At 48.3% G+C, this 70,187-nt stretch overlaps 2 protein-coding genes across 24 annotated transcripts; one reads left to right on the top strand and one right to left on the bottom strand.

Moving 5' to 3' along the window:
- Positions 1–17,696: 17,696 nt before the first annotated feature.
- On the bottom strand, positions 17,697–35,096 carry BDH1 (3-hydroxybutyrate dehydrogenase 1). 2 transcript variants are annotated; one of them, XM_080624210.1, is made up of 7 exons: positions 34,297–35,096; positions 32,864–32,995; positions 29,750–29,822; positions 27,575–27,685; positions 22,488–22,629; positions 20,760–20,912; positions 17,697–19,491 (listed from the first exon to the last, which is right to left on the bottom strand). In XM_080624210.1, the coding sequence occupies exons 2-7, from the start codon at positions 32,944–32,946 to the stop codon at positions 19,022–19,024; spliced, it is 1,032 nt and encodes a 343-aa protein (XP_080480336.1). In that variant the 5' UTR covers positions 32,947–32,995; positions 34,297–35,096; the 3' UTR covers positions 17,697–19,021. The 2 variants fall into 2 exon arrangements, with proteins under 2 accessions (XP_080480336.1, XP_080480337.1); XM_080624211.1 differs by lacking the exon at positions 34,297–35,096 and adding an exon at positions 33,776–34,290.
- A 106-nt stretch (positions 35,097–35,202) lies between these two features.
- On the top strand, positions 35,203–69,526 carry APOD (apolipoprotein D). Of its 22 annotated transcripts, XM_080624233.1 has the most exons (11): positions 35,890–36,143; positions 36,427–36,524; positions 47,076–47,226; positions 49,783–49,887; positions 50,674–50,812; positions 50,993–51,101; positions 54,886–55,091; positions 64,686–64,839; positions 65,131–65,252; positions 67,010–67,098; positions 68,370–69,526. In XM_080624233.1, the coding sequence occupies exons 7-11, from the start codon at positions 55,036–55,038 to the stop codon at positions 68,603–68,605; spliced, it is 657 nt and encodes a 218-aa protein (XP_080480359.1). In that variant the 5' UTR covers positions 35,890–36,143; positions 36,427–36,524; positions 47,076–47,226; positions 49,783–49,887; positions 50,674–50,812; positions 50,993–51,101; positions 54,886–55,035; the 3' UTR covers positions 68,606–69,526. The 22 variants fall into 22 exon arrangements, with proteins under 22 accessions (XP_080480357.1, XP_080480359.1, XP_080480356.1 ...); XM_080624230.1 differs by lacking the exon at positions 50,674–50,812; XM_080624232.1 differs by lacking the exon at positions 50,674–50,812 and having other exon boundaries at positions 49,767–49,887.
- Positions 69,527–70,187: the final 661 nt, after the last annotated feature.

Raw genomic sequence — 70,187 nt, 5'->3', positions numbered from 1 at the left:
CTTTGTACCACCCGTACTGAAACACAAGTGTGCACAGATCAGAGAAATCAAAGAGAAGACCTAGAAACCTTGATGAAGACAGTTAAATAAAAACAAAACAAAAAAACCGCAATGCTAACTAGCGTGGGCTGCCAGAGTTACAAGCTCCTGCCCCAGTTTGGATGCTGCCAGGACCAGCCTGCCTGGTACCCAGCAATACACCATATCACAGCCCAGACCACTTACGACAGCTTCTCGCCTGTCTCCCCCTGGCAAACGTCTACCCACAGACCTGCCTATACTCAGCTAATTCACAGGCGACTCAGGCCCCAAACCAGCTCCAGCACAGAGCAGGTGTCACCAATGTCCTACCATGCCCTGCTTCCCAGGATGAGAAGGGAACCTCTTGCTCTCCCAGGCAAGGCAAGCACTTGGCAAAGTAACAGGAGCAAGGAAAAGTCAGAGCAACAGAAATGTGAGGAAACCTCCTTACATAGCAGAATTGCTGGCAGCTCCAGACCACGGAGGCCGTTTACAGCACCAAGAGCTGCCAAGCCACTCTGTACTGCACAGCCCAAGGAAAACTGAACCCAAGATGAAAAGGAAAAGACTTGCTGGTAGCATAAGAAGAATGTGCACGTCCAGCTGCTGGGGGAGGGAGCCCTGTGAAGTTGCACAGCTCAGAGCCAGATGGAAAGGTGGAACAGTGGCCAGCACTGAGCTTGCAGAGACAATTTACCAGTAAACAACAGTGGGATTTTTAACCATGCAAGCAAGAGCAAGGAAAGAAGTGAGGCTGTGCCACACTGATGCTGGGGCAGAACTAGAGATCTTCATGTCTGTAAGAAGGAAGCAGTTTTAATTCCTTTTCTCTAGAGCAACAGTGATTGGCATAAGAAAAGGCAGAGGCTGCTGGGAACAGTCAAGCAAGGAAATAACCACATCAGAGGCAATAGGAAAATTCTGAAGTCCAGCATGCTAGACAAGGGGAAACTAGGCAGCAATCACCCTGGAGAACCAGAAGCCAGCCCATTGAATCACAAACCTGACAGCAAGGATTTCCAGCAGAGCCATGGACTCACATCATGTCAGATGGCTAGGAGAATGACTTTCCAGGTTGAACACAGGTAGATTCAGCTTGAAAGTCAAGGTTATGGTGGATGAGCAGCTTCCAAAAAAAGGTTTGTGTTATCCTGAAGTTTTCAGGATCTGGGGCTATATGGCTAGGGATGAGGGTCTTGTTTTCTGCCTCCTTAGCCCCTCTGCTCCCCCAGCAGAGCTGTTACATCAGCAGCCCCCAGTGCAGGGGCTGAAGGAAGACCTGAGGAAGCACACGGTTCCCACAGGCATGGGCAGGGTAGGATGGGACCCAGCTGGTCCAGGTAGGTGCAGAAGAGGTGCAGGCAAGGGGGATGTCTCTGGCACTAGAATACATCTCTGCCCACACACTCCAGCTTTGCATTCTGCAAAGATGCATGCACAACAAAGGTGCTACCCACTGGCTGGGAAGGCGCTGCATACCCTGTGCTTTCACCCTCGGGGGTGAGAGAGGGACTTTGCCAGCACTACTGGGCTGCAGCTCCCTGGAGTACTCTCCAAAGAGAGGTAGCACTTTCCTGGCAAGGAACTGAACCTGTCAGGCTCAGGAAGTTTTTGGGCTGCAAGAGGGGGCAAGTCAAGACTCAGAGATGCATCAAATATCTCCAGGCTCGTGGTATAGTTTGGGAGACCCTGAAAAAGTAGATAACACCCACAGTACAAAGCAGAGCTAAAACCCCAGCCCCAGAGACGCAGCAGTGGAGAGACTTCCTGGAGACACAGAGGGCCTGTTTCAGTTTCTTGCAATATCTCAAGACATACTTAAAATCGCTGAAGTAAAAAGCAAGACTGAAATTAGTGCTTTCCATCACACACTCCACAGGGCACAGCAAGAGGAGATAAATCAAATAACAAGGTCTAAAACAAATTCACTCATGCAGTTTATCTGTATTTACACTGTTCAAAGACCAACCTTACCCTGATTACAGCAAAGCACTGGTTTAGGAGTACGAAACCTTTCATCACCTCTCCATTACATTAAGATGTGGCAGTTCCACCTCCAGTTATTGCAGAGCCCTCACTCCCACCTTCCATGGTATTTACAGCACTGCATGATGCTGCTGTCACCCTGTCATGTACTCACCTAGCCATCAAACTGATGATCCAGATGAACCCCCACCAGTCTCACACCTTCATTTATGGAAATGAAACTCAGAGCAGAAGTGATTATATACTAATGGGTGCCTGAACAGCTGGGAGTAAGAGGAGCTGTCTAGGCTGGTGTTGCCACAGGAACAAATTGATATCATCTGGCCACAATTAAAACTCAGGCTCTGATACTGTTGTTTTGGGGTTTTTTTCCCCTAAAACAGGGTTTTTATCAATCAGAACTGTGGGAGCCTCCAGCAGCTTCCATATAGGAATAGCGCAGGCCAAGCCCTGCTGTTTATGAAAGGGGTTACATCATCTGGTTGCATGAGATAATACGCGATCAGATTTGAGGATCCATGGATTTCCTCCTGACCCGTTTTCTGGGATCAAGGAGAGGGTGATTTTGCCTTCACATTCAGAGCTGGCTAAGTCAGAGAACACCTGTGAAGATACCAAAGCACTCTCCGCATCCACAAAGGCACTCAAGCTTGCTCCTCGACCATAACAAGGGTGTTGCGCAAAAATGGTGCAGAAAGTCCTGAGCAGCACCTGGCACGCGTCAGGCGCACAGGAGAGGAGAGCTCTGTCCTTCCTATGGCTTCTGCACCTGAGAAACATAAAACCCTCATGCTCAGCACAGTTGTTACTGGTGCTGCAAAGCCCTAGACAAAACAGATGAAATCAGCTGGCAATGGGCAAGCCAAGAAAACATCTGCTTGTCCCCATGTGGTGTGTGAAAGCAGGGCTGCCGTATTCTAACATCTTAATGGCATGAAATTAAAGCAAAACCACATGGTGAACAGTTAAATGGTGTTTTTATCTTACGGAGAAATTAAAAAGTATCTATGGCTTTTGTTGTGTGCAGGAGGAATCTCTTTGTAAGTTGTTAGCAATTAAGGAAAACACACTTGAACTAAAGAGCCATGTTGGGTTTAATTTTGCGATTTTGGTTAATACCAAATAAAACCAATGCAGGTTTAATTGAAAGGTAAGTGCTGGTTCTTCTGCACCCTCTGCATCTCGGTGTGCCTGTTGGATCTAAGGATGAGCCCAATACTCTATTTCAAACTTACACAAAGCCATGGCCACGATGAACCCCACTTCGACCTTGGGGTGCTGCTGTCACTGGGCTGAGCCACATGGTCAGGAGGGGAGAAAGTTCCCTCGTGGGATCTTCCCAAACCAGCCTACCTGTCCCCTCTGCCCAGGAAGATACAGGGACTGCTGACCTCACAGTTGTTTTGGTATGATCGAGCAACAAGTTATTGTTATTCTACCAAAATTAAGCCTATTCCTCAAAGCTATTACAAGCGTGGCTGCAGTCAAAGGTGACTGGGAATGCTGCTGGTGGAAACAGCCAGCAGTGGTTTATATGACCCAGGGATGGTGTAGACTAAGACGACAAAGGAGACCCTGTAGCACCTTCTGTGGTCTATTGTTTAGGACTTCAAAGAGACCAGGGATCTGTAACCACTGCTAATAGTTGTTATCTTATGGCAACAGTAGTTACAAACTGAAGGAGACTCAGAGACACTGACTGTAAAGGGCCAGTTAAGCTGCACTTTTTCTGCTTTATGCACTTGATTACCCCCATTTTCATCATATCCACCCCTCTAGGATGTGTTTTTTAATCCTCCAAGCTGATCTATCCCTATGAATATTCACTGTCAATAATACACTTACTATTGCTGCCTAAATATCCTGAAGCTGCTATCAATCTTACATGCTGCATTAATCTTACACACAGCTCCTAGCACTTCATCTAAAATACAAATGCAAAATATGTAAAGAACCAGAAGGAAATAATAATGCCAGCAAAGCTGATTTACGGTTTCCCAGTTCAGCTTCATATTGACTTTGTCATACTGGATTTTGGAGCAGTAACTCATCAGGCAGCATCTGCTGAAAGTCAGCACATTACTTACGGAGAAACCTATAAACTTCACATGTATATTGAGCAAAGAGACATGGAAACACGGTGCGTCAGACCAGTGGTGCATCTCCCCAGTAAGTATAAGGGAAGAGTAAGTGTCCAGGGAAGCTTGCAGAGATGGCTCCTGAATGTCCTCCCCTCTGCTGGCACTTGGTTCGGTCCTGGGGCTGTATTTGAATTAGTGACCACCAGGTATTTTCTTCCATGAATCCAATGAATCATTTTTTTGAATCCTTGTAAAGTTTTAGTAGCCTCTATGCCACACAGAAAAGAGTTTCACAGCTTAGCTACAATTTTTGTAAAGGAGTTTCTCCTCATTTGTTGTTGCAAACAGGGTTCTGCTAGTTTTACCTGATGCCCCCAAATCTTATATGGGAAGAGGCAGAGGATAACTGTTTCCTATTTGTCACAGCACTCAGCATCTGGTAGATTCTATAATATTCTCCCTGGATCATTTAGTTTTGCAGTCTCCAGAACCATCCTAACCTACTGAACCTTCCTCTGTGGGGAAGCCACTCAAACCTGAAATCATCTTTGCAGTGCATGTCTGAGCCTCATCCCTAACAAACCACTTTGTTGGGGTGACAGTGCTGGTGCATGCCTTTGTGCTGGGTGATACGCAGGTACAGGAATTTGCTGATGCAGGAGCAGCTGCCATGGCACACAAAGGCTGCTGCAGCAGAGTGCTCCCCAGTGTACACACACTGAGCTGGCTGCCATCCCTTCTGTGTGCGGAGATAGTCTAGTCCCTTGTGTGCTCCTGGGACTGGCAATGAGCAACAGCAACCCTGGGCAAAGAGAGAGATTGGCTGTTTGCACAGCAATCTGCCCTGAGTTCAGGGTAGACTGAGAACCAGAGGGTGTTCCTGAAGCTGGGACATCACTCACCACTATTTTACACATTACCTTGTTCGTATTTCTTCTTCTACAATGACATGTAAAAATAAGAGGGGCAAGAACACTTTTGTCATCAGCTAAAAGGGAGAAACAATAGCTCTGCTCACTCTGTCACCACGCCGCAGAGGCTGAATCACCATCACAAGGCAAATTATCCTCTTGCCTGTTGCTCAGCTCCTTCATCAAGTGACTCATTCTGGAACAAGGATGGGAGTGATGCTACACCCTCCTCCCCCTATTCCAAAACGTGAACGGAATAGCAGCTCGTGGTTGGTATCATCCCAGGGCAGGGGACAGTGAGCAGAGCTGGTGAGGGTATCAGAGGGCTCCGAGGGCAGGCACGCTGCGCAGGAGGAGGCAGGGCTGGCACAGGCAGCTCCATCAGCCTCTGCCGGCGGCTCCAGGCACGCAGTGGTTCTGCTGGTTCTGCAGCCTCTCCCAGAGGTTGGCTTTCTCCTTAACAAACTCCGCCAGCCTAATACAATGCATGAAAGCTTGTCTTCCCTTTGCTCGGCAAAGATTCACCATAAGCAGTAACATTTCTTCTGCCTTCCTTCGGTAGAGAAATGAAGATAGATTGGGACTCTGTACACGGGGCCAGCAGAGCACCATCTGCTTTGCAGGTAGAACGCTCCTCTCTGCAGACTGTTTTAAATAGATTTTAACGGGCTACAGGTGCCCACAAGGAGAAATGAACCCTGTCCTGGTCTAACACAGCTCTCATAGCTTATTCTGGAGAGAAGGTGTGCCAGTGAGTCTCTGACCATTGGCTGAAGGCTTTCCTGAAGGGGTGCAAGCCGTGTGCTTACCCCTGGGCTGTGGGCAGCTGGGCTGGACCCCAAGCTCAGCATCGTATGCCATCCCTGGAGCACATCCATCCTGTCACAGAGCTAGAGAGGCAACATCTCACCTGGCGCATGATGCATTGCAAAACAAGTGCTGGTGGTTTCAAGTTAAGGAAGCTCAAAACAGCCTGACAGGGGAAAATACGTCTCCAGAAAAAGGGTACCATATGTGCCTGCCAGGCAGGGCTGCTCTCGCAGCCGCAGCGAGGCTTCTTGTTAGTCATCAGCAGTGAAACACACTGCCAGGCTGGTGGTGAAGAGACATTGCATTACCAAGATTAGACACAAAATGTATTTTACGGGGGGGCAAAACTACTCTGAAGGTAATGAGTTTCACAGCATGCTGCCTTTTGGAGCACCCTGGAGAGCAATTCCTCCTTTCTTCCAGTGGCTTTGCTGTTATCAAGGAGGTATCCAAGACTGACCTGCTGCAGGGGCCGTGCAAGCACCCAGTCACCTGCGAGTTCAAGGGTGACTTGAAACGCCGGGTGTTGCTCTTGCTCAGCTGACCAAGAGCATCTCTTGCAACAGAGTGAGGAAGGAGCACGCACAGCCCTCAGCTCCCGGGCACTGTTCCACTTGCTGGGTGGAATGCTCTGGAGGAAGGATCCGCACTAGCTTAACTCTTCATGTTTATGCCTCTCCCATGTCTCCTTCCCAGTCCCCACAGCTGCTCCTCCCCCAGGCTTCCTCACCTCCATCACCACCCACCGCAGCTCCGCTGTATGTGCTGTGCCTCGTGGAGGCTCGCAGGAGTGTGGCACATGGAGCTGAGGGAGGAGGCAGCAGGCGCCACAAGCTGCTATGGGATGAATTAATTGTTGAGGCAAGAAGAAGGTCATTGCATTATCTCATCGCTAACAGAAAAGTTCAGGCAAGTGAGCTTTAAGACACACTGGAGGTGCTAGCGGTGATTGCAACTGTCAGACGAGTATTTTGTGGCAATGAATAACAAAAGAACAAGGATTTTTACCAGGCTTTTTAAGCTTGGGGGAAAAGAAGGTCTTTTATTTATTTTTTCTTACACACCTTCCCTCCACAAAGGCAGTCAGGATATCCAGTGTACAAGCATTCGCCGGGAAGGAGAATGTCTTCATTTTGCAGCCTCTGCGTAAGCACCTCTGCGTAAGATGATCCTCTGTGTATCATGATACCTTTAATTGTGCCTGCTATGCGCAGAAATCACCTATGATTTCATACAAACCATATAATATAAGGCACAAGAGTTTCAGAGTGGTCCAGCTCCAGTGCAGACCCCATGAGCTGCAGAGCAGCACTGCTCCCTCTCAGAGTATTTTCTGAGACACCCAGAGCAAGGGAGAACCTCTCTGCTGCATCGCCAGCATGAGGGCAAGGCTGGAGGGGGGGAATAGTGTGTTCCTGAGGCCACCTGTCCCTCGGGGATTAATGGCACTCTCATGTGCTGGTGAATCATTAAGCCCAGGAGAAACGGTTCTCCCACAGTAATTGTCTTCCTGTTGTGCAGTGATGTCTGCTAATAGCACTGAAGCCTTCGCCTCTGGGAAGCTTATAGTGTCAGAGCTAGAAAATGGGTATTCATGTTCCTCCTGACCCTGTGCAGACTTCAGCCTCTCTGGATAGCCAATTTTATCCCAGTAAATAACAGGCTTGCTTAGAAATATTATAAACAGTCTGATAAGTAAGCATAAATGGCAGGGTTGCTGTTATACCAAGGGTTATGTTGATACTACAAACCAACACTGAAGCTGCAGCAGCAGTGCTGGGGTCACTGGGCTTCCAGGCAGCACATCAGTGGTGCCCACTGCAGAGGTTCACTCTGAGACATTTCATATTGCTCTGGGATGTGTTTCCATAGCTATTCATTGACAGTGTTTCCAAGCTATTTAGTGCAAACAAAATAAAATGGTAGTCTTTTACACAGAAGACAGCTCCCACAGTTTGTAGCTGCTGCAAGGATCCTTCAGCCTTTGAGTATTAAGGGCTTATCAGCACCTTTGAAGACTGGGAACAGTCTCAGAGGGTGCAGAAGCCTCAGAGAAGGTGTCACAAGTCTGAGCAGGGCGCTCAGGAAAGCCTGCTGAGCCTGAACTGCCTTATCCCTGCCGGGCTCTGGTCCCAGGCAGAGGAAAGACAGGGAAGGTTACAAAGCAGAGGAGGGGGGGATGTCTGGAGTCCTGCACAGTCCCACTGGAAGATGCTGCAAACACTGGCGGGGCCAAGACACAGCTGTACCTGAGCATACAGTGTGGTAGAGCCCATCCTGCGCAGCTGGTCTGTGGGAACACCAGGATCCATCCCAGTCCTGCAGCACTTGGTGCTCAAATGTGTGTCTGGGTGCTTGGTTTGGAAAACCTGGGAGAATCTGGAGGCAGTGCCTGTGCATGGGGGGACCAAGCTGCAGGTCCCTGCCTTATTGCAGCACCATGCTCTCCAAATAAAAGGCAGTGGCATGTATCATGCAGATAAGACATTCCCTCTCTGAAGTACTCTATGACTGCAGCCCAGACAGGCCTCCCCTCATCTGCCAGATGTTACATGACCTCCAGGGCAACACTGCATGCCAGACCTGCCACCTCTGTCCCCAGCAGTGCAAGGAGCAGGCAGGGAGAGCTGAGGTCCTGCACTGGGCCAACAGACACAGGAAAGGTTCTGCTGCCCTAGTGCTTGCCTGTGCCCCGCAGCTGTAACAGTCTGTTCAATTAGAAACCCGCCTCTCCTTGCAAACCCGGCGGGGCAGGAACTCTGCCGGCAGAGGGGAGCGAGTCTGGCAGGTCTGTGCGCTCTCCAGAGAGATGAGTGGCTCTGCCAGCCTTGGGGCCAGGAGGGGGAGCATGGCAGGCACTTAGCCCAGGTCCCCACGGGCAGATCTCCTCATCCCAGGGGTCCCTGGGCAGCCCAGCCTCCCCAGCACGCACCTCAGGGGTCTCTTTTCCCCAAACAGGGGAAGGGATTCACAGTAACTCCTGGGACTGTTATCGCTCCCCTGAGCCTGCTCAGGAAGTATCCAAACTTCTCTCATGAGTACAAGGGCTGCAGATCTGCTTCCTTGGGGTGAGCAGGCTGACGCTGCCGGCTAACCGCTCCAGCCTGGAGAGCCTGGAGCTGCAGAGAGAGAAAAGCCACCAAACCTTCTGTGACTCACACCGAAACCATGAGTTGTCTGCATTTCCAGCCAGGCCTGTAATCAGGCTGGAAAGAAGGCTGCTCCTAAAGGGGTGGGAGAGTGAGAAGGACCTGGCTATCAGGGAGGTCACAGCCCGAGCAAGGTGACCCCACAGCTCATCCCCAAGGACACAGACTGCCAGGCTGGGGGAAGCATGTCAACAGTCGTGCCTGCATTTCCCCCTGGCTGCTCAGGGGCTGCTGCTGCAGAAGCTTCAGTAGGTTTTGCCACTGACACCACTTGTACCACCTCCAAAATCAGCTCTTTTAAGGAATGCGATGTTTTAAGAGTTCTGCCGTAGGGGTGCAATGTGCACTGTTGCGGTTACAGCTTAACACATCCACCACCTGCTTACCCGCTGGCTAAACATCCAGCCCTGCCCCTTTGCTGCCTTCACTGACAGGAATCCTCTGAAACAGTTGTGATTGCTTTAGGAACGTTGTTATTAGCTCCAGATCTCCTGCCTGCCCACCGCGGCGCTGCAGGAGCTCCCGCGAGCTCTCCCAGCGCACTCTGGATCAAAGCCGCCGGCTCAGCTTAAAGCACTCCTGAGAAGGGCGCTCCAGCCAAGTCCTAAAAAAAGCTCATCTGCTTTCATCCTCGCCGCGGTCTAATAACCGTCTACAGACCCCTGGGTAATTCCTTGCGGATTCCCTTTCCCTGTGCTGTATCAAACCAGGGTGGATCCTGTCGAAAAGCGCATTTCAAAGACAGTGACCTTGGCAGTCTCATCCCGACTGGCTGGGAGCTGGGTAGGTGGGAAGGAGGCAGTGCTGCGGTGGTGTTTTCCAGGAGCAGGAGCTCAGCCTGGCGGGCATCCCCTGGAGATGCCAAGCACAAGGGCTGTATCGTATGTCCTGCCTCCTCAGAGACCTGGCTATCAGCTGGGCTGGCACATTTTTTCCATCTTTGGGACAGAGCAAGCATGCTTGGATTTTTTCCTAAAGAAGTACAGAAGAGGGGAAACAAGAAAAAAAGAAAAAAAAAAGAAAAAGAAAAAAGAAAAAAAAAAGAAGATACAATCCTCCAGGGCACCAGCATTTCCCTAGAATGGGAAAGAGAAATGCCCAGTGTTATTCTCGGATACCAGGACATCTGCCCCACTTCTGCTTTCCTGGTGTGATCCCCTGCACATGCCAGACACACACCACCACTAAGCCCAGGCTAGGACCACCTCAGGCCCCGATTACTCATGAGTAACAGCATTAGCAGCAAATCCTTCATCCCACAGAAGACCAAACAGTGCAAGCAAAGCCTTAGTGCTGCTGGGCAGAGCCGTGTGCAAGCACACACCTTGGGCCAGGTTAGCTCCTCAGGGCAATGTGAAAGACTCTGGCAAGAGTCTTTGATAGGGAATGGAGCCGGTGACTTTTTTGATGCATTTTGATGGGATGCATGTCCTGGGAGAGCATCACACCCCAGATACCAGCACTGAAGGCATTCTGCCCAGAACAGCTCCGAAGTGGCCACATCTAGAACAAACCCCAAACATGCATGTTGCTGGTGCTCCACTGTTCACTCTGAGGGATTTCTGGAGCAATTCAGCATAGGTTTCAGTTATGGTGTAAACTGGAGCATGACTGCATCGGATCAGAAAGACACAGAAGCATCTGTGTGCAGGACCCTGCCTCAGGCTGGGGACCAGAGATGGGTGGCACAGAGTTGGCTGCAGCAGCCAGCACCACAAAGAGCCTTTCATGGTGGCAGGCGAGGCTGGGCTCAGCCTGATGGTGCAGTACCAGCCCGTGCATGGCCGGCAGCATCACGTGGCTCTGCTCCGCCTGCTCTTTGTGCTGGTGGCTCCATTGGCTTTGGCAGATGCATCGCCCCTTGTTCTCATCTGCTGGGGCTGAAATAGACCTTGCCAGGGCTTGGGGACTGTTGCTCACCTCTGCCAAGCGCTCAGGACACCCAGTGCTTGTGGCACCCAGCTGGGCGACAACACCAACACCCATTGCATGTATAGTGGGACCACAGGGAATGCACAGCTCTAAGGCACCACATATGGGGCTTTGCAAACAAGCTAGCCTCACCTCCTTGGGCTGCACCAGGGAGAGAGATGAGCAATGGCTCAATGCTTAGCGTCAAGGAGCATGGGTATCTGCCTACCTCAGTCCCACAACCTCCTCCACGTAGGAGGCCAGGCTGATGCATAAGAGAGGCTTTGCTGCATGCTCATACCAGGAGCTGGAGATGCACTGCCAGCTCCCTTCTGTGTGCAGAAGCCAGGTAGCTGGAAGGAACCAGGGATTTCAACCTGGGGCCAGTACCTTGGGTGCAGCCCATCTTCTGACCCACCACTGCACAGCTCTCCCGGGCAGCTGGGACAGGAGCTGGCTGGAGGTGGTGCAGTAGATCTGCTCACGTCACTGCGCTGCATTGGTTTTGGCAGCAGGTTAGAGCCAAGTGACTTCCAGCGGTGCCAAGGCTGGAGGCTCTGGCGCTAGCACAGTGTGAGCTCAGAGCTTTCCAGGGCTGCTCTGGCCAGGGGAAACACTGCCCATGGGAAAGCTGTTGTCAGGGTGAGCCGGCTCGCTGCCATAGCTGGCAGTGCTGCTTCAGATTCCCAGATCCCTCGGGAGCACACAGGGACTCACTCTCCAGCCACACGTCCCCCCCCTCCCATCCTGCAGCAGGCTACCCTGTGCCTCTGTAGCCTCCCCAAGATGCCACACCATCCTCCATGGCACCCCTGCCTCACCCCTGTGTGCCTGTCTCACTCAGCAGCACGCCTGTGTCAAGCTGCCCCACAGCACACCCACCCACAGCACCACGGTTCCAGCTGAGTCTGCGAGGGAAACCTGCTTTAAGGAGCAACAAGAGCAGGGGGGAAACATCTACAAACCTGCTGAGGTGCTCCCAATATCCATGCCAGTGGTTCGTCTTCCCTAGCATGGGGTCCATGGGTGCAACCCTGGTTTTGATGCAGAGAGCTCAGCCAGGGATGGTCACTGCCCCCCAGGCACAGAAAAGATTTTGGATGGCAAACTACATCTGAGTAAAATCTTTCCAAATGCACACCTGCCTGTGCTGCATTTCTGTATCCTCTTCAGCAACAACATGAAGACTGGACACCCCCATAGCCATGGGGCATTGCAAAACACAGGGACATTGCCCCCTGGGCCACCAAACCTGCAGCCCTGAACATGTCACCCCACACAGAAGAAATGACCTGTACCTGCCACAGCTTCCCACATGAGTTACCCCTGCACTGGTGAGCCCCTTGAAACAGAGGGACATGAGCCTGGCACAGCACAAAGCCACGAGTACCATGACAGAAACAGCCACTGCGGAGAGGAACCCAGGAGCCATTTGCTGCTCCGGGGACATTCACCCCTCCAAGCCCCTTACTGATCAGTGCCAGAACACAGCTGGACACATATTGATCTGACCAAGCAGTTATCCCAAGGGACATCCCAGGAGCTGAGAAACAGAGGAGGGGTTGAGAAGGAGGCAAGGGATGAGGAGGAGGAGGAGTTGCATCCCTGGGGGATGCTCCCTGGGCAGCAGCAATACAAGGGCCAGGCAGGACTGTGCTGTGCCAGAAGTTTGATTCCCTCTCTCCTGCACAGAAATGGGCTTTCTGGACATGCTGGTGGGCTTACTCGTGAGAAATGCTGCTCCACAGTGGGTGAGCTGGACTGAGGGATTCAATGCTACAGAAAACTTGTAACACAGAGGCAGAGCTGGCCCACAGCATCAGCAGAGGGAATGCAAATCCCCACCTCAATGGGGCAGAGGGCGATTCCTTCCTCTGCCAAGCACAGCTAATCCCTGCAGAGCAGACTCAAAGAGGCAGGGTGGCATCCAGAGGAGCTTCTGGGAAAGTGCTGGTGAGCCAGAGGAAAGCGGCTCCCTCTGCTCCTGCTGATCCAGCACCCTCTGCTGCACAGAACCCAGCCACAGGCACAGCCATCAGCTGCAGGGACTGCTCAGCAGTGAGGGGCAGCAGCAGGGTCAAGAAGCAAAGGCAGGACAAGGAGAGAGGGTATGACCTCCTGGCACCACCAGCACCATCCCCAAGTGCAGCAGGTTGAGCAAGAGCAGCATCAGGACTGCCAGGAGTATCCCCATCAGAGCAGAGCCAGCCCTTGCCTCCCAGTGATGTTTCTGCCCGGCGCAGGATTAGGAGCTCTCCACTAGAGGAAGGGGGAAGTTGTAGGAGGTCAGTCCAGCCCAGTGGCACGAAAGACCAGCACCCTCCATCCTGCCAGGGTGGGGATGAAATGCCACAGGTAGGGCTGAAATGGGATCGTGGGCTATGGGCAGGGCAAGGGAATCCCAGCTGTGGCCGGTCAAGTCCTGATGATCCATCAGGGAGTAACATCTTTCTCAGTGGTTTCAACTCATTGCAGATCCATAGGTGGCACCAACAACTCAAAGCTTCTGTTGAATCAGTCTGTAATTTTTCCTGGTCTCTCCTTCAGACCAGTTACACTTTCAGTCTCGTGACAACCCGCACCCCAATTTCACTGTGAGGTGGATTGAATCCTGGTGAGGTTTCCCACAATACCCCCAAGATCTCATGACAGGCTAAGCAGCAAATACTCACCCTGTGTTCATGGGTACAACAGAAACCTGCTGCTTTCTGTGCTAGCACTGCCCAGGCCTGAGTGGGCTGGTTCAGGTTCACTAGCAGCGTTCAGACGCCTAGGGCCTGAAAAACTGGCTGGAAGTCTCTGTGGCAACATGTTATCTCACAAGATTTATGGTCCATCTTGCTCCAGGCAAGACAGAAATACCACCACAGTGATCACACCGGGTATTACTGCATTTTTCTATTTGCTGCTCTGACATTCACAGCCAAGGGAGAAATGAGGATGGGAACAATCATACTTTCACCCCTGGCTCCAGCAAGGAGCTTTCTGGGGGTTTGGTGTTCAAAGAGGGGGATAGAAGCCTGCTGTTACTTCCCAACATGTGATTCTGGCTGGAAAATAAAGTAAGGCTGTGCTCAAGGATAAATACCTGCACAAGGCAGGTATTCATTATCCCCTGGGAAGGGGATTTTAGTCATCTATGTCGTTTCTTCCCTTGGGAAAGGCATGATCCCTCATCAGTGCCCAGCCCAGTATGCTGATGGAGAGGTAAGCAGTGAGGGGAGCAGATACCCTAGGGACCAGCATGTTGAAGCTTGTCAGAAGTGCAAAGGGAGGATGGGCTGAAGTCCCCGCCAAGGGACTGGAGCGGTTGCAGTGAGGCCATGGATCCCAGGGCACAGCTCCTCAGCACCAGTCAGATCCCAAGCGGTTTGTGTGTGGATGACCTGCTGGCTGCATGGCTGTGAAACCAGAGCATCCCCGCTTTGGGAGAGCTTTGTTTCCCCATGACTCATGTGGGAGGCGAGGACAGGTCTACCAGGCTTTTCTGCTAAGGATGTCCCACATGCCACAAATCATTACACAATCTTGTGCTATGGAAGGATGGGGAAAGGATGACCAGAGGACCCTGCTGCCAGGTCCAGCCCCCCTTCCAGTTAATTATAGTGGCAGAGACCCAGAAAGACAAACTTATTTGTGATCAGGGACAGATGCTGACAAAAAGGCATCTTTGAATAACTACACTTGGTAGGAAACAAAACAGTGTTAGCAACAATTATTTCAAGATAGCAGCCTACATCTTAGCCAGACTCCTCACCCCTGTGCTTTCTGCAGCCTGCAGTGAGCTGCCTTCTGGCTATGGGAGCAGAGCAGCCTGGTCTGCAGTTTTCCAGGTGATCCTGAAGTCCTGCGGCCCTTTGGAAGGCAGAAGGTGGTGATGACTACCTCTGCCTGTCCCTCACCCACTGCAGGGGAGCTGCAGGACAGCATCTATGCCACTGCATGTCCCTCTCTGCATGATGGTGAGTGGAAGTCCCCGGTAACACAGGCCAAGCTGAGAGTCCTGTGTTTGCCATCGCCACCCTCCCCACTCTGCTGGCAGACGGTGATGGTGGCAGGGTGTGTGACCCAGCATGTGCCACCCCAGCTGACTGCCAGAATTTGGGCACATTCACAGCATCCCTTTCAGCCACCACCCAGCAAGGGTTGTGATGCCCAGATAATGAGCAGGGGGTGGCACTGCCACTGCTACCTGCCATCTGTATGATGGGTGCACAGTCTGCTCCTCACCCCAGCAGCAGCTCCTGCTTCTTGCACTTATGCACAGTGAGGAGGAACTTGCTGCCCACTGCTTTGGTGGTTCCAGACCAATGCTTCATCTTGCACAGGGAAGCACCAAAAAGGGTCCTTCCCCATGCAGCACCCCGAAGCTGCAGCACCTCAAGGCTGCACAGCAAGCCTTACATCACTGCTAGGAAAGAGGGAAGAGAAATGAGTGCTGTGCTCCTGAGTGGTATCTCCCCAGGGAGGTGTCATCAGATCTGTGAGTTATGCTTCTGATTCCCTTCTTGTTTGCTGGGAAGATACCTTCTTTTCAAAGCCATAGTCCACAAAGTGCAGCAGCTGCATGTGCACTTTGCAGCAAGGCCCCTTGGCTTCAGTCTGGTTGTAGTACAGACAGGGGTTTGACTTCATAGCTCAGCAACTGAGCCACTCATATATTTGAGAATCCATCTGTTTAACTGTTCTATTTATTTCAGTTGGGGCAGACAGTCTGTGCTCAAGCTATTTAACACTGCCTGAACAGGAGTGGTCCTTTCCTCTTTCCTGTTTCCAGAGCATCCCTGTTTCCGAACTGCCAGCCCAGGACTCTGACTCTCAGCCAGCCACACGGGCAGAGACCCGGGAGGGAGCGTGGGCCAGACCTCTCCAGGATGTGGGAGCTGAGGCACGGGCTTGGGACCAGCTCTCCCTAAGCTTTGTGATTTCCTGGTGGTGAAATCATTCTCTGTTTAACAGGGAAATCCCTGCACTTCATCCAGAAAACGCTGCAGGAAGGGGTCACTTAATGCTAATGCAGCATTCACCACCCTCATCACTAGGAGCAAAAAGTTCTGAAGTGGGTAGGACTTCACGATTTCTTCATTAAGGCTCAGAACAAGATGTAACAGCTATGAGTTAAAATTATCCCATCTCTGCTGCCTCCCACCACACAAGAGAAAGTTATTTTTAACTCCAGGTTGCCCAAGGGATGCTGCACATGAGATTGGTTGTGTCATCGCCAACAGTCTTCGGCAAGAAATTTGGAAAGAGAAATTTGCCCTCCCTCTAGCTAGCTGGGATCAGACTAGATCTGGAGTTAGGGGTGGACACCCCACAAAGTGATCCCTCCAGGCTGCCCACCTCCTCCCGAGGGGGCAGTGGGGCAGCTCTGGGAGTGCAGAGGACCAGGTGCCTGGCCAAATCCTTTTCTGCTATGCTTTTGCTCTTAGTAGTTTTCAAACAAACTTGGTGGGCTGAAGCTATTCCAGGAGCCGTGGTGGCACCGTGCAGGAAAGACCTAGAGTGCGCTGGGTTGCAAGGACAGTCATGCAAAACCTGAGGGGATTAGCTTTTAATGCACTTCTCAGGGCAAAACCTAGAACTGTGGGATTGCCAAGATCCCAGCAGGAAAACTAACCAGCTTGCTGCCTTCCTGACCATGAATCAGCTACCAAACCCTCCCAGTGTCAGGACAACTTGTACAGAAACCTGTATCAGCTGCGATGCATAGGAGCACCCTCACCATGGCCTCCCCATTGTGTGTGGCCACACGGTCCCCTATGAATCACTGCAGGGCCCCAGTACCGTCACATCTCCTCTGGCCCCAGAGTGGTTGCAGCTTCAAAGCTCCCTGTGGGCACCTCACGCGAATGAATGCAGAAGCCTCCAGAAGAGATGCTGGGTAGATGTGAGCACACTTATCACTGATGAGCTTTATCTTTCTGGCTGGAAATGAATGTGGTACTGTTCAACATCTGCTACGTTTGCTCTCAGGAGTATCTGAGCTAAACTGAGATAGTTAACTCAGCTGTGCACTCAGGCTTTTCCATATCTTAACTTCATTGATGTCTGTATTAAAACCCAGCAGTACATGTAAAATTGGGAGCTAGCATCCCAAGTGGAATGACGTGACTTTTTTTGTGCCACTTAGCATCTTGGGCTAAATTCTTAGACTACAGGAACTTTTCTCATAAAGACTTTTCTGTTTCTGCTATGTTATCTGCAAAACACTGTTATCCAGGTGCTTTGCTCTGCCTTGCAAGTCAATCCTTGTGCCTGCTGGGTCTTTTGTGGTTCATATTCTTACATTTTGTCCCAGAGAGAAGTCCATGTAATGGGAAATGAGGCAATACACCCTGCCCCACAAGGTGCAGTTACCACTGCTAGGGCTCTGGAGAAGATCACAAGGATCTGGAAGCCAGCAAGTCTCTCCCAGGGTTTTATTTGGGGTCTGTCAGTGACCTGTTTTGTGCCTGCCCTGCTGAATCACTGCCATCCCCCTCCCCTCTTCAGAGCTCAGTTGCTCTTCCTGCTCCCTGGGAATAATCCATAATAATCCTTTGTAATCTCTGGGAGTTCAGTACAGATGCAGGTTTAAGAATACACAGAGTCCTGGGGTTAGGCATATTTGTCATAAGATGCAGGATACAGCTGGTACTCCTGCAGAAGTCGTACGCTATCCAACATGGACATGCAAGACCCAAAACTGCGCATCAGCCTCTGATTGCAGTGTGTATGCGTTAACAGGCATGAACCTCACCAGATGTAGAAAAACACCACTAAAGAATATGAGCTTTTCACCTTAAATATTTAAAGAACAGATAGGCAGCCTCTGAGATTTGTTACCATTCATGTATACAATTTATTAAGCCAAAGCAGTTTGATCATGTCACAATATGTTACTAAAGCACGCGAGATCCCTTCTTTTTAACTTCACTAACAATGGTCATTTTAATTACTTTTTGTCTTCCAAGCCTAAAAAAATACTCTTTCTGCATTCCCCATGAAAGGTTCTTCTATGGTTTATGGGGTTTTTTTCTTTTCTTACAGTACAAAACGAATGTTTCTCAGACATGTAAACAACCATCATGGAAATGAAACTGCCCTCAAAGTTAACTTTATTGTCATGGACGTTCTGTTAGACTTATGTTAGATGCATTTCAGCTCAGTGACTCCTGACTAACGAAAGTTACTGTTATTATCATCACCTGCACCACAATAGTGCCTATAGGCCCCGGTCAGCGTTAAGGCCCTTCTGTGCAGGTGCTGTACAAATACTTCAGTGTAAAACCAAGGTCCCCAGTAAGAATGGCATGGCTGATGTGGCTATAACCCTTGCTGCTTCCCTCCGCTCAGCAGTGACCCTCACAATTATAGGAGCTGAGTGAAACTCTTCTCCAAACTAAGTCTGGAGTTGACACACAATGACTGTTTGAGAAGTGTTACTACAGGCCAATCCTGACACCTGCAGTCCTGTGCGTAAAGCTGCTCACGCTCAGGGGAATGCTTATGTGAGTAAGAAACTGGGAGTGGGAAAGGTCTGCAGGATTGAGTCCCTGGATGTGTGTAAGTAAAGCAGACCAGTTCCTTTTTCTCTAAGGTTTCAGTATAATTCTAAGAGAGAAATGCACAGGGTCAGTTGCTCAGTTTCAGCACCTCCAGCACTTTTGAGTTCTGATCCCAAATTAAGTAAGTTCTCTGCTCTGCCTTGGGCTGCTGTGACCTGGAAAAGTCTGTTGGACACTCTTTGTCATTCAGAGGCAGTGATTTGCCATTACAGCATGGAGGGCAAATCACTGTTTTATGGTGTGAAGGCTGCACCCTAGGCAGGAATTGTAAAAATTGTGTTTGGCCATTAGCAAAAATTATTCTGAAAACATTTCAAAGCAATTGCAGTTTAAATAATGATTATCACTCGGAATTTGAGGTGCGAAAAAAAAAGGATTACATGAAATAAATAGCAAAGAAACAATGTTCCTGCACAAACAATGCATTCCTGCCTATGAAGCAACCCTTGCAAATTATTGCCCTTTAGGTTATGTCAGATGTTTAAATGAACCCTTTAGAGCTAAAATACAGTACTCTGAAATGAGGTTAGAAAAACTTTAAAAGGACAAATGGGAAGTGTGTACAATGCTCACTTTACAATGAATTTCCCACGCGGGTAGCCTCAGTAGACATAGAGCCGGTCGGAAATGGCAGCTGGCATGTGTGTCATGATCTGCATGCGCAGCCACCAGTAGTAATCCATGGGGTGGTAGCGGGTGTAGGGGGTGGTGGAGGTGAGCGCATGGGTCACACTATCAATGACTGGCGAGGTGTCTGTGGAGCCACTGTTGCAATACGTCTCCATCTTGCTGACCTGCTCATCAAAGTACTTCCTGCCATAGTCTTTGCGCACTATCTCAGGGAGCTCGTCCCACATTTTGTCTGCGATGGCTTTGATGCGCTCGGGGCTGTACAGGTTGGTGGCAGCAATGAAGTTGCCAGGCTCCACAATGCTGACCATCACCCCCTGGGGCTGCATTTCATACCGCAGGCAGTCAGAGAAGGCTTCCACGCCAAACTTGGTGATGCAGTACGGTGAGCGGGCAGGACTGCCCATGCGGCCCATCATGCTACTGATGTTCACCACACGACCTAGGTGAAGCACAGCTCAGCTGTGGTACCTCATCCAGAGCGCATACCCAACACACCACCCAACACATTCATGCACATGCATCACACCTGCCCACTACACATTTGTAACGTCTGCCTGGCAAACCTGCTGTTGCTCTCTCTGAGCACTGCTGTTCTATGCAACAGCTTTCAGGCAGGACATTAAGTCCACTGCTTGTGTGCCCTGGATCATTATACCTGAGGGAACAGGAACGTGGTGACACACAAAGCTGAGTGCTATGGGGAACACAGAAGAGGCTGGACAGAGCCTGCATAGTGAGAAACAGGATTGCTCAGCAGCAATCAGGGCTGAGCCAAGACAAAAGGCAAAGAAAGCCTCTGGTACCAGGGCTAAGCTTGTTTATTTGCAAGTCAAAGGCACAAAATCCAGGAGCCAAATGATGGCTTATAATGTCTGCCTCTTAAAAGGGAATGGATTGCTCCTGCACCACAAACAGGCAGAGTCTAAATCCACTGCACCCTTTCTGGGTAACAGCTGGATTATGGCCCCAGGCACAGAGCTGGGGCCTTTCCCCTCTCCAGAAGCCATCCATTTTGGCTGAGGAGAATGCTGGTAGAAGACTGTGGATACTGCATTCTAATCAGAAGTTGCAGTTCTCTGCACCTTCAATCTGCTCATTGCTGAGTTCTGTTAGAAGGAGAAACTTTGACCACAGAAGAAGATACCCTTCCATGGTGGAAGAAGTGCTACCTAGGCCACCATAGCCCAGGTCTGCAAAACAGAACAACATTGTTCATGTCTGTGCATGCTCCAAGAGTAAAAAATATACTCATTTAGTCAGGGAGTCAGGCTCAGTAAAGTTTTTGCCCCTTTATGCCAAGACCCATGCAAGCTCCAGGTCTACATTCCTTTCCTGTACAAACCCCACCTCTCATACATTACTAGCTCCCAAAGTAACACAGCTTACAACTGACAAGTTCCCTGCAAGAAGCATGCCACAGGACACTGCTGCTGTTCACCCTGCCAGCACTGGGACAGATGGTTTTTGTATAGAGGGGACAATTGCACCTGGCACTGGAATTTAGGGTGAGCTGTTTTTCAGGACTGCTGCCTTGCAGTGTACCTCAGAGCAGTTAGGTAATCTGTCATCTGTGTATATGCCGTGGGTCACATTCTGATGTAAAGGTATGAAGATGGCCAGTGTGCAGAGAGAATCTTTTGGCCACTAACACAGTAAGACATGGGGCAGGATAAGGGACTAGCTCCAGGTCAGGAGGAGATCACTCACCCTTTGACCTCCGGATGAGTGGGAGGAAAGCCTTGGTGGTTCGCACAGTTCCCCACAGGTTCACTTCAGCTACCTCCATGTAGGTGTCCATGCTGGTGAACTCAACTTCCCCGAATGTGGAGATCCCAGCATTGTTAACCAGTCCCCAGAGCCCTAGAAAATAAAATCAAGCAGAAAGCTTTCCCTCTCTGAGACTAATGAGAGAAGCTTGGAAAAGGCCTTTTTAATAGATTATTGAACCACACAATAGAGCTTTTCATTACAACTTGTAATGATGGAAGCCAGACACAAGAGAATCCAGAGCAAACTTCAGTCTCCTGAGAAAATCTAACCACAATCAGGATCTGCCTGCACTGCCCAACACTGCAGCCACAAAGTGCCATGAAAAAGACTCCCTTAAAGGGAAGTTCTGAGCCAGCAAACAGAGAACTTCATCCTTGTTGAAGCCGTTCTCCTTGCGTTCCCTTTTTACCCATTGTGAATTTTTAAAAGCAGCAAAGTATAGTCTCTAGATGCAAATAATAAGAATACTCAAGACCTTGTAAGATACAAAAGAGCAATTCTTTTGAAGTAAAATCCCTTGTGTCACCATAAGAACTAGAATGACTGCAATGCTGGGAAGGGGGCATGGGTGGACACATACAATACCCTCTTCCTTTCACTCTGCTGCAACCAAATTGGAAACAACTGAAACTACCGACTCATTTGGCAATGAAAAGGAAGATTAAAAAGGAAATTGGAATAAAATGGATTCATTCTAATTGCACAGGAAACAGACTGGGCAAAGGCTGGGATGGCTTCTCTCTGCTGTTCCAAAAAACTCACTGTTATCTGTTGACTGTGTTCAGATCTGTGTTCTCAGAAGCAGGACAGAAAAGGCAACTTCATTCTGGCCTATGCTTGAGAACACAGGGCTAGAAAACTCAATTCATATAGAAGATCCATATATGAAAATATTTAAAGAAAAGTGAAAGAAATGGGTTTATGCAAAATTCAAAATAAAACGTTACTGGTTGTTCTGCTTTTAAACAATCTTCATATGTTCAATTGTGGATGTTCTTTAGGGGGAAAAAGTGCAGTTTACCAAAGGGTGAAAAGGTTTCAGGAACTGGGATTTTCACTGTACCAGAGCAGAATTTGCTGTCATCACCTCAGCACAATGAGGTAGGCAGGCTAAGAAGGTCAGGTAGTTATAGGTACCCCCTGAACTCTGAAATCTGTAATGTATGATAGTATCTGCAATAGCATTGATATTCAGCTGGCTTCATGAAAAGGGAAACCCTTTGGAACACCTCTCCATTTCCTTTGCCTTTTCTCCTTTTGGGGGAGACATTTCCATTGCTAATCTCCAAGCTTTGGGCCCTGGCCATATTTTACAACATAAATGGAGTCATAATAAACTTCAGGTCGCAGGAACAGAGCACTAATCCCAGGGTCTTAACCACCACTCTGATGTCTATTAGTGTCCCTATAGGAGCTAGTGGAGAAAAAAAGCAGTTTTCTTTCTAGATGCTGTCTTAAGTGGGAAGCTGCTTTCTTCCCACTTCTTCTTTAAGTGTCATGGCACAACACTTAAACAGGCCATTTGCTCTGCACTGCTGCTCCTCAGAGTTTAGTGCCCTTCAACCGTATGCTCAGCCTCTTAAATATACCCTGAAAATGCTCTCAGAGCCCAGCTAAGGAAGCTCTGCCACCTATGTGACCTGACAGCCCATTGCAGGCACCTACCTTTCTCTGGGTCCTCCAGGCTGCTACTCACATGCTCCACTGCTCGGTCTACTTCTTTGCTGTCACAGACATTGAGCTGGACAGTTCTCATTCGATCACTGTTCATATCGTCCAGTTCCTTGGACCCACCTTCTCCCTTGTCCTAGAGGGGAAGAAAGCACTGGCTTGAATCTGGCCAAAGAACTTGTGTAGAAAATCATACGCATAGCAACCATCAGATCAAGCAAAAGACAGTGCACAAGGCAGTCACAGAAAAACCAGAAGTCCTGCAGCTCTAAGAGGAAGGGGAAGGACAGGGCTGCTCCTGCAGAACACCATTCCTCCAATTCTCCATCTGATCAGGAGCCCTGCCACTGAATCAGCTGGTACAAACTGGTTTGACCACCAAGAAAGAAGCCAGAGCTGGATGTGCCACAGCTAGGCAACTCCTGCCCAGTACAAGCTCCTAAGATCAACCTATGCCCCCCTGCTGCAGTGATGGAAACATGGTGCAGTTTTCACTTTGGCTTGCATGCTCCTCTTGGTGTCCTTTTCAGCATCTTGCTCTCTTCTCTGCCTCCCACCACGAGCTTTTTCTCACTCCGGTTTCCCATCTCCATTCTTTTTTTCTCAGCTCAGAATAACAGATTCCTTCAGTATACACATATCCACTCACAACCCAGCCAATTAACTGCAGCCAACCCCTGGGATACCTTTCACATGGGCCACACATCACTAGCAACAAGGCTACTGTACCCAGAGCTAGTCCCTTCACAGCAGTCAAGTGTGGCTACAGTGCTTCCAGGACAGAAACACAGGTTATTAATATGAGTTTGAGACTATCCCTGAATCATTCTCATGGTTGTAAGCTACTGGACTGTGCTGACCACTCCAGGGTACTGTTGTAGAGGATGATGAGGTCTAGGTCTGAAAATAATCACTTTTTTGAAACAACCCTATATTTGCGGTAAGAAACTCCTTCTGTCCCCTCAATATCACTCCTCACTAGAAGTCTTTTACCCTCCATTAACAGGCTAGACACGGAGCATGTCCCACAGGATCATCTAATGGCTGCTGAGCTCTTCCCCCACCACTCAACTCTCCAGGTAGCCCCACTCACTGTGTCAGCATCACCAGGCAAGTACTGGAGTGCTCTTCACTCCTGATAGATGAGGCTTTTTTGGATACATAGCTTTTTTCCCTCTGACTTGGAACAGGCCAGTTCTTCATAGAAGGGCTGTTTTTTGCCTGCTGAATGACATTAGATCATTCTAAACACCTCAAGCCACAGGCACTCCCCATCAGAGACTGCCAGCAGTCAGCTGACAATGAAGTGGTGCTCATCTCTGCAGTCTGAACCCAGGATGCCTATTTTCTGCCTCAAGCAAGAGCTCCCTTCAGACACCACACTTCAGATACCACACAAGGATGGCCATATGTCCCCCTGTCTCTGTGCCACCTGTCTTCCAAAAAACCTCCTGGCTCCTCTCATTCCTGGGCTTATCCATTGTGCTCACACAGTTCACTAACAAGTACCCTCTTTCTTCCCCACTCTTCCTTACTCCATTGCAAACTGTTAATACTGGTTAGTATTTGCTCTTAAGAGAAGGCATTTACTGCACTCTCTTCACACAGAAGCGCACTGCATACAAAATGGAGCATTTAAAAGTCCCATGCACAGCTCAGTAGTGTTTGTTTCTACGGTGACTGAAAACTTTTGTGCTGTTTGCTGCTCACTCAATAGCACTGAGGTGCCGAAGCCAGTGTGTATGGCAAAGCATTAAAAAATATACAAGTGGCACACGTGGGAATGGCGGTAGGGAATCAGCAAATACAAGCATGCAAGTCCCTTGAAAACAGCAGATATAACTAAAGGGAAGAGGAAGAACAATAAGGCCAACATGCTTATTTCCCTGATCTACAAAAATGCTACAAAATCCCTGGGCCATGGCAACACAGCAGCCTCAGAGGCCTTGTAAGCACTACTGGGACCTTCACAACATCCTCTTCTTCCTCCTTTAAGGGAGCATCTTGCTTCCACCAAGCAGCTGGGTGCTTGGACAGGGACCCTTGCAGCTGGGATCCTGGTCGACAGATGGACTCCAGGCATTAACCCAGACTCATAGGACCATTCCCTTGGTTCTCCAGAAAGGGCAGATGGGTGGTGTTTAAGGCAGGCACCCTGTGATTGTGTCATGCTGTCCTTGTGTGGAATGCAGCTTGTCTCACAACCCTAGACCCATACCCAGCAGTGGAAGGACCTTCTCATGCTATATCAGAAGACCAGTATATCTCTGCTGTCAGCCCCAGGGCCTGCTGTCTCCATGGCAAGAGGACCCAGCTCTTGCATACTGAAAAAAACACATTGCTGCCTCATCTTCCTCTTAGCATGGTCATCTTCTGGGGCCCATGGGCTTCAGTTTGTATCTTTATCAGTGTGTCCTTGAAGTCGTATGTAACATTCTGTGACTGAGCACTCTTGGTGAGACATATAGAAACTGGTCTGCATGCTGGCTTGCTCAGATAACCTCTTCTCATACTCCTGTAAGCCGCAACAGGCCCAAGCACACAAAGCAAAGCAAACAGGGATTCCATCACACTCCTGACAGCCATGACAAACATCACATATGTCCACTGGTAACAGATACTGATGGAAAAATACCTTCTTCATCTTGTGTCAGCTGGCTCCTCCAGCTATTGACCAAAGAGGAAAAAATAAGACAGCTGCAGCATGACCATTCATTGGATCCAGTCTACCACTGTCTTTTGGCAATGAAGTACCAACACAGCTCTCACATGAATTTATTTGCCAGTGAAAATGTTAGGAAGAAACTGTGTGTGAAACAGCATACTGTTAGCACAGATCCATCCTCAAGCTCCCCTCAGTCGTGGCTCTAAACACCTCTCTCAGGTTTCCTTCAGCAAAAACAGTCAGATGCTCAGGATCTGGCTCTCTAGGAAACCCTTCCTGAATGAAAAGTCAGCACTGCACACACTTTTAATTTTCAATAAGGATGTGATGTTCCCAAGAACAGCGCATACCCTGAGGACACGATGGCTCCCTAAGCTGCAGTACACTTCTGATGTGCAGGTGTGCTGTGACAAACAGTCCTGTGAAAATAACACTGAAGTTTCATATCCATTTCCTCACTGTCAGGGCTAGGTCAAATACACCCAAGCAAAAAACGATGCTTCTTATTTCTACCTCCACTTCTATCTAGCAGCTAAAAATACACCAGACTTTTTCTGCCCTAAAATCAGCACCAGCAATAATTATACTGATCAGAATTCTGCTTATGGTTTTGTTAGTGAAACTTGAGGCACAATGAGAAATCAGCTCAGTCTCCTGGAGTTGTTTTAGTTCTACAGGGCAGTTCTACACAAAGTATATGACATGAAGGCACACAGGAGGCCAACCGGTTAACTAAAGGAGCTTTGGCATTTTACAGTGTTTTTCTGCTGACAACTTCTGTTTCCAGTCTTGCCATAGTCACACAAATTCTGGAACATGGGATGAGAGTCCAGCTAAAGAATAAATATTTAATTACACAGTGATACAGCAAAGCCTTTTGCTGATTTTTGGCAATGAAATAAATGTTGACCAAAGCCTGAAAGAGTTCTGGCATGCTGCTGCATGTCAGCTTATGCTAAAATTGTCAGAGGCACAGATTTTCCACTAACATGCATTCAGTGGAATGAGTACTGAAGACACCAAAAGGGAAGTTTCAGTGACAGTTAAAGGCATGTTCACTGAGAATTAGGTCTCTCTGGCACCTCAGACAGAGGAAGTGAAACCCAGAAGTAACTTTGCAGCTCTAAAATTTTTGAATCCTGTCAACACAGAGGCAGGCTTTTACTCTAAACAATGGGTTTTAAGCCTGCAACATTCTTCTATTTTCTACCGTTGATCAGCAGTTACAAGAGCCGAGAAGAAACATCTTCCAAAAAGGTACTCGTCTACCCTCTCTCTTCTTGACACTTTTTGAAAAGCAGCAGTTTATAAGACATGTCTTGTTCTGCTGTGAAGCCTGTAGAGGGAGCCCAGGTTAACAAATAAACCGCTGATCCAAAGGTGAGACATCACAAGGAACAGAGCTATGGAAACACAGCCTTCTCTTCAAAAAATGCAGCAGAAAGAAACTAGTAATTTAAGCAAAACTTAGTAATAATGGAAAAATAACAGTAGAAAGGGTATGGATAACATAAAAAAAAACACCTGGCAAATTCTCTTTGAATAATATAACTATTCAAGATACATTCATAGAATAGAATCACAGAATAGTTAGGGTTAGAAGGGACCTTAAGATCATGAAGTTCCAACCCCTCTGCCATGGGCAGGGACACCTCACACTGAGCCGTCACTTATAGTGATGAGTAAGCTAAAAGATTAGGATCATAGTAACGGACCCACTCCAGGATATCCCAAGGAGTAAGTTTGTTTCTGTTGGGAAATGGACAGGCAGCTAAAAAAGTGCATCACTTCACAGAGAGAGGCTAAAGCTCTCTCCTGTTCTCCATGACCAGGCATCTCTGATTGCTGTACAGAGCACTCCCAGAGAGTGTGACCACTAAGCTGTTTGTGGCCTGATTCTGCTCTCATTTGCACTAGTGGAACTCTTTTTGCTTTCACAGTGATTTCAGAACACCCTCAATACACACTGAGGTACAGCTTTACTTATGAATATAGAAAAATATGCTCATACCATATGCCATAGAATCACTGGTGGCTTGGTGTACATCACAATTAAAGATAAACCCTGCATAAATATGTGTAGTTCAAGAGCATGGCCAATGGTCTAGACTTAACCTGATCCCAAAATTTGCTTATGGATAAGCCTATAAAATTAGATTCAGGGTTCCAGTCCATCAGATATGGAACAGACCACAGTGTTGTGATTCAAATAAGAATATCCCCATGTTCAATCCTGGTTCCGGTCCAGACCAGGTTATGCTCTATGAAATTCAAGCACCCATGTCTTTCCCTTTGGGCTATCAACTGCCCTCCTTCTCCTAGGGAGAAAGCTGTGCAGAGTGGAGAGGGAAGACTGGATTTGCTACATGTCTGTTCACATGCCACAGATGAAGAATACAATTTTTGTGTTCCCTACCTTTTGCAGGCACCCAGCGTAAATAATGAAGCCTTTGGCATGCAGGTGCTTGGCCAAGGCAAATCCAAAGCCTGAGTCACAACCTGTTATAAGCACAGCTCTGCTGCCAATCTGCAAAACAAAACAGAACAAAATGTACTGGAATTGAGTATCTGAAATCAGTGATTTGTAGTACACTGAACAAAACCATGTCCTCCACCAGGAGCAGTTTGTCCCAGGGACGTTGTCTACACTCATTGCCAATACTGCCACCCAGTGCCTCCTGAAAACAAGAAACGAAAGTTTCATATGGAGTTCACTCCAGTGAGGCAGGATCACTGTTCTCCCAACACAGAGAACATTGGCACTGTCCTGGGTTCAGCTGTAGCAGTTACTTTTCTCCTTCGTAGCTAGTACAGCGCTGTTTTTGACTTTAGCCTGAGAACAAAGCTTATAACACACTGATGTTTTCAGTTGTTGCTATGTAAGGTTTACTCTGATCAAGGACTTTTCAGTCTCATGCTCTGCCAGTGAGGAGGGGCACAGGGAGCTGGGAGGAAGCAGAGACAGGACACCTGACCCAAACTAGCCAAAGAGGTATTCCATCCCACAGCACATCATGTCCGGTATATAAACTGGGGGGAGTTACCCAGAAAGCCCAGATCGCTGGTTGGATTGGGCTAGGTATTGGTCAGCAAGTGGTGAACAAGTATTGTGCATCACTTGTGTTTATTATTTTCTTTTCTTTTTCCCCTTTTAGTTCCATATTCTCTCCCCTTGTTATTTCCCTTGTCATTATTATTATTGGTGGTAACAGTAGTAGTTTTGTATTATACCTTAGTTACTGGACTGTTCTTATCTCAACTTGTGGGAGTTACATTCTTTTGATTCTCCACCCCATCCCTCCAGGAGCAGCAGGGGGGAAGAAGGGAAGGAATGAGCAAGCAGCTGCATGGTTGTGAGTTATTGGATGGGCTTCAACCACGGCAGGCACCTGCGGCAACAGGGTCCCAAGGCAGAGACCAAGCAAACCATTCTCTGGCAGCTCACATCCATCTTGAAAAGTGAAAATATACCAGACAGTTTCCCAGACATGTTTTACTTCAGTAGAAACTGTTCCTATACATTCAAAGCAGGCAGGAGCCCACTCTTGTGTGCCATGCAGCCCATAGGGCATGGGGAAGATAGCTTAGCTGAAGGAAGGATATGCACCGACATTACTGATTGCTCATTCATTTTTCTCTCTCTAGCATGTAAACCCTCTAGCACTGGGTTCTAGAAGCTAAGCAGAATCAAGTGGGTTTAGTATCTGAAATTAAAACTGGTTGCTCATACGTCTTTTTATTTGGTTTCTGGTCATCTTATTTTTCCAATTAAAACTTAAAAAAGAAGTATACCTTCTTCTTTCTCCAAACCCATTCTTCTAACCCAAAGATAGCCAGCAGTTAAGTGACATGCTAAAGATTGCATGGCTTATCGGACATTCCAGCAGCAACAAGTGCACATGCAGCAAGCTGCTGCTGTGGGTAGGATTAGGTAATAATTACTCTCAATCATTCCTACTCATCTCTTAACAAACTAGCAATTTGGCTTTCCCCAGCATATATAGGGATTCATCAGGGTCACACTGGAAGCCCAGAAGTGATGCAAGGGCCATATATGAATTCCTCTGAGACTGTCCAGGGATTACGAAGCAAGATGTGCATTGTTCTAGCACTGCTACATTGCTGAGTTCTGTGCCTCAGGTAAGTGGGCAAAACATCTCCCTTCTTATTGCCTGGCACTGTTCCTGGCAAACTAGCACCTTCCAGGAGAGGGCCGTTAAGGAAGATGGCCACTCTCCAGATCAAAAGGTGAGGACACATTGATTTATTTACATCTCTTTACACAACCATACTCCAGAAAGAGCACAGTATTAGGAAGTTGTTATGCAAATTCCCTTCACTCTAAGGTGGAAGATTTCATTTGCTGACAGAGTTCCAAAAATAGAAGAAACCAAGTAGTCTGATTATTTCCATCCCTAGCACCATGCTACGTCAATGGAAGCTCTCTGCTAGGAAAGAATGTGGAGTATGTTGGAGAGGTTCAGCTCAGTCTTTCTGGCAAATCGGAAAGAAGAATTTGGTCACCAGGCTTCAGGGATTTTAAAACCCCAGCTCAACAGAACTAGTTCCTGAAAAACACAATCATACTCACCTGATCAACTTCATTTGCATAAGAGCGGCTGCCACATGGGGACAAGAGAGGGAAGCAAAACCTTTGCACAGGTCTGTTGGTAAAACAAACAAAAACAACAGAACAATCAGGCACAGAATATCCTGTCTGCACCCTCATGCTGCAGCTTACACATGAAAAGGAATGTAGTGTTGTCTTTATACATGATGTATTTGAGAAGACAGAATCCAGCCTACAGTTCTCCTTAGTCTGTGTGTTTTCTACTGTATGAAACATTTGTTTCCTCAAAGAGCTTGATGTTATTTCCAGCTGCAGAAGATGTCTGGATATCACCAAGAATTCTAAAATAGCTCCTTGTCTGGAGGCACAGAGCTGCTTCCACTGCAAAATGGGCAGTACAGTGTTTTCATTTCCAGCAGCAACAACACTCTCACTTAGGAGTTGCACAAAGCTGGGGTAGAGGAAGTTATTCATTTGTCTGATGAAAGTATTCTGCCATAGCACTGACTCTGATACCTACCCCAAGGCTGAACATGCTTGGATCTGTCTTCCTGCTTCTACACACAGCTCTACTCTCCTGTCATGACATTTCTTCCTCTACAGTTTCTACCCATTAGCTACTGTTAGATTTTATATCCCCTCTTTGCAACTGTTTAAGCTAAGAGACACCACATCTTTTAGTAATACCTGCCATGCAGGTCTGAAGCTCCTCCACATAGTATGTCCAACTCACAGGAAGATAAACCATATTCACAAAGACAGACCAAGCACAGCACCAATGCCTTCCATGGAGTAAGACTCTACTTAGAAAAGCTAATACTACCAGTAGCATCATGCTGTCTTAGGTCTTGCCATCATTCATCAAACTGGGCCTAGACAACACACTAGCGTGACCCTAGCCTCTGTCCTTGCCAGCATCTTCTCTGAACTGTATCTGCTTTTTCGTTTTTGCTTTGGGCACTGACATTGCCCTCCCAGAGACTTCTGGCCTTCCCCTAGATCTGTTGTACTTCATCTATCCTAACAACATCTGTCTTTCAGTAGTGCTTATCTTCCAGGCTGCTCTTCCATCTTGTAAGTGAAGCTGCATCATCATTCACTATTATCTCCTGCTCAAACATCACAGGTACTCCCAGGGTGACCTGTGCTACACTGAACAGCAACTTGCAGACACTGGCCTCTGAGCTCCACCTTGGGAAAACAAGGCTAGAAAAAGGGTCTGCTTGGGCAAAAGCTTTGAACCAGATGGAAAAGGAGCTGATTTATATTCAGGCAACAGTGTTCACTCACCTTCCTGCAACAGTTTAGCTCCTTTTCTACCTTTGAGCGTCACAAACCCAATCAGCTCTTGAAATAACTACAACCGATTTAATCACTGCAAAGGTCAATCCCTAGCAAGGTCTGTGTTAACATCACTGACCTGCAAACCTGACCTGGAACTTTTATCTCACAAATAAGCTTCTCTGTGTATCTTAAAGTGTCCAGAAATGTTGATAACATTTCTTTTAGTTGCATGAACTTGATTTTTATTTTTCAGTGTCATGCCTGGTCCTGTTATTTCACTGCAGAGCACTGATCTGCTGCACTCTATTCATAATAACCTGTAGAGAATAGCTACTTGACATTCTGCCTACCTTGACCTGAAGCCAAGGGCATCAAAGATATGCTAGCTGCTGATAGCAGGAATGTCACCAGAGGAAACAGCTACGAAGCCTGTACAATGCTAGTCCCCACAGAGTACACTAATGTACCATAAGCCATTTTTGTCATTCTGCATGACTGAATTCTAGAGACCACAACTGAGACTTCTAAAGTGCACAGATGGTCCTCAAACTGAATCTGTGCCTGTAACCATGGATCACTTTTTTCACTTACACCAAAAAAGGCAGTCCTCAGCTCGAAGAGTCAAGTATATAAATGCTATCTCAAGGTATTAAGATACTAGTATAATGACAACACTGCCTTTCAGATGAACAGATTTCCATTTCAGGTTTAGCAGCTTGTGGGTACTTAAAAAAACGCAACACATTTTTGCCCTGAGTACAAGACACACGAAGCACAAACACACAGTAAGGAAAACAGAAGAAGAATATGCTGAAAATTCTTTTTTCAAGTTAATAAAGCATTAATTTGTATTTTTAAGGCCATAACAAATTCCTGCTGGTGCAGCTTTGGGGTATGTGTGTGTAGTAAATAGGAGATATAAGGCCTATGTCTGTTTGCACAGGAAATCTCTAACAGCTTAGCTGTCTTTGGTCTCTACAGCTCCCTGTTACCGGAACCGTCCTTGACAGTGATGGTGCTGGACACCACTATCAACAGCAGCACAAAAACACTGGAGGTGGCAGCTCTTGCTTAGCAGGCCATGAGCCATTTTTAAACAGCTTATGCACAATTAGTGGTAAACACACCATTGTTTGGGAACCCTGCCCTAAGCCAGTGAAAGCACTCAACTTGCTCTGAATTTGGACTAGTAGGGTTCTCATCATATATCAAAATAAAAGATAGCTTTTTCAGAGCTAGGAATTAGAATTAGATAGGCAATTTTCTGCCCATGTTCAGAAAAAAACAGCTTCATTACTCAGCCCACCTCTGGTCCTCACTAAACCCCTCCCCTCAACTTTCTCTTTCATTTCATGTGATTCACGGTCTCTCTGATGAAGTCACAGAAATACATGAGAGTTTCTTGCTCTGCAGCAAAGCCTACTTGCTGGTATTCAGAAATAAATCCTTGCTTGACACTGAATTAATGCTCTGCTCAATCTCCTTTTGACTGCAGACGATTGTCCACGTGTAAAAAAACCCAAACAACATGTTGCCAACCCTTCCTTGCAGGTAAGAGTCCATCTGTACTCAGCTCAATGACTGAGCACTGGCATGGGTTGCCCAGGCAGGTTGTGGAGTCTCCATCCTAGGAGATACTCAAAAGCCACCTGGACATGGTCCTGGGAAATCAGCTCTAGGAGGTCCTGATTGAGCAGGGGGGCTGGACCAGATGACCTCCAGAGGAGCCTTCCACCCTCAACCATCTTGTGATTCTGTAAATAAACTGTCCCACTGAAATTAAACGAGCCTTTTATATATGCTTTACTGAAGATCTCATTCTTCCTGCTTCTCCTCCACCTAGTTGCTTACCTGAGGCCATTCCCTGGGTCCTTGAAATTCAGGGCTTTCACAGAGAAGCTCAGGAGAGGCCGAGACAGCTTAGTAGCCAACATGGTTTCAATTAGCACACTCTACCAACTGCAATACTGTTCTTCCTTCGTTCTGCAATACAAGATAGCACCTGTTGCTCAATTATTTTGTAAGTCATGCTGACTCCATATTTCAACATGAAAATAAAGTCCAAAGGAACTCATATTTCCCCCCTGCAGTCCCTCACAGTGAGATAAACAGCTCAACCTTCAACCGCCTCAAGATGCTTTTAAGTAAGAAAAAAGATTATAAGTGAAGCAACCAGCAGGGAGGCATCTAAAGAAAATCTAAATTTCTCCTTCTTTGGTGCATCTTTAACTGTATTCTCTGAAACAGCTAAAAATTAAGGTACCTTCATAGAATAGATTATTTCAAGTGAGCTATATGAAACAGTGCTAAACTAAAATGTAACTTCAAGTCACGGATGCTGTTACATGTTCTGAAAGCAATCCTTGGGCTTTACAGCTAGTAAAACCATGCAGTTAAAAATACATTTCTTTCTAATTAAGGAGCAGGTGATGCTGGACTATGCACAGGGAATCACTGTGCACTATGGCGCAAAAAATGCTCAAGGAGAGTTAAGCACAGAAATTGAGTTCCAATCACATCCATCCTGGATAAATCCGATCCAACACACACACACACACACACACACACACACACACACAAACATCTCCCCAGCCTAAAGCCGAGCCCCCTTTATTATAGCAGAGAAGCGGTGTCTAATTGTTAGGGCTCATTTGCATCTCTGCCGGGGGCTGAGCTGCTGCTGCGGCAGCTTCGGGGCCTGCGGGAAACAGGCCTCGACTGAGAGCCGGGGCATCTACCACAGAAAGCGCCGCGGTGGGGCACCTCCTAGCTCGGACGGGGAGGTCTGTGCTCGGGAGGACCCGGTGGCTCCGGCACCCCTCAGAAACCAGGGGAGGCTGATCAAATTCGAGAGCTCGGTCGCTACGCCCACAATTTGCGTGAGGAATGCTGTAAGGAGGCGGCGCGGTGCCGGGCCTTCCCCACGCAGCGCCCGCGGCCCGGGACGGGCTCACGGCCTCGCCATGGCGGCGCAAGCGCGTGTCGGTCCCGCGCCCGGGCAGCCGCGGGGCGCGGCCTTCCACGCGTGACCGACGCGGGGCGGGCGGCAGGCGGAGGCCGCGCAGGGGCTGATGCCGGCGCCCCCCGCTTCCCGCCGCGGCCCGCCCCGCCCGCATCGCTACCTCCCCGCGGGCGGGCAAGGTCAATCCCCGGGCGGCTCGGCAACCAGCGACCCGGCAGGGCCTGTCTGCCGCTGCCGACGCGACATCCCCCTAGCCCGCCTGCCCCCTTCCCGTGGAGGCCCCTGAGGCGGCGGCGGCGGCAGCGAGCCATCCACACGTTACCTGGAGCCGCCGGACCTGCCGGGTGCTGCTGCTGTTTGAATGAGACTGGGCCGGTGCCCCGGCTGCCGGGGAGCGGCGGGGGGCGGGTCGGGGGAAGGGCCGGGGCGGGCGCGGGCGGTGGCGGCTATACGCGGCGGCGATAGGCTGCTGCCACTGCGGAGCGCCGCGATGGTGCTGCTGGCGCTCGGTGCCGCGATGCCGCTGGCGGGCGGTTCCTGGCCCGTCGCCTTCTTCTCCTCCTGCCGTGGAGAGTCCGCCGCGCCCTGCCCGTGAGTAACGCGGCGAAGGGCCGGAGAGCTTCGGCCCCTTCTGGGGCTCGCTGAGGGGAGACCGTCGGAGGCCCCCCTGGGGCCTAAAATGACGCCGCGCCTTCACGGCTACCTCTGCCGCCGGCTGCAGTTTAACGGGCCGGGGCTAAGACGTCGCGCCTGCGCGCGTGGGACCTCCACACGGGCACGGCGAAGGGCGATGAACTGCAGAGCTGCGAACAGCCCGGGCAGGGGCCGTGACCCCACTGTGCTCCATTAGGGGCAGGAAACGGCGGCGACGTGGATTTGGTTCCAGTGCTTTAAGTATGGAAACGAGTGTAAGGGAGGAAGAAAGCCCTGTGAATGGAACAGAATTGCATAACCACTCTCTTCTGTATGTTTCAAAACCACACAGGTTTTTTTTCACTCGACTGGAGTTAACTTAGCCCTTGTTTATGCTCCAGACAACCTTTCTGCAGGCACTGGGAAGAACTGGCAAGTGAACATGGTTTTGTGCCAGTCGTGGCATGGCCAGATAACAGCTTTGGCCTGTTTGCAAACTCCCACTTCACTCTTCTGCTCTTGCTCCTCATGTTCCCCATCACTGTCCCACCTGACAAAATACCTTCCCTTTAGTGAATATTTTCAGTTGCTTTTCCTGGGATTCAAACGCTCAACTTCCTGACTATGGAAAAAGAAAACAAGCAAAGTCTGCTGTGTAACTGCTCTCATCTTTGCATTAATCTGTTTGATAATAGGATCCAGAAAACAAGCGACGCAGTAGAAGAAGTCTAGGCAAGTGTGGTGGATTCCCGCATTATCCAGAGAGATATGCAATTTGCAATAAATATGTATTATTTTGATAGATCACCCACATAACTAAAATAAATTCTACTATTTAAGAAAGCGATCATATCCCGATAGGAAAAGCTCATGAGGTGTGTGCATTTGAGCTGGCTGCAGGCTGAAATTAGGCTGCTTCTCTGGGACCGTTTGAACTGCATGGAATGTGTATGACAGTGCTATGTATCACACAAGGAAGATACAGTCAGTATTATCCCAGCAGTATCCCCAGTACAAGTTGTTCTGCACTTTTAGCAGGTCTCAGGTGGTGCAGCAGCACCGTACACAATGCCTCTCCTGAGCAGTGCTTCCTGCTAGCGCTGTGTGACCATTAACTTGAGTGAGGCACCTGAAGTTCCTCAAAATACTGATAAGGTCACAGTGATGCCTGCTACAGGGGTGATAACCCGTCCTCTCTGCCTGTCTTGGCACTGTGTCAAGCTAAGCTGCAAACTGCTTTATCAAGCTCCAGGAATGAGGCCCATAAGGCCTTAGCTTGGGACTTTCAAAAGATAAGGGTGATTGAGCTTTTCTGTGTTCAGAGATGTTTGGCAATAGGATCTTTTTGGCTAGGAATGGAGTTGTTCTCTGCTCTTAACCCTGGGAGCCCTCTGTCCATCAGGCATGGCACAAAGATGGGGAACTGTGAGGTCTAGTCCCTCCCTTGGGTTTTTGCATAGTCATTAGCGCTGCTGGGGCCTCAGTCTGTTATGAACCATGCTGCTGTAGTCACATGTTTTATTACCAGCAATTAGGGTAAGTAACAACGACAGGAACCTTCCTATACTGGGAAGGATGTAAGTTTCTCTTCACTTTTTTCCCTATTACTGACAGCTGAGAAGATTTTTAAACCTCTCCCTTTCTGTCTACATTTTGTGGGGGTTTTGTTGGGTTTATGTTTTGGTTTGGGTTTTTTTGGGGGGGGAGGAGGGGTGAAGGAGTTTAATCACAGAAAGCAAACCAGCTGCAGAGAGCTAAAACTAGCTGTACATAATTCTGTACATAACACAGCTCAGCCATTTGCTTTTATGTCTTGCAGCTGAGCTCTTTCGTTATCAGACTGGCCGATGAAGGAGCTCATGATGATGAGGATTGGTTATCTTTTCTGTCTGCTTAGCCTGGGTTCTGGAAGTGATTGTAAGTCCTTATTTCCTGCACAAACCTTGTTCTTTTGGAAGGTTTTTTTTTTTTCAGGATTCAGAGGTAAAGGGTCTATAGAGGTGAGGCAGAGAGAAAAGTCAAATCCTTTCTTTTCCATGGGCTATTTTGCCGAATTATTGTGGGAAATTCTTAGTAAATTCTCGTAAATTCTGGTTTGTACTTAATCCTCATCCTTTTTGGGATTGAGCACATTATATTTAATTATCCCTTATGTTTGTCCTTTAACTACTTTCAGAGCTTTAGCAGAGCTAGCCTGTAGCTGGGAGCTTTTTGTCTGAGCGTAGGATTCAGTGTTAATGTAGGTGTTTGTATGAAAAATGCAGGATAGACTTTTGATCAGTTCTCATTTCAACTTCAGATCATGACTTCCCTTTGAAAGCAATAACTTTAGCCTGAGTTATAGAACTGGGTGTAGCTTATCTGCATATTGTTCTCTGCTTAGACTCATCTTGAGTTTGTGCAGCAATGCTCTGTCACTATCACCCTGCAATTATTCCTTATTGCCACTTCACTACCATGCATGTCAGCAAAGCAAGTTCAATCAGGGAGTGCTGGTGATTGCCTCATTTCTGTCCGAAAAAGTGTATGGACTAGCCAGTGCAATTCAAGATTAAGTATTATAAAATACAAACGTTCATACTCCAGCTGCTGTCAATACAGTAACAGTGAATATTAGTTGCAGATATCTCCACAGACATGGAAGTGACCTCACTTCCTTATTGCATTCTCCAGATCTATATCACATTATTTCCTCATGAATATTGTTTCAGTTTGGAGCAGTGTACAGCACTGCAGCTGAGTGCCTGCTAGTTGGGTTGTTAGGAGTTCATTGCTTCACAGCTGTGGTGAGAAAAGCAGGGGAGAGATGGCTTTCTGCAAAGAAAAAGGGTGAATGGGCAGTGTTTTGCTATAGGCTTCTCTCCAAGATTTGGGATTCCTGTTTTGGATCTGTCACAAGCCTGTTATGTTATACCATATGGAGTATCTCTTAATTTATCCATCACTCAAAAGATAATAAGAATGTAGGAGAGAACTGTAGGATTTGCTAAGTTGTTCCTCTTAAGACTGCAGTGTTTCAGAAGAAAACCCTAACCTGTATGCTGAAATACAGTATAAAAAGTACTGCATGAAGTAAGAGTAGGTGGGGAACAGAGAGCAAAAAGTCACTCTGCAGTTAAAAGAGCTGCTGTATAACTCAAGCAGGTGGCATACTACCATTTGGATGTTTTCTGTGCTGCTCTTTCTTATAATGCCTATGGGCTGGTAGACCACTAACTTCCTTTGAAATGTTTCTGTTTTATTTTGGCCACTGGTAACTGAAAGAGAGTTTTACTGTTCTAGCTTGGGTATCGAGGCAACACAAATTGAAACAGACCAGCAACTGAATAAATTTGGGGGTTCACACAGTAGCTGGGAGCCAGTTGTGTTTGTACACTGGAATCTTGTCACCTTGTTTACACTGGCTGGCCCAGCAGAAGCTCCACTGAAACTGCTGGGTTTAGACTGCGGTCAGATTAGTGTGCAGACAGGTACAGGTGAAATTGTACCTCCCAGACAGTGGCTAGCCCTGGCTGCAGGGCTGCAAGCTGCTCCTGTGCTGTGTCGGTGGGTGCTGGTGGTGCCTGCAGCATTGCAGTATCTGATGATACTGTATTGCTGTCTTTCCACACACAGGCTGAAAGAGAAGGCGGTGGTAATAACAGGCTGTGACAAAGGTTTTGGACGTGCCTTGGCAAAACAGCTTCATGTTGGTTTTGCTGGATACTTGCTTGTGGTGAGTAGTAATATTGATCAAAATTCTTCTCCAGTTGGAGAAAAATGCTTTTCAAGTGAAAGCATCTTCATGTGCAGCCTCTGTTTACCCTCATCCAAGACCTGAGAGAAGTGCAGTGGGCAGGGATTGTTGCATCTTTCATTGCTTCATCTGGTTGTGCATCTTGTTGGTCCTGTAATTCTGAGCTCTTCAGGACAGGGAGTGTCTGTTAACTGAATGTTTCTACAGTAGCTTGCACAGTAAGGTATTGTTCACTGCTGGAAGCCTCTCAGCAATACTGCAACACTCCATATATCTGAAAGTCCAAACTTGCTATGGCATTACGGCTTTCTGTCTTCCCTGGCATCTCTGCTGCGTCTTTCATTCTGTCACTTTCTTTTGGGAGCACTCCCATCAAACTCCTCTCCAAGCCACCTCTCCTCCATTGTTCAGGTTCTGTTTCCAAAATGTCTTCCAACTTTGCTTCCACAGCTTTTGTAGAAGCTATTCAGTTTCTGGATAGCTGAATGAATAAATTTGTCATACCTTTCTGATACATGTAGGCCTCACTCTGTCACCTGTGTATGGCACATGGCATCACTTCTTGTAAGAGATCAGTTTAGGCACACTGAATCAGGTGTTGCAGACCCATCATCCCAGTCCCTGGTCATGCAGGTAACTGTGTTATGTAATCCTCTTTATAAACTGGGACAAGTCCACTTCCAACTCAGCTGGGGTCTTATCCTTGCTATGTTGGAGTTTTTTTCTGTTTCAATAGTCAAAACTCATGTAATTTCTGACCTGAATTGTTCAAAATCAGTTCATACCCACTTGTTTCTCTGTTTAAAGGTGGCCATTCAGCAAAGGTGCTCAGGGAGTGATGACTACAGATTCTTGAGTAGTGTGGAGGGTGATAAACAAAAAAAGGTGTTCTTTGTTGCTTGCGTGATCTTGGCAGTGGTTACGTTCTTCCACCACACCAAAAGGGAAAGTTATTATCAGCTGACATATTGTGTAACTTGAGAGCAAGAGTGTCCTGTTGGAAAATTGCCACTGGCTGGAAATTTCCATGTGAAGGCTTGTAAATCCTTCAGTAGTCATGTCATACACTGCTTTGGGATGCCTTTCTCTGTGGTGATAGCAAGTCAGGCACTTACTGTGCAGAGCAGTAGATGTAGGGAACAGAAATGAGAGGGAAGATAGGGTGGTGTGAGAGGGCTGTTCAGAAGTCGGCACACTAATGTGGTACAGAGGGCCAGGCTCCATTTGAAGCCACATAAAGAAACTAATTGCTCCTGAAGTGAGCCCTGCTTGCTCTTTTTATTGATGAAAAAACACACCACAATTACTTCTTGATCACAGATTACTTATGACCTGTCCCCAAATGGTCGGGCAGCTCTCAGCATCCACTCTGATCTGGTGTGGCAACATACTGCTTGGAACCAAAATTTCTGTGGCTCCATACTTGTATTCTTCCATGTGGAAGTGGAAAATGCATCACCAGTCATAGCTGATCTGCAGGTGACTTTCAGGAGATTAACTGAGCACTTGACCCTGAAGGGATAGGGAGTTGGATCATGTGCCTTTTTTCTTGTTCTGTGTGTTAATAAATTTTTAGGAGACCTGGGCTCAGAGCCCCAGGACTTCACTCATACTTCCTCTTTTCCACCCTCTGACCCAGGTTGTTAGTGTCGTCGTACAGGCTGTTAGGTGCATCTGAAGGGCAGTGTCTGGTGGATAGCCATTGCAAAAATGCTACAGCTGAATGCTTTCTCTAGTTCTTGGGACACACAACATCCTGTATGGAATAGCCTGTGTTTTACATGGTAGCCTAGAAGTTTAAAATTTGTTAAGCAGGACCTTACTGAAAACCTAATGATAAACTGTGTGGGGGACGAAAATGGTTATAAATCTAGAGCTGACTGCTTCAAGAAAAGAAAGTATGAGGTGACTACAGAAAAGAATGGTAGACCCAAAAGAAGCAGGAAACATCAGTGAAGGCAGGAAGCTGTTACGTCAGATTATTTGTGAAGAACAAGGTATGGCTATATGAGTGATTACTGCTAAGTGAAGCAGTGCACATGCAGTGTGGCTGAGGATGCAGCTACCATGTGGTAACTGGCAGTGTGCATGGAACTGCTCATGGCAAATGCAAGGAAGCCTATCCTTCATGAGAGAAGTATGAGCTACTGCAGATTCACTGCAGGGTCAGAGCAGGTATGGAGGCAGTTGTCGTAGAGCAGATGCCAGGCTCTAGTTCATGCATAGTTAGTCCATCATCACTTGCGTGCTTTTTTTATGGAGAGTTAAAAGGATTCCTGATGTACTAACTACCACAGAAAACTCTTGCATTAATACAGGATGATACACTTTCAGGTGCATCAGGAGCTTTTTAATGATCAGACAGTCAAAAGTAAAGTTGCAAGAATAGCAACAATACTGAAGAAGGCTGGGATAGAACTGGAGATCAAGTGCAAAACGGTTTTCATTTAGCAAGGACAAGTATGCCCACAGAGAATGTTTCTGTTTGATGTATCAGGATTAAGATGGAAAACCACACAGAAATAGATTACAAAATAACCTGAAAAGTGGAATGTACAGAAAAACTTGAAATAATCATTGTCTTATTTTCTTAGATCTTACTGGAAAAAAAAGAATAAATTGTTTTCAGGTGCCTACTACCAGCAGTTTTCATGAGGACTGCAGGCAAGAAAAGGGAAAGAACAGGGAATGTTTGCATAAATGGATGAGTACATGTTCACCAAGCCTGACAAAATATGCTGAAGAGCATTTAAAGGATGAGCCATTGTTATTTCTGCCCCATGGGTGGTATTTCCAGGAGCACCTGGAGGCCAGGGCATTTCCACAGGGCTGGAAGAGGGTAGATACTGCCCTTCTCTTCCCAAAGGGAACAGACCTCTGAAATTTCCGAACAGGCAGCTCACCTTCATTTCACTAGATGAAATTGCATCACACTGATCTGCCAATTTTACACGTCTAGCTCATAGTGTGATACACACTGTCTGTATGTTACTGGGAACAGGCTGTACCATGTCAGTCTAATCACATTTTGGCTAAGCAGCAGAGTGGTTAAAGGGAAAGGAATAAATGTATCCTGTATAAGGGTTTTGACGCAGTCCCGCATGATAGTCTTGTGAGCAAACTTGCACTCAAGCCTGTGACTGCTGTTCAGTCCCAGGGAAATTTTCTTGGAAGTGTTCCCTAGAATAGAGAACTCGCTTGGAAAGAAATGTGCATGGGGCAAAGCAGGGAAGATTGCAGGCCCTTTGGGGAATAGGGTTCAAAATGATGATAACAGATCAGACAGAGTTTGAAATCAATTGGGTGTGATCCAGTAATGACAAGTATGAGGTGTTCTGGTCAGGAAATGCAGGAAGGGAGTGGGGGGATAGGCAGCAGCAGGGGAGGCGGGGGGATTTGCGCAGATGGAGCAGGCTGGCTGGATTCATGGGTGTTGAGCATTGTGTTTGTGGCTTCCTGATCCTCACTGACATCTTGCTGTTGGTGCCCAAGTGCTTGCCAGGGCTCAATCCTGAATCCCACGAACTTCCCTGGGACAAATCCATGGCTTGGTCTGTTACAGGAGGGCTCTTTCCTAACAAGCCCCTGTGTGTTTTGTCTGTCTCCCAGCACCGGCTGCGTTGGGATCCTCCAAACCAGAGCAGGGGCGAGGAGCGAGTGAGGGGAAAGGGAAGCAGCCAAAAGCTGGTGCAAGGCTGCTCTGCGAGGTGGAGAAGGCTCATGTGGTCCTGGAGCTGCCCTTGCTGGCCAAAGGGTGGGGTGGGCAGCCAGAGCGTGCAGGGTGGTGATGCAGGATAACCGGGGGAAATGAGGTACATGGGAGGAAATGGCAAAGTCCCACTGAAGGCTTCTCTGGAGAGTACTTGGGCAGCAGGCTAGGCTGGGGCAGGGGAGCTTCCAACTCTGATGGAATTGGGATAGGGGAGCTGGGAGATCCTCCAGCAGGACGAAAATCTGACAAAACCCATGACAGCAAAGGCAGGGGAAGCGAGGTTTTGCAGCTGGGCCATTGCTGCCAGGACTCCACTCGACTCACGCTGCTGTGTGGTTCCTACTGGTGAGTCCCAAGGCCGTGAAGGCCTACAGTTAAATCTACTGTTTAAAAAAAACCAAGAAGGAAAACATGGGTATGTGAACAGAGAATGTGCTTTACTGCTCCAGAAGACCACAGAGCCTAAGATGATGTTCACTTCTTTCTGTAAAAATACCTGGGTGCTTCATTTGTGAAGAGGTTTTCTGTGCATAAGGGTTAAGCAATTTGTTTTACAGTTAAGTAATGGTGTCTGCAGCTATGAAAAGTGGTTCCAATTGATGCTGCATGTTGAAGTCAGTCTTCCAAAATCAGTATGTTTTGATAACAATAAATTGTAGCTGGGAAGGTAACTTTGCAGACTGAGTTGCATTGGTGCTAGGAGAAAATTCATTTCAATATGAATAATACAAACCATTTATACTGATTTTTTTAAAGTTGCTGGGCTGTGACTAGAATGTCGGTGCCTGATGTGTACTAAAAGAGCTTGAAGTCTTGATTCGCTGTTTTGTGATAACTGGAAATAAGTCAGTTGTGAAATGGTACGCAACTGTGGGGCCAGCCTCTCCTTCCTACTATTGTCATAATGCCAACATAACTATATATTTATATTTTCTTTTTTTTTTTTTTTTTTTTGAGAGAGCTACCCTCTTTTTTTCAAGGCTGTAATGGATGTTTCAGCTCTTCTCCTTCACCACACATCAGTGCTTATTGGCCTGGAGGTGGAGGCCAGGTGCTGTATACTGTGTTCATTAAATAGCCCAAGATACATATAGAAAAGACTAGGTGGTTACATATTTTTTAGCTCAGCCTGGCTCAGAGGCAGCTGAGCAGGTGACTGTGGGAGGGTTGCTCACCTTGTTTGCCCTTGTGCTGTAGGAGTTGGTATCAAGTGCTAAAAGAAGAGTGGCAGCCAGGCATGGTGACTCACTGATTCATAACTTTTTCCTCCCTAATGTGGCAGAGCCTGTGATTCAAGAAGGAATTTAGTGAATTACACCTTCAGCCCACTATGGAACCACATGGCTAATCTGTGCTCTTTTCAGTTTTACTTGTGTCTCACCTGAGCAAGGCTGTAAGGCTTATGCAGTAATCCTGTGTGGAAGTGACTAGCTAAAACTTGGAGTTTGAACTGTGCTTATGTTTGACTAAACAAAAATAACCTCACAGTAGTAACAGAATCTCTATTGTTAGTGGGGTAGGGAGGAAAGAAAGGAATAGAATAGAAAGGAAAGTAGAGCCATCATGTTCTTACTACCTCGGGTTCCTGTGGCTGGAGCGTGGTTGCTCCTTTTAAAGCTTGGATAAGACTGCCATGGGCCTGTCTTGTTCCCAGCAAGTATAAGGCTAGTAAATAACAATAGCTCTAATCTTCATACAAATTACATGAGCACACCCTCCTAAAACAAGCATATGAAATATAACCGAGTAATGTACAAGCTCGGATCCCACACATTCTCTCTGCATGATTTTTCTTCCTACACAGTCACCCAGCCCTCATCATACATTTTGCAGCTTCTCAAGATGTTCCTGAAGAGCACAGCAACAGCAGTGGTGGCACAGAACCATTTCTCTCTGAGGAAAAGCTTATAAGGGAGCAGCTATGTTGCTTTTATAAATGCAGCAGTGTTTGCAAAACCCCTTGTGAAGCAGGGGCAGAAATCTTCCATTCTTGATCAGCAAGTTGGACCGGTTCCTCCTGCTCTCAAGAGCCTTATCCTGTAGTTGTTTGCCCCAGCACAGCGTGCAAAGCAGCAAAGGCTTCTTTTTAAGACCATCAATGTGATTGAGGTTTGGGACTTGCCAGGAAATAGTGCTCAATAAGTAAGTACTGGAACACAGACACTATTGAGACTGAGGTGCCTTGCACAGAGGTGCTTGTTGCACAGTGTGGCCCCAGAGGAGCTTGTGCAGAACTGTTCGTGCACTGTACACTTATAACTCCTCTCTTGTTCTGTGTACACAAGGCTGAACTCATTTTGATAGGAGTGCCCCTGTTTGTTTTCAGTATTAGCAGTTTCCACTCTATTGTTGACACTAAAGAAGTAATAGTGATAAGGTCCTGTTCAATAAACTTACCCCTGACCAGCAAACAGCCCTGTGACTGAGTACCTCTCAGCAGTTTGTTGTGTATGTAATATGGCCTGATTGGTGAGTGATGAAATTCCAAGAATGAGGTATTTTAAATAAAGTGAACATCCCTGAATCTAACCTCATAACCCAAGAAATGGGAAGTTGTCATACTGAAACTTAGAATCAGGAATACTCTGCAAAGGTCAGTTTGGGACTGACAGTTTAAGCCTTTTGTGGCTTTGGCAAATCCCTGCCAAATTTGCCCTGAATAGCTTCTTGTTCCTGGTGAAATTACACCATCCATGTCTTGTTTTCGTGGTCCTCCTGATAGTGATTAGAACCTGCTTTGCAGCAATGCAAGGGACCCCATTCAGGTTGAGATGCTGTGCTAGCTGCCAGATGAATGTGAATTTCAGTTATCTTGACCCATTAAAGCTGGCAACTTCAGTATGCACAATGGTGACAGGCGGGGGATCTTGAGCAGAGCAGGAGTAGAACTACCTGACTGGGGCCTTTAGAAACCTGAATTAATAAAACCAGAAGTAAGGATAGGTGAGCAAGATGGTTTTTTTTGGCTTTTGCTGCAGGCCACGACTTAGCTGGCATCCCAGACAGCCCCTGGGGCTGTTGTGGCCCGGTGTGGATTGGGAAAGGGTTGGTTTGGAGGAGGATGTAGCTGCAGGCCAGTGAACTGGAGAAGTATTCACCACTGTCAGTCAGAGACAGGTGTGCTGGGCTAAAGGGTGTTGGGATCACCATGTGAGAGCTGGAAAATGTGGGAATGCAGCTGTAATAGGCAAATCCATTCTGAGACAGACCACGAGGGAATGGTTAATGCCCTGTTATCACTGGGTCGCATGTGACCTTCTCTGGTCTGCTGTACACAGCTTTTCTGTAAAGGCCAACAGCTTTCAGGAAGAGCAGACTTAGCTGAGTATAGTGCAGGGTTACTAAGCCTGGTGTGAGACTAGAGAGCTGGGCTAGCAAGGACACGTTGGTGTTTTTTAAATGCACCAGGAGGATAAATTCCATTGGTATATATTGGACAATGGTGCAGTTTGCATAGAGGGCTGTGTTTGGTACAATACATATTTATATCTTGTGGATGACTTTCTGGCAAAGAACAGCCATGTACCCAGATCAGCAAGTGCGTACGTGGAGTTCGACATGAACCAAGGAACAGCAAAAGGTGAAGGAGGATGGGAGCGAGGCACTGGGAATGAGAATCCCAGCAAGATAAGAAGGAGCTGGAATTTACTGGGTTGCTAAATTGAGGACTATTGGAAAACTTTGAAGGTCAGGTTCTCACACCTGTGCTTAACCAATTATATGTTAGTTGTTAAGGGCCTTAAAGATATGTATCCAATCACAATGGGCCAAGTTAGTGCAAACAACTTTAAGAAATAGTATATAAAGTGTTAGTTTTCTATCCTAAATGGCTTTTGTCTGACCACATTGATCTCCGACTGAGTCCATTCCACAACAATATCTGACCATGAATAAATATAGGCTGGAAGTTAAGACTTTCATACATCAGGCAGGAAGCTATGGAACAGAGGCAGGGCAAACAGCCCGAAAAATTTGAGAGTGAGCTTAATAAACTTTATCAACAGGGTGGCATGATGTGGGTGCTTTTGATAGCAGTGTCAGAGCTCCCTGGACATGAAGACTCTCTCTTAATCCTGTGTGTGTTCTTGGTGGTAAGAGGGAGGTTGGGAAGTGGAAAGGGACTTCGACTTACACAGTGAGAAATAACCATGGTGTGTGGCAGGACACCTAATGTGGAACAACTCTGTTATCTTGTTCCAGCTCTGGTTTGTTCCTCCTGCTGTTTTGGGCTGCATAGTCCTGTGCTTCAACAAATTCTTAAAGTATGGACTCAGTCCTAAAAACACTTGCCCCTGGGACTCCTGCAGTAATCATTTCAAAAGGTCAAATCCTCCGTGACCTGCTAAGTCCTGGCCATGTAAAGGGCTCAGTGCAGAATCTCTTGGTAAGCACATTCAAGTCAGGTTTTGCAGGACTGCATGTACAAAAGATGTTCCTTTTTAAAGTCTAGTAGTTTTAAGGGTTGGTTGTAAGTTTGCCACAGTTAGGGCTGAGAGAAACCAAATACCTGGAGTAAAATACATCAGCTGTTAACTAGGCCATGAACATGCAAATCAGTACCATGCACTGTCTGAAACAGTGGGTCAGAGTTGTGAAGGGGATTTGGATATCCAAGATACATGCTTTTGAAGGAAAGTCCAGCCTTTTCCAAATTGCAAACACCATGATGAAAGTCACTGAGTGAAGAAAAATCTGGGACTGACAGGAGGCATAAAAGAGAGTAAGACAAATCCAGCTGTACCAAGTACCAGGGCAGGATTTGTCCTTAGAGGAGACATTGAGGGAGGCAATGCTTGTGTGGCCCCATCACTCTCCCAGGTGTTCCAAACAAGCCCCCCTGGCTTCACTTCTGCTATACCAAGAGTGTATTTCTTCTTCTTGCTGGGTTTTCTCTACAATTTTTTTCCATAGAAGCACCCAGTTCTTTGTCAAGGAGTTGGGTTACCTTGAACAACAAAGAAGGTGACTTTTCTGTGACACTTTTACTCATTACATTCTCTAACCATGTGTCTGTTGGCAGGTCTGTGGGTCCTGGTGAACAATGCTGGCATCTCACCTTCATAGAGGTGGAATTTGCAAGTCTAGACAACTACAAGAAGGTGCCAGAGATCAACCTGTGGGGCACCATACGAATGACAAATTCTTTTCTGCCTTCATTCCCAGAGCTAAAGGTACATGGTGGGCAGTGTGGCAAGACGTGGAAAGAGCTTTTGCAGCACAGCAAAGAGATGTAGCTAAAAATCATGACTTGGAGTGTGCTTCAGGGAATGCCTGTGCAGTCCAAGGAGGGTCTGGGGCATGCACCCAAACTAGACAGCAGGGCTCAACATGCTATATAAGCAGTTGGTATTATAGGCCACTCTTGGGGCAGTCCAGGCACCTACACAGCAGGTGCTATCTTAGACATCCCAGGATATGGGAGACCTTTGTGCCATGCTGGCAAATACGATACAGGACTCCAGCCCACCTTTAGAAAAAGAGTAATTTGGAGACCAGATAAGATGATCCTGGTGTCCAGCATCCACTAAGTGCTTATGTCTGGATAACTAAATCTTTTCCCTTCATGTTACTCAATTCAGCAGATGATTGCAGAGTGGTAGCTGTGGAATAAATGAGTCAATAACAGCCATTTTAAATACCTTACAAATAACAGTATTAACAAAAGTCTTTGGTTCCTATTAAAAAAAAAAAAAAAAAAGGAAAAATAAAAAAAAAAAAAAGAAATGTATGAGCAGAACTCTGAAGAGCTGCTTTATTTAGTACATGTGGGAGAATGCTGGCACAGCTGCATGTTCTGTGAGGATGAAATGGGGTTATATTGAGAAGATTGCTCAGATACCATTTCCAGAAAGCAAGTACCCACTAAACAAGGCATATCTCACTACAAGAGGTAGCTTACCCCTCAGGTCAGCAGATGGTTCTCACAGTCCCTCCAAGCTGTGCTTAGGTGTGGAATGAGAGAGCAAAGCTGCCCACTTGTTTCTCAGCTAAAATTTCAAGCTGCAGAAGGGTGTCGTGCTCCAGGGCTGTGAAACATCTCTCTGTATGAATAGCTGATGAGATTTCAAAGGGCCTGTTCAAGTGCATCTGAAACCATAATTGCATACACCTTGTCTTGGGGAAGGACAGATACCCACAGAGAAGTGACCACTGCTGTCACTGCCCCTAGGCAGTGCAGGATCTAACACAAGCTGCCAGAGCTCTGCAGTTGGACTGGCGTGGGAGTTGAGACAATTGCTTTTTGCTGCCCATAGACAGCAGCACGTCAGATCTCCTCTCTGTGCTTTCACTTTGGGTTATGCCTTCAAGTCCTGTGTTATGGAGTCGTGTGGACGTTGAGAACAGCGTGGGTTTTGTGTTTGGATGGTTTTTTTTTCCTAATTCTTGCTGTTTGTATTCCCTGCTGTCCCAGTTAAAGGTGAAAGGTGTTTAACTGTGGAGGAGGCAGAGGAAGGTTAACATAATGGGTCAGATACGTGGCTAGTGTAAATTAGGTCAGCAGAATTCTCTTGGTGATAAATTTGGCTCATTAATGGGCTCTTGCTTTTCTTTACAAGGACAGGCTGCTAATAGCAGAGCAAAGCTGTTGCTATGAGATGTCTTGAAGGGAGAAACTAAAATGGGAAACAAAAACAGTTTTCTATTTGATTGAAAATGGGTCAGTCACAGCTTTGTGCTGCTCTGTGACTGTCTGTTCTTTCCTGGAAAACAGCAGCACTGCCTCTAAACAGCATCATTACCTAGGTGGGGGGGGTCAGATCCCTGCAAAGAAAAGTTCTTACCTTCCCATACTGTGGCCAGGAGGTGCCAGACCCAGCGACTGCAGACAGGCTGGGCAGAGAGAAGCCCTTCCAGTAATAAGTGAGGTCTGAGCCATCCCTCAGCATCCCTGTGGATGCTGGTACTTGCAGCCTCTCCACCCACCCACTGCTAATGAGCTTTGTGGGACAGGGTTGAATCTGATGTAGCAAACAAATGTGGCTCCTCTCATGGTACCTTGGGGACCGGTGCCTGCACTATCCAACAGTACAGATGCTGTCCAGCCATCCCTCTGCTTCCTTCATGTCACCACCTCATGCTGGGCTCCATTTTTATGGTGTGGGGTTGGCTCTTGCCTTCCCAAATCAGTGTGGCCTGACTGAGCTCTGGAATGGTGCTTTACATGACACATTTCTTTTAATATTGCACAGTGAAATTTCCATGTCACACATGACTGTCTTCTCAGAAAACCTCCTGATAACTGGTATGAGCTACTTTTGTACAGTATCCCCAAGGGTCTCCTTTTGGGTATACACAGGATTTCAGTCATTTCTCCAAGTGCTGGGGCTGCCTGGCTTCATGCCCTGTTCCCTCTGTCCCAGTGGTGACTGCTAGTGGAGCAGCCAGCAAGCTGTGGGTGCTGCTGGCCAGGCCGGGACCATACCCTCTTACTCTAGGGACCAGCTTTCCTTTCCACTGCTCAACTTCGTTCTGTTTTGTCATACACGAGATTAAGTTGATATGTAAAGAGCTTATCATTTACTCTTTCCTCATCTGTCTTTGCTAGCTCTGACTTGGAAACTGCTGTAAGCTTTTTATATGCCACTGGCTGTAAATGCTTGGAGTCTGTATGCAGCTGTGATACCTGAGGAGGAAAGCAGGCTTCCCTTGGCGATGCTCTGGATGTAGCTTGTATTACAAGTAACAGCTGTTGGAAATGCTGGCTGTGCAGTTCTTTTCTGTTCCAGATCATCAGCACGTGGAGGTTGCCTGGGATCCAGGACCCAGAATGATCTCACTGAACTGCAGTTTATGCAGTGTTATAATAATTTCTGCCCCCTGCACTGTGAAATGTGAGTAATGTTAAGTAGCAGTGATTTGCACAGAAAATAAAATAACTGAGATTTTTAAAGCACGTATCTCCAGTGCTTGTTCCTACGTTGGTTTTCCTACCCCCTTTGAAGATCAGGTTGGGATTCAATGGGGCTCAGTAATTAAAGAGGTGGTGGTGGTGGTGGTTCAGCAGGTAGTGGGACTATGAAGGCTTGTTGAGAACTGCCTGGAGCAGAATGGGCAGTGCACCCATTTCATCAGCAGAAGGCAGCTAGAGAGAGCAAGCACACACACCATTTGTACTTTATGTGGTTCCCCTCAAATGACAGTGTTGAGAGAGTGGTGCAGAGCATTATGTATTGCCTCAGCACTCTGCATGTAACTAATCCAAATGCTATAGTGGTGATAAGGAGCTCTTCTCACAGACAGAATGGAGACTTGCAAACCAAGAAGTGTCTGGAGCCATACAAGGACCTCGTGGCTGAGTCTGGGTTAGGTTATCCCAGCATGTGAGCTCCAGTGTCTTCCTCTGCCCCCCTGAGAAGTGCTAGGAGTGATCAGGTGATCTGGTGGCTGCCTGGGTGGGGAGCTCTGTGCCAAGAGCAGCAGAGTGCTGGGGCAGAAAGAGCAAGTATTAAGTGTTTCTGTGCTGTGCAGATGATCATGTCTCTGAGCCATCAGAGCAAAGCCAAGATGAAATCTGGCTCTGAAATCCATCCCTTGAGATAGCTAGACCCTTGTTCTGCCATAGTGTTGCATTAATGCAGGCATTGAGGACAGATTGTTGTCTTGTTGATGAGTAACAGAGGGAAGACATCTCAGTTCCATTTGACAGTAATCTTCAAAGCTAGAGGACGGAGGAGCCAGAAGAAAGTTCAGTGGAATCCTCTGGAAGTCCATGCTTATGGCTGCTGTGGTATCCTACAAGGAGTTAGACTGCCAAAGGTGCCTATGACTTTTTTGTTGTTGTTGTTGTTGTTTCCCCCACCAGGGGCCAGCTGCTGAGGCTGTGGCAGTGTCCTGCCTTTTTCTGCATGTTTCTCACAAAGCTTTGGAAGACAGCAGTAGTCCAGGTCCTTGGTGCACCCTTTAGCCTTTGTAAAGTGTTTCTGTTTTCCCTTTCAGGCCTGCATGGCTCTCTACAATGATTCTGGGAACCAAAAGGTGCTCCTCTGCATGTCACATTTGCTCTGATTTACCTTAACACAGCAAGGGGCCTCGTGGGTTCTACCAGGTAAGCACTGTGAGTCTGGATACTCCAGACAGTTCTTTCTGTCTTGACCAAAAAACAAGTTCCAAAACAGTGGCAAGTATCACAGTATGTTAGAGATTGGAAGGGACCTCAAAAGATCATCTAGTTCAATCCCCCTGCCGGAGCAGGAATACCTAGATAAGGTTACACAGGAATGTGTCCAGGCAAGTTTTGAATGTCTCCAGAGAAGGAGACTCCACAACCCCCCTGGGCAGCCTGTTCCAGTGTTCCGTCACCCTCACTGAGAAGAAGTTTCTTCTCAAGTTTAAGTGGAACCTCTTGTGTTCCAGTTTGTACCCATTACCCCTTGTCCTATCATTGTTTGCCACTGAGAAGAGCCTGGCTCCATCCTCGTGACACTCCCCCTTTATATATTTATATACACTAATAAGGTCACCCCTCAGTCTCCTCTTCTCCAAACTATAGAGACCCAGCTCCCTCAGCCTTTCCTCATAAGGGAGATGCTCCAGTATATGTCCCAGGCTTCATGACACCTGTGGTTCTTAATTTAGCCCAACATGAAACCTCCACTAGCTGCAAAGGGAGAGTTTAAAAGACCCTTTATTGCAGGTGAAGTAAATAAAGATGATCTTTAAAAACTGAGAGAAACCAAGTCTCTTCTTAGTGGCAAGAGCTGCAGAGGAAGTGGTTCATTTCAGGCAGAGAGAAGCAGCAAGTTGCTATAGAGATCCCTTGATTGTCCTGTATTATATTGATAGTCCTGTACGTGTTTATCGCTACAGTGAGTGATGCAGAGGATGGGAATGAATGCTACTTCCTCTGGGCTTCAAAAGTCTTTACCAGTGTCATGAGTGGCTGATGTCCTAGGTTTGCTGTTCTGATGTAGCTAAAGATCCTGAAAAGTTGCAGAGCCAACGCAAATATGACCTGTGTCATGTTACTGGCAACCTGCTTGGCACTGCTGGACAGGACCCAGCGTTTGGAGGAATGTTTGTAGGCAGCGGGATGTGATTTCTCTTAGATAATGTTGGCCATCAGGAGACTTCAGTGTGCCACTCTCCTCTTAAGTGGTGGCCCTGTAGGTGCTCTCTGGTTATGGAACACTGGCAAAGAAACAAATCTGCAAGGGATACCAAGTGTTAACAAAGCAGCTGCTCTCCTTTGCCTAGTAGGTCCAAGCTAAAGGATGCTTCTGTTTCCACTCAGATAATGTGTATCACTGATTTGTGGTGTGCTGGCAATGTCTGCTATGTAACCTGTTGCTTTGACACCTGGGATGGAGTCACTAATGTTAGGGGAAAGTTTAGGATTTGAGAAGCGCTTCTTGCATGTCTGACTCTAAACCTGCATCTGAGGAACTGTCCACTGCCAGAAATGTTTTTGGGGAAAGGAGGCCAGTGATGGCAGTAGCTTTCACACATCACAACAGCCCTGAAAACACAGATCAAAACGTCCCTGGAATAGCAGATTCCCAGGACAGCTTGCCTGTGCTCCAGGTCATGGCCTTGCTTCGGCTTCCCTAGTGGTGCTTCTGCTGCTTCCAAAAGTCTCTGTGTGGGGACACAGTGTTTCTCATGTGGGCTGCTTTCTGGCGGGTTCCTTGTCTTCCTAGAGAAAAAAGATCAAAGAAAAGCATCAGCAGTATTGGTTGGAAAAGATTAAGTGCTAAACATGTTGTCCTGGGTTCAGCAGCAGCAGTCAGTTTTTTCTCCTTCTTAGTAGCTGGTGCAGTGCTGTGGTTTTGACTTTCGGCCTGGGAATAATACTGATAAAGTCGATGTTTTCAGTTGCTGGTCAGAATGTTTACCCTGACCAAGGACTTTGTGAGTCTCATGCTCTGCCAGGGAGGAGGAAAAGCTGGGAGGAAGCAGGGACAGGACACCTGACCCAAACTAGACAAAGAGGTATTCCATACCACAGCACGTCATGCCCAGGGGAGGTAACTGGGAGTTAACCGGAAGGGCACGTCCTCTTTTCTGTCGGGCTCATTTCCGGCGGGCGGTATCGTATTCTCTTCCCTTGTTATTTCTCTTATCATTATTATTATTGGTAGCAGCAGTAGTGATTTGTGTTATACCTTAGTTACTGGACTGTTCTTATCTCAACCCGTGGGAGTTACATTCTTTCGATTCTCCTCCCCATCCCTCTGGGGGCAGGGGGGGGGGAAGTAGACTGCATGGTTCTAATTTACAGCCTGGGCTTAAACCACGACAATGTCAAATGAAGTTTAGGAAGCTGTACTATGGAACTCTGCAACAGCTGCAACAGCTCAGAAAGGCCGCTGAGGTCCTGTTTTGCACAGAGTGATGCTGGCCCAGCCGCTGTGCCTGCAGCCAGGGCAGTGCAGGGAGCAGGGTGCCTTCAGAGGCTTGGTGCTTCTGCAGGGTCCTCTGCTCATCGGCACCCAGCTCTGCAACAGTGGCACCCAGCGCACCCTGGAACAGAAAGGATCCTTGCTTAGCATTTTAGAAAAGTTAAGATCTAGGAAATCCAGGATGGGTTTATCTTTCTAAGTTGGAGATCCCCCCAAAATGATGATGCTGTGAAATAGCAATGGCAGCACCTGTCCTTTGCCTGTGGTTTTGTAACATGAGGTTTCAGCATCTTGTGCAATCACAATGCTTAGAAATGTCTTAGAAACAAACCAAACCCGATACCAGCAGGTTTCTCAGCCAGCAGCCTGAGCCCTGGGATTTGGAGAGATGCTACAAATAGCAGGAGAATTTGTAAGAGAGCCAATTCCACTTCTGGGGACTGGCCTGCAGCCGGATACATTTAATTCATTCTCAGTGGTGCTGGAAGGGCCACAGGGATACTGCTGATACAGCCATATCATCTGCTCCCCTGGTACCCTTTGAGGAAGAGAGCAGACCTCTGTCCACCTCAAAACAGGGATGAGAAATAACACTTGTGCCCTGACAAAAGCTACCAGGAGGCACAAAGTGGCTGTGTGCACAGGTCTGCTGCAGCATGCAGTGACTTCTCTTGTGGTGTCTTGATGGTGAAGCAGCTCCTGAGAGCACTCAGTAGGATGTGTGGAGAGCCGTGCACTGACCTGATGAGCTGTGTGGTGAGCACGTCTCCTGCTCCAGGCACACAGGCAGCAAGGTTGGCCAGTGGCATTGGCTCACTGGTGTAGGGGGCAGCTCTGGGCACAGCGCTTGCCTCAGGCAGTGTTCAGGTGCAGTTATCACACACATGGTGCAGTGAACATGCAGCAATTCGCTCCCCTCAGGGTGGTTTAATTTGGTCTCCTGAGCGCAGTTAGCCCTATAGCACCTTTTGTCCACAGAGCAGTAAAAGAGTGGGTCTCTGCCCATCCTCTTTCCTGTGCATGTCACTTTCCTCTGCCCTTGACAGAGAAGTTGTTTGTGTTTTCATGCCATAGGTATGGTCAGGGAGGCATTTTTCTGATCTCTTCCGATAAGGAACGTCATTGTCAGGTTACCTTTAATGAAAGAATCAGTGCTATCAGGCAGCTTCAAGCCCCAAGGAATCAACATGGGCTGAAGTTTTCTGGCTTCTTGGAAAAATACCTCTATTTTTAAGAGTGAGTGTTTCTAAGACTCTATGGTACTGCTGTGCCATTGCCAGCTTTGCAGTTTCATAGCCCTTGCCATCACAAAACTGGCCCAAATACCATGAGTTTTGTGGGTTTGCTTTGAAGAGTACATGGTGACATTTGGTCTGCCTACCAGTTTCTTGCTTTTACCATCCCCTCTGCCTGCCTGTTCCCAGCCAGCATGGCACAAGGTTGTCCATCCACTTAGCGTGGCCCCTTGTACAAAAGCTCTTTCTCATGCAGGACCTGCAGATGACGTTGTGAAGACCAGTGAAGTTTCTGAGCCTTTAACAGCTCCAGCACACAGCCAGAGCAGCGCTGCTCACCTGCAAGCCTAGCAGATCTTCCTTTGCTGTGTTTGCCAAGGCATCAATAAAAATAGAGACAGGAAAAATGAAAGAAAGAATTTCTGATTTGATTGTAAAGAGAGCACCCAGTGGAGTAACCAGGTAAGAGCTGGTCTGTTTTAATGGTATAGTGGAAAAGCTTCTGTCTAGGACTGAGATCCAGCACTTCTGGTCCTGGCACTGCCACTGGCTTGCTACGTGTGCTGAACAAGTCACTTTGCCTACACCGAAATCCATTACCATCCCAGCCATCTTTGCCACCACCCTACCCATGCTGGAAAGCAGAAAACCCCAAAGTACACATTGCAATGCAACACAGTGCTGTTTTCTCATTCTATTGTTATAATGGATGCCAGAACAGGTGTTATCCCACTTTCCAGAAGCTGGATTACTTTTTGTCGCAGAACAAAAAATGTGTCATTTCCAGTCTCCTGCATGAAAACTGCTACAAGGGGCTTATGAAGTCCTCTGAACTTTTACAGCTCCAGGGAGGAAGGTGCCAGGGATGAGTGTAAGCATTAACACTGTTGTGCTGCTTTTAGCAGGCACCAGGGTTAACCATCACCCCACATGCACCTTGCCCAGGGACCTTGAACTGCAGCTCGGGTGAAAGCTCTTCATGGTTTTTTTTCTGCATAACTCCAGGGCCTGCCTGCCAGAGTGATTGTGCTCCCAGGGGTGCTGGTGGTACCTGTCACCTTGTGGGGTCAAGTGCTGCAGGGGAAGTCATTTTCCTGGTGGGACTTTAACCAGGGTTACTATGACAGTCAGCCAGCAGGCTGCCAGCACCCTGTGTCCTTACGTTCCCTTCCTGGTTTCTGCCTACTCAGAGGTGTTAAAGCATTCAGACCACAGTGAAACACCTTCCCCTTCCAGCTCTAATGAGGTGCAACCATGGCTCCAGGAAGCATGACTAATGAGAGGGCTGGCGGGAGAGGGAATATACCCTGATAAGGCCCCACACCTCCATCATCTACTGTCGTGGCAGTCCCTGCATCCCACCAGAGACATCCAGTGAGTGGCTGAAGTATGACTATGTGGCCTCTTTTCCTATAGAAAGCAGTGCATGAATGCTTGTGCAGGTAGGTACCCTGACAGCCCTCCAGAGAAGAAGATGGAGATCAAGCACTCTTATATAGCCAAGGTGCACTTTGATAGGGGGAAAGTGCCTGCAGAAAATATGCCTGGGGGCTTGGGAAAGGCTATTTTTAAAGAGGGTGAGATAGCACAGTAGCTTGGCTGTGTGGCATGGGGCGGCTCAGAGGAGGTGCAGGATGGAGTCATCTGGTGGGTGCAGTGGTCTCTCCATCCCACCAAGGCACTCCAACATTGAGTTTTCTTGAGGCCAGCACTGTTGTGGAGAAGGTGCTGGTGCTTTTACTGGAAACTGCCACAGCACCATGCACACACATAGGAAGCACCTCTCCTCCTTGTCGTCTTCAAATACTCTCAGCCCCTGCACTAAGTCCCAGCCTCATCCCCTCCCTGCATGCCTTCATCAACAAGTGAAACTCACTATGAATGGTATCTCTGTGCTATTTCAGACCATAACTATATTAAATCAAAGTCAGAGCACTGACCACCAAATTTGTTACTTATTTTCTGTATAATGTAAAGCTCAGTCTAGCAAACACTTGGGCCTGTGTTGCAATGCAAGGCATGTGTGCTTGGGCTCACTGGCCTCAGTACAGCTATTCATGGGCAAAGCCAAACACGTATTTCAGTGTCTTTGCACTCTGCAGGCTGTGAGGAGAGATGCAACTTGCTCTTTCAGAAAGGCAATTCTTAGAATTCTCCTCTGAGTGTGGTGTGAGACTGGGTGGCTCAGAGACAGGACTTGAAAGTGTTGTCCTGGCTGGTGGAGCAGTCCATCAGGGCTAAAGTGCCACCCTTAGCTCTTCCAGATGCATACATAAATTCATATAAAACAGTCTTGAGGTCTAAGACTGGAGGATATCTGAGGGTTTGAGGCTACCCCAAACACCGTACATGATTCACACAGCCAATCATTCACAGTCTATGAGGTTCCTCCAGTGCATTGATGATAACTTCTTAATGCAAATGGTGGACAAACCAACTAGGAGAGGAGCGCTGCTGGATCTAGTACTCACCAACAAGGAGGGTCTGGTTGAAGTGGTGATGGTCAATGGCAACCTTGGCTGCAGTGACCATGAGATGGTAGAGTTTAGGATCCTGTGTGGGAGGAATAGAATACCTAGCAAGGCCACAATTCTGGATATCCGAAGGGCCAACTTTGGCCTCTTCAATCAATTGCTAAGGGAAGTCCCATGGGAAAGGGTACTAGGTGGTAAAGGGGCTCAAGATGGTTGGTCAGCATTCAAGGAACACTTCTTCCAAGCTCAGGATCAGAGCGTCCCAATGGGTAGGAAATCAAGGGAGCCAGGAGACCAGCATGGTTAAACAAGGAACTGCTGGGCAAACTCATGTGGAAAAAGAGAATCTATGGATTATGGAAGGAGGGGCTGGCCACTTGGGAGGAATATAGGACAGTTGTTAGAGGATGTAGGGAGGCAATTAGGACAGCTAAAGCCTCCTTGGAACTTAATCTTGCTAGTCGGGTTAAGGACAATAGAAAGGGCTTTTTCAAATACATAGCAGATAAAACTAACAAAAGAGGCAATATAGGCTCACTGCTGAACGAGGTGGGTGCCCTGGAGACAGAGGATATAAAGAAGGCAGAGGTGCTGAATGCCTTCTTTGCCTCTGTCTTTACTCCTGCAGACTCTCCCCGGGGACCTCAGATTCCTATAGCCCCAGAAGGAGTCAGGATGAAGGAGGAGTTTGCTTTGGTAGATGAGAATTGGGTTAGGGATCAGTTAAGCAATCTGGACATCTATAAATCAATGGGTCCGGATGGAATACACCCACGGGTGCTGAGAGAGCTGGCGGAGATCATTGCTAGGCCTCTCTCCATCATCTTTGGTAAGTCATGGGAAACAGGAGAGGTGCCTGAGGATTGGAGGATGGCAAATGTCATGCCAGTCTATAAGAAGGGCAAGAAGGAGGACCCGGGTAATTATAGACCGGTCAGCCTTACCTCCATCCCTGGAAAGGTGATGAAACAACTTATTCTTGACACCATCTCTAGACATATCAAGGATGAGGGGGTCATTAAGAGCAGCCAACATGGGTTGGAAAAACCCAGAAAAAGGTGATGGAAACAACTTATTCTTGGAAAGGTGATGAAACAACTTATTCTTGACACCATCTCTAGACATATCAAGGATGAGGGGGTCATTAAGAGCAGCCAACATGGTTTTACCAAGGGGAAGTCATGTTTGACCAACCTTACAGCCTTCTATGAGGAAGTAACTAGGTGGATGGATGATGGTAGAGCGGTAGATGTGGTTTTTCTTGATTTCAGTAAGGCATTTGATACTGTCTCCCACATCATCCTCATAGATAAGCTAAGGAAGTATGGGCTTGATGATCAGGTAGTGAGGTGGATCAAGAACTGGTTGAAAGGAAGAAGGCAGAGAGTTGTGGTCAATGGGGTAGAATCTAGCTGGAGGTCTGTGACTAGTGGAGTCCCTCAGGGGTCGGTGCTGGGACCAGTGCTGTTTAATATTTTCATCAACGACCTGGATGAGGGAACTGAATGTACCCTCAGCAAGTTCGCTTGTGACACTAAACTGGGAGGAGTGGCTGACACACCAGAAGGCTGTGCTGCCATCCAGTGAGACCTGGACAGGCTGGAGAGTTGGGCAGGGAGAAACTTGATGAAATTCAACAAGGGCAAGTGTAGAGTCTTGCATCTGTGGAGGAACAACCCCATGTACCAGTACAGGTTGGGGGTTGACCTGCTGGAAAGTAGTGAAGGGGAAAGGGACCTGGGGGTCCTGGTGGATGGCAGGATGACCATGAGCCAGCACTGTGCCCTTGTGGCCGAGAAGGCCAATGGCATCCTGGGGTGTATTAGAAGGGGGGTGGTCAGTAGGTCGAGAGAGGTCCTCCTCCCCCTCTACTCTGCCTTGGTGAGGCCGCATCTGGAATATTGTGTCCAGTTCTGGGCCCCTCAGTTCAAGAAGGACAGAGAATTGCTGGAGAGAGTCCAGTGCAGGGCAACTAAGATGATTAGGGGAGTGGAACATCTCCCTTATGAGGAGAGGCTGAGGGAGCTGGGTCTCTTTAGCTTGGAGAAGAGGAGACTGAGGGGTGACCTCATCAATATTTACAAATATGTAAAGGGTGAGTGTCAGGATGATGGAGCTAGGCTTTTCTCAGTGATGTCCAGTGATAGGCCAAGGGGTAATGGGTGTAAACTGGAGCATAAGAGGTTCCATGTGAACATCAGGAAAAACTTCTTTACTGTGAGAGTGACAGAGCACTGGAACAGGTTGCTCAGGGGGGTTGTGGAGTCTCCTGCGTTGGAGATATTCAAGGCCCGGCTGGACAAGTTCCTGTGTGATGTACTCTAGGTTACCCTGCTCTTGCAGGGGGGTTGGACTAGATGATCTTTTGAGGTCCCTTCCAACCCTTGGGATTCTGTGATTCCTGCACTCCTGCTAGCTGATGCAAGTTGCTGACTTGAAGCTGGCTCCAAAGTGCTCCCACAGCAGGAGAGTCGCTGTCCCTGCTGATGGGCTCCTCCCTTGAGTGGCAGGACAGCATCATCTGCAGGAGATTTCTTAACTGTATTTCTTAATGCAATAGAGTCTTTTCTCTCCTTCTGTGAGCGGAGCTGTGGTTACCCACACATTGTAAATCTGTGTCACAAGGAAGATATAGGTTGTATACAGGTCATAGAAAACAATTGTGTAACTCCAGTAATGCATTCCTGAATGAAGGTGCTGAAATAGAGTTTAGCTGCAGAAAATAGGGCTGTGGGCTTTAAACAGCCTTACTTGGGCATCTCTTAGAGCTGATGGTGCTGTGAACAGATCACTGCCTCTGGGAAAACGAAGTCCCTTTGCAGAGGCACTCTCTAAGTATATTTAATGACATTTTTTAAAGCTTTTGAATTATGTTTCAGTATGCTGGGGGCTGCTTCAGGAGTCCTGAAAAAAGCATTGTGAATCCATGGGGGAATGTAGGAGCGATCCTCCAGGAAGTGGGATGCAGAGCCTGGCAGTAAGCACCAGCGTGCCTGTTTAGGCTCAGCTTGGCAGAGGGGGAGCAGCACCCTGAGCTGAGCTGTGGCTGAGCTACGGCAGCCAGGGCCAGGTAGCACCCCAGCACTTAAACCTGAGGAGGCATTCATATACCAGGGCCCTGGGATCAGAGCTTTGGGTCTGCTCCTGCATCCACTGGAGAAGTCCTACTCTGCCCCCTTCTGTATGTGCTTCCTGGTCTATGCCCGCCCTGTGCAGTACGTGGCATGTGCTGTGATAACCCAGCAGCAAACTGCAACAACAAACATTTTTTAATGTTATTTAGCAGCAAATGGCTGCTCAATGTGAGGCACTTCTGGGATATACTGAAAAGCCAGGATTAGGTGCACTGCTTGGAATCTGCTTATTATGTTGGGCACATCTGCAGGGGTGAGATCCTGCAGGGCCAAAGCATTATCACCAGTCCAACCCTGCAGTGTAGTCCGGTCTGCAGAGACCTGCCTGCTGTTGCTTTTATCTCCCTTTGTCCTTGTTTTTCTTCTCTCTATTTTGTTTTTTCTACTTTCAGAAGAACAGGGATCCCTCTGGCTTCTCTCTCCAGGGACTTGGACCTTGGCAGCAGTGCCAAGCAGGTCAGGGAACCTTCCTGAGAGCCCAGCAGAACCACTGCCATGATACGGTTTGTCCCTTAAATGCAATATCATTTTTAGTTTTCCAACTTCTTAAATCTCTCTCTTTGGTTTCTTGTGTTTTGACTACCTAATTGGATAATTTCCATGGTGGAGAGCTATTCAGTAATTGTATATATGTGAATAACAACATCTGTGCACTTGCCTTGGATTCAGTTCCCATATCCCAGAGGCCAGTTCACGCTTCCAGAGCCTGTTTACTTCCTTTACTGTCATACTGTAATTTGTAATTTTACACCATTTTGCATAAACAGATTTCAAAGCACTTTCTGCCACTCCTAGAAACAGGAAAATTCCCACCTGCCTTCCCTTTCTCTGTGTTTTCTCCTGCAAGTTCATTTTTGTTTCTATATACATGTCGCAACTTGTCTGGCCAACCCAAAGCCCAATTTCCTTTACAGAAGGGAGAAAACCAGCATGGGGATACAGTGTGGTAAGACAGCCTTTCCCTGGGGAGCTGGGTCCCCACCAGGCCTGGCCAGCTAAACCTCTGTTACATAAGTGCCAGGAGCTGATTTCAGGGTGGCCTAGGGTGCACAGTGGGACCATCTCACTTCTGCACTAAATCAGATTAGCCACAGGTAGAACTTCATGAGTCCCAGGCCTGGATTTTATCCGCAGCTCCATTTTAATCTAACAAGGGGGTGTTCTTTGTGGCAGCGCTCAGTGTTATTGCCTCCTCTTCCCAGGGCCAGACAAGCCTTGTCTCTGAAATACACAACTTAGTAATACAAGAAACTCCTGGCCAATGTAGCCCATGCATACATGCCCTGAACGCAGTGCTGCCTCACCCCATGCCCAGCATGTGCCCAGTGCTGCCTCACCCCATGCACAGCCTGTATGTGCCCCGCACAATGGGCTGCCTCACCTGCCCAACCCTGGACATACCGCAAAGCTCCTGCCATCTCACCCCAGTGTGGGGTATGCTTTGCATCTACTCCTGCCTCCCCATGCACGCACATTGCCCATACACCCCATCTGTACCCGCGCAGGCAACGCTGCCTTGTCCTCCAACCCCTGCAGCACTCCACGCTCCCTGCGCTGGGCACGCACCCCATACACCCAGCTTGCAGCTTCCTCATCACCCAGAAATGTGGGGCAGGCTTCATTCTTGCATGAAGCGCTCAGAGCGTGTCTGGTGCCCCCCCTCTTTACCCTGTTTTACCCCCCAGCTTTCCTCCTTCCTGTCCTCCCACCCCTGCTCCAGCTTCCTGCCCTTTGATGTGCCTCCCCTCCTCCGCTCCAGGGTATGAACTGCTTACCAGGTGGAGATGACTTCTCCCCACCCCACAATTAGGTGCAATTATAATGTCATGCTTTTCCCCAAACCCTTGCTCCTGTGTGCACTGAAGGTGGACAGGCTCACAAGCAGAGTCCTGCTCTGGGTTAAAGACTGGCAGGACATGGAGCAGGGCCTGGGTCTGTGCAGGTGAGCAGTGCTGGTGGGTGCTGGAGGTGCGATGACAGGAGGGTCCTGGTGGCCCTGGGCAGGGACCTAGCTGCAGCAGCCCAAGCCTGCTCCATTCCAACGCAGGAGCAGCACATACCTAGGTGCTTCCCTCTGTGGTCAGGCAGAGCCCAGAAATGTGCCCCTGGGGAAGGCGCAGCCAGCACTTGCATGGAGACAGGTCCCAGCAGCCAGCAGCAGTTTCAGCTGTCAGGTCTCGTCATCTGTACATCAAGGCATGTGGTGCCTTGGCATCCATAGGATGCCCTTTGGCTGGCAGCAGCCAGTGGAGTGGGGCTCCATGTGCAGCAGCCCCTGGGCTTCTGAAGGTGCTGACTTTGGGTGGAGGTGGGACCCCTGTGTCTCCTACCAAGACATAGGTTTGCTTCAAGGAGTGTCAGCTCTTGGTGGCTCCTCATCACCTCCTGACCATATCCCAGGAGAATGCACACTCCTGCAGTGGGTTTCATGGAGCACAGCTGGGTGAACGCCTCACTGCTCTGGAGTGACTTTGGCCACAGGGTGCTGGGAGCCAAAACTGCAGTGCTCAGACAAGGCTGGCCATTCTGCAGTGCTTTCTCCTCCCGTTGCTCTGCAGGATGCAGGCAGCCAACTTCAGGATTAAAACTGAGCTTGCTGGTCTGTGTGTGGGGTATCCCACCTCTGCAGTGCAGTGTGGCATGGCAGCTCTCACACTGTTTAGGTCAGGTTCTTCTAATTTCTAACCCGCTTGTATCACATGAAGTACAAATGAACAGGGGGCTTGCAGAGGGTCTGACTTTGCCAGACCAGAGCAGGGCAGCCAGAGCAACACCACCAGGGACACGCTGTGCCAAACCACTGAGGGAGCTGTGTGCACTGAGGGAGCGCTCCTAGGGGTTCACCTGCCCCACACCAAGTGCTGCTGGCAGGGTCGTGATGCTTCTCTGAGCTCTTCATCCCCAGCTGGCACTGCTGGGTCTGCTTCTACATTGGATAAGCCACGCTCAGCCATGATGGCCATTGAGGTGCTGGGAGGACCTCAGCTGTGGCCATGTTTCAGAGCACGACTTGGCAGTGTGTCCCTTACACCCTGGAAAGAGATAAGACTTAGCGATTTGTTGCTTTTGGGGGGGTATTTGGGCAGCCAGGGGCTCAAGAGTGTGTGTGTGCATGTGTAAGGCACGAGGTGCAGCATGTAAAAACACACCTAGGAAGAAAGTCTCAACAGAGATCAGATTAAAAGAAGATGTAATTAAACACAGAGAGCATCCTGGCTGTTACTTGGCTCTCATTGCATAACTCTCGGAACCAGCTGCCTTCACAGATGGCTGCTCTGCTGTCAAAGTCATTTGCTGGGCACCTGTTGGAAAAACTGCCAGGTCAGCACAGAACTAATTCCACCACATCTTTCCCTGTAATGAGATTTCAAAATCACTGAGAGTCCTTGTAGCCCCCCAGATGAGCAATGACCCCCACTACTTAACCCTCCCCATGTACTCTTGTGAGTGACTGTAATAGGGATGAGGATGCTGCAGTGACCTAGAGGGTCTCCAGGGCTCAAATGGCCAGAGGGGGTTGCATGTCCCCCCTTCAAGCATGGTGATGGCTGCTGCTGGGCCAGAGGGAGCAGGACAGGAGCTGCTGCTGTCCCTTTCCCCTGCTGTTTGCACCCAGGTCTGAGGCTCTCAAGGGCAGCCGAATGGCTCTGCACACAGAGCTCTGCAGCTGTGGAGCAATACCCAGACATATGGGGTGCCTTTGTTTGCCTGGGTGAGCAGCCAAGTTGCAGCCCATCTCCAGCTTCATACCAGCTGCAGATCTAAGGCAGCTGACTGGCCTGCCAAAAAAACACAACACATCAAGGACCAGGGAGTGGCTTGTGCTGGTGCTGAATAATGATGATCCCAGTGTGCTTATAAAGCGGTGGTGTGGACAGCTCACCACAGAGCTGTTCTTGCAGCCTTGGCCTTCAGCAGAGCATCACTCCACCTCCTCAGCCAAGGTATGTTTCTGAAATGAGAGATTCAAATCGGGAGCTGTGTGTGTGTCCACAGCAGAGCCCATGCCCCACAGCTGGAGGCAGAATGGGCTTTTCTTTTAAACTTGGGAAAAATGCACTGTTCCTATGGCGGAGATTCTGGCCAAGGAAGCAGAGCAGCCCTGTGCTGCAGGGTCTGTAGGTGCCAACCTGCCCCAAGTAGAGCTTGAAGCACATGGGTAGCATCCTGGCTCCAGGGGCTGTTTGGGAGTTAGCAGCACAGCTCCCACCTCTGCTCCACTGGAAAAAGTATCCTTCCCCTCCTTGCAGCATGCTTTTGGTAGTCGATTCATGTTTTATTTGGTGCCGATTTAATTCTTGAACAACTTCCCTGTCCTGCAGTGCTGTGTAAATCCTGACACATGAATCATAGAATCACAGAATGGCTTGGGTTGGAAGGGACCTTAAAGATCATCTAGTTCCAACTCCGCTGCCACAGGTCATTTGAGCTATTTTTGTCTTCCCCAGGTCCATTTCCCACCTGCATCCCGGTACAGCCATGCTGGCCTCAGCAGTGTGGCTCTCGATCCTGTTCAGCTTCCTTGGCTTTGGGAAATGCCAGATGTTTCACATGGGACCATGTCCAGACCCAGCAGTCCAAGAAGACTTTGATATCAACCAGGTGTGAAAAGGTTCCTTAAAGTCTCAAGGCAGGCAGTGAGTTAGGCTAAAGGGGCATGGGATGGATGGCAAAGTGCCTGGGTCATGGGAGGGTGGCCAGGTCTGGTTTTGATACCTCATGCCGGAGCTGCCAGCACAGGTCTGTGACCCTGCTAACCCCCCCAGCCTCCCGCGCCACAGAGAGGGAGACTCAAATGAACTGAGCATACAAAACTGTGCTGGCAAACAAGGCAAGGCGCTCTGCCTCAGTCCTCTCATGCTAAAAGCATCTCTTTGGGCTTTCTTCTGTCAGTATTTGGGCAAATGGTACGAGATAGAGAAGCTGCCCTCAGGTTTCGAGAAAGGAAGCTGCATCCAGGCAAATTACTCATTGAAGGAAAATGGGAAGTTCAAGGTGATCAACAAGGAGCTGCTGTAAGTGTTTGCATTCGGGCTGTGTCCTCCCTGCAGTGGTGGCACTCCTGTCCTGTCTCCAAATCGCCTGTTTCTGGTCTGTGGTTGTGGTAGCTTTGCTGGGATAATGGGCTTTGCTGCGGTTACGGCAGAGATGCAGGTCTCTGGTTTCTGCCAATGCTTCCCTGGGAATCACCAGGTCTCTGTCTTGTTATCCAAGGTGAGTTGTGAGAAAACAGATCAAAAGCACATGGTAACTCCAGTGCAAAATAGCCTAGGTCTTCTCCTGACTGGTTTGTGATCCCCAGTGATGGCTGAGAAGCTGGGTGCCCCTATCCCAGGGAGGGTCACAGGGCTGCGTATGGGTACAGCAGCCACCACCTTGTGCCCCTGTGAGCTGAGAGGTGCCTGTGCCCTGTGCTCCAGAGTAAAGGGACCCGATGAAAAGGGGCAGGGAAGGTGAAGCACACACGTCATTTTTACTTAAGCAAATATTTATCAGCCTTTTTCTGGAGCGTTTACCTTGTACTGGTAGTAACTGCTGTGTAAGGGGATCGGCAATCGTTGCCCCTTTAAATCAGTGAGCAAAGCCAATGGACTGATTGTTCCCATTATTATATGTAATGGTTTGCAATTACCTCGAGCCCTTCTGGCTTTCTGCATGGGCAGATGCAGATATTAATTAATCTGTTTCCACCACCAGCCCCAGCTGGTGCTGCTCTGAGCAGCTGAATGAATGAGAGAAAAGGAGCAAGTGGTGAATGCAGCGCTGTCCCCTGTGCTCCCTGGCATGGCATGGGGACTTTGTTCTGGCTCACAATGACAACAACACAGCTACACATCCCTTGTGTCTGGCAGAGAACAGTGTCCATGCTGCTCACTGACTGTGCAGCACTGTCTCTGCAGCTCCACTGCTAGGGCAGCACTGGGCAAACAGCTGGATATTGATCTGTGCCTGCATTGATCTGTGGGAGATCAATCTGACCGGTGGTAGCACCACTGCAGCAGCTCAGGACCCTGAATATTTTGGTTCAGGTATGCACTGTGCATGGCCCAGCATTAGCCACATGACCTCTGCTGCTGGCATCATTAGCTTCTGCCTCTTTGGGTGTTCCTGTTTCATAGGGAAGCACAAAACTTTCCTGCCCCACAGGCAGGGTCCAGGTCTTGAGACAGCCGGGGAAAGATGCAATTATAAGATAGGCAGTTCGAGTCGCAGGGCTTGTTGCCAGCAGGGCAGTGCTCTGAACCAGCAGCGAAACAAACCCTGGCTTACCAAGCAGGGACAGGTAATGTGTGTATGCAGGAATGTGCTGTGCCCTGGGAAAAATGCAGGTGATTAAGCAGAGGTGAGCACATGCCTTCCATAGCTAGCAGAAGCTGAGCTGCTTCCTGGCACGTTAAAGATCAGTGCTGGGATCCTCCCATCCTGCAGAGGGGTCTTGCTCTCTCTCTTTTCTGTCACTGTCCCCCTGGCACTGAAGTACACCTCAGTGGCAGGGGCACTTGGAGAGAGGCACTCTGGGGCGCTGGGGTGGTTTAACCTGGGAGAGCATTTCCCCCGCTGTGCCTGGGCTAGGACCTGGTGTGCCCAGGGTGCTGCTGAAACCATCCCCAGGGGCGAGCTGTCACTATGGGAATGCTGTGGTTAGCTGGTGCATGTTTCGGCCTCCTCTTAGCAGGTGGATGCACCACGAGGGATTATGTAGCAGAAAGCAAAAAAAAAGTGATTTCAAAGTGAGCTGATTTAATTTCTCACCCTGTCATTCTCCTCTTAGCTCCAATGGCAAAGTCAACGAAGTCGAAGGAGAAATCATGCACATGGATGTAAAGGAGCCGGCCAAGCTGGGTGTCCGCTTTAACTGGTGTAAGTGTGTGGCTGGGAGGCTCACAGTGGTCTGGTGACATTTATACATCATTTACAGCCACAGTGGTGGAGCACTCTTCACCAGCTGATGTCAAAGCAAGAAGGACCAGCAGCATTAGTGTCTCTTGAGGTCATTTCACAGATGGGGACTTGAGAGGGGAGAGATGGGGGAGCTGCAACAACGGTCAGCAATAGGCTTGTTTTTCTGAATACAGTGGTATAGCTTCTAGCCCACCCTGCCTCTGCTTACAAGTGCCTTTTAATAACCATTAATAATACGGTTTTGTTTGCCTTTGCTTCCCTTGTCAAGGTAACACACAACGGGCCTGCTGAGGTGCAGTGCGTTTTATTCCCATTGCACAGCACTTTGTCTGCAGCAACATTTTGGAAAGCGAGGAGAAGCCTTGCCTTGGCTCCCTCTTTATTCTGCTCCCTCACACCTTTTCCTTGGCTATTTCATAGCACTCACAGACAAAGGTTATTTGGAGAAATGGGTGGAGCAGGGCACTTGCAAAGGAGATACAATTATTGTTCATGAGCACCGCCAGTCTTAATTATGCACTGCTAAGGCATCACCTGCAGCCATTTTAGCTACAACATGTGCAACCCCAACCATCCTTATAGGATGTGAGCCTCGAGAAAACAGCACTTTGCACTCCTAAGTGCATCAGAAACAAATACTGTCTGCCTACTGGACCCACCTCTGCTTTGTGCCTGATGGTTTGAAGCAAAGTGGCTGTCCCCCACTGGAGGAAATGCTTTGGGCATAGCAGCCTGATGGAGAACAGGATCTGTCCCAGGTGGCTGGTGCTGTTGGGATGGACTGGACCATACTGATTTCCACCGCCTCAGTTCCAGCTGGTTCCATGAGCAGAGCACCCTGGGGCAGTGGGTTGTGTGGAGAGAGGTGCTGGTTTGTGCTCCTCAGATCACCAGTGTCAGCTCCCAGCTCTACAGCAAGCACCCTCACATGGGTGCAAGCTGGGCTGGCTTTTGGTGGCCTAGACGAGCTGATCAGGTCAGTATTAACTTTCCAGCAAGACCTTCCTAGCCAGGGCTTTGTGGCTTTCTTGAGCCCCGCTGGACAGAACAAGGAGTCCTGGTAGGCTTTTATTTTAGGCTTTCATAAATTATAGCTCCCTATACTGACCACAGTTATGTGGCTCAGGAGCAGCTAAAGTGGGAACAGCACCAGGAGCTGTGGCTTTAGTGCTGCAGAGCAGTGCAGAGTCAGCTATGCATCAAGTTCATGGTGCCCTTCTTTCTCCTAGTCATGCCTTCAGCCCCTTACTGGGTCATCTCCACTGACTATGAAAACTACTCGCTGGTTTACTCCTGCACCAACATTCTCTGGCTCTTCCACATTGACTATGCCTGGATTTTATCAAGAGCTCCTGACATGCACCCAGAAACCGTGGAGCACCTGAAGGGTGTGCTCCAGTCCTACAAGATCGACACTGAGAAAATGATGCCCACGGATCAACTTAACTGCCCTTCCGAGATGTAACTCCGGCATGCAGTGACACAGCACCAGACCAGCGATGAACTTTGTTGCTTTCTGAATTATCCATTAGAATTTCTCTATGTAACAGAGAAATGTAATAATCCCTCGCTAACGGTAGTCTGCCAGCCTTGAGTTATGCTTTGCTGTTGTTCTATCACTCTTCCCCTTTTTTTCTCACTCTGACTTTCACAGAGTAACTGACTGATTCAAAGCTAATGGCCAAAGAAAAGAAACTCTGAAGTGCAAACGTGAAGCTCCGCTGTTGCTGTGAGTTCTCCTCTGTGTGGACGGGAAAGGGTATGAGACATGATGTACAAGTATTAATCCCACAAAAAACCTTTCATCACACAGCCCCAGGTTTGTTTTCTGTTTTTGTCTTGATGCTTCTGGGCTTGCTACAAGTCTGTGGTGTCTGAGCTACACCACAGGCACTGCCTTACGAGGGGCAGCATCCAAACACAGTGTCGGTCCTGCAGACCTGGAACTTAGACTGGGGTCTTGAGTGTTTTCTGGTGCAGGCCTGCAGGCATATGTTGCTGCCACGTCAGCAGGCCTCCTGACTAGGAATCAGATCTGGCCCTTTGTATTTGAAGTCTAAAAATGTCCAGAAATTCAGCATCACTCCATCCCCAGTGTCTGTATGTGTCCTCTCTCGCCTCTAGTGAGGCTGGTCCTGCACACCCAAGGAGTCAGCTCTGAGAGTGCTCATAAGCAGACAGAAAGAGATGGGTGTGCTCCACTGTCCTCTCTTCTGGAAGCTCTTCCCTGAACATGAAGAGATGGCAGGCTCCGTCTGATGTCCTGCTTACCGCTTTTGTATGCGCTGAGTGCCCGCTGGCACTGCATCTGCCCTGGCAGGTGTTAACCAGGCACCATGACAACTCTGCTTGAATAGCATTGATGCAGCTCATTAAAAATGAAATTTAAAACATCCGATTTGGGGCTTTTTTACTTCCCAGATGCTTGACTGTTCCGATGGACCGAGGGGCTCAGTGTGTGGGGTCTGCCCCTCCCCTGAGGCCACAGCACCACCAGACCAGGAATGCAATGCCATGTAAGAAACCATGTCTGAAGTTAGATGGTTTGCCTCAGAAGCCTGGAGGTCGTTCCAGCTCTCTGGGGTTGGATGTGTGGGCTTCTGCCATTGTCTGAGCTGTGCCAGCATTGTGGCTTGGGCTGGCAGTGACCCAACTCTTTTGCTGCTTTTACTGACATGAAAAACAATGGTGTAGATGTAGCATACTCTAAACCTGCAGGAAATGTTCCACACTTACTGTGGTGGGACCCTTACTGGCATGGATATGCAGCAAAGCACTTCTGCGCCCTGGGAGAGCTACAGGAGCTGAGCAGGGAGCCAATGTTCCCATCACCTTCACCACTAGGACGAGGCTGAGGTGGGAGGGAGGCCCTGGGAACAGCAGAAACAACTGCCACGTTCGAGCCATTATCCCCGTAAAGGTTTAAACCCTAACGGCACAGCGCCTGTGCCACAAAATCAAACACTCCGCCCGCACTCCGGCTGTACGGGTGCCGGAGGGACCCGCGGGACGTCGACAGCTGCACGGGGGCAGTCAGGGGCCTCGGG

This window comes from Psittacula echo, assembly GCF_963264785.1.
Source record: "Psittacula echo genome assembly, chromosome: 7".
Classification (NCBI taxonomy): Eukaryota; Metazoa; Chordata; class Aves; order Psittaciformes; family Psittacidae; genus Psittacula; species Psittacula echo.
This window is presented reverse-complemented; position numbering and strand designations above follow the sequence as displayed.

Bases quoted from the DNA above. Each gene is read 5' to 3' on its own strand.
- BDH1 (XM_080624210.1), bottom strand. From the start codon at position 32,946: ATGTTGGCTACTAAGCTGTCTCGGCCTCTCCTGAGCTTCTCTGTGAAA. The intron at 29,823-32,863 runs GTAAGCAACTAG...TTTTACCAACAG, and splicing joins GACCCAGGGAATGGCCTCAG to ACCTGTGCAAAGGTTTTGCT. The intron at 20,913-22,487 runs GTAGGTGCCTGC...TTTATTTTCTAG, and splicing joins CCTGGAGGACCCAGAGAAAG to GGCTCTGGGGACTGGTTAAC.
- APOD (XM_080624231.1), top strand. From the start codon at position 55,036: ATGAAAGAAAGAATTTCTGATTTGATTGTAAAGAGAGCACCCAGTGGA. The intron at 64,840-65,130 runs GTGTGAAAAGGT...TTCTTCTGTCAG, and splicing joins AAGACTTTGATATCAACCAG to TATTTGGGCAAATGGTACGA. The intron at 65,253-67,009 runs GTAAGTGTTTGC...TTCTCCTCTTAG, and splicing joins GTGATCAACAAGGAGCTGCT to CTCCAATGGCAAAGTCAACG.